The sequence below is a fragment of the Zalophus californianus genome, chromosome X (genome assembly GCF_009762305.2).
Source record: "Zalophus californianus isolate mZalCal1 chromosome X, mZalCal1.pri.v2, whole genome shotgun sequence".
Lineage (NCBI taxonomy): Eukaryota > Metazoa > Chordata > Mammalia > Carnivora > Otariidae > Zalophus > Zalophus californianus.
In genome coordinates this window covers 81,193,944-81,266,032 of record NC_045612.1, presented here as the reverse complement: position 1 = coordinate 81,266,032, position 72,089 = coordinate 81,193,944, and the positions used below count along the sequence as shown (strand labels likewise).

At 37.5% G+C, this 72,089-nt stretch overlaps 1 protein-coding gene across 5 annotated transcripts; it reads left to right on the top strand.

Moving 5' to 3' along the window:
* Positions 1 to 20,620: 20,620 nt before the first annotated feature.
* Positions 20,621 to 62,984, top strand: RRAGB (Ras related GTP binding B). Of its 5 annotated transcripts, none has more exons than XM_027609207.1 (11): positions 20,621 to 20,753; positions 22,137 to 22,170; positions 24,569 to 24,668; positions 29,001 to 29,084; positions 31,015 to 31,081; positions 33,289 to 33,511; positions 43,297 to 43,392; positions 45,572 to 45,694; positions 60,183 to 60,274; positions 61,342 to 61,457; positions 62,467 to 62,984. In XM_027609207.1, the coding sequence occupies exons 2-11, from the start codon at positions 22,159 to 22,161 to the stop codon at positions 62,562 to 62,564; spliced, it is 1,011 nt and encodes a 336-aa protein (XP_027465008.1). In that variant the 5' UTR covers positions 20,621 to 20,753; positions 22,137 to 22,158; the 3' UTR covers positions 62,565 to 62,984. The 5 variants fall into 5 exon arrangements, with proteins under 5 accessions (XP_027465008.1, XP_027465009.1, XP_027465006.1 ...); XM_027609205.2 differs by having other exon boundaries at positions 20,646 to 21,288; XM_027609208.1 differs by lacking the exon at positions 29,001 to 29,084.
* Positions 62,985 to 72,089: the final 9,105 nt, after the last annotated feature.

The window sequence follows — 72,089 nt, the reverse complement described above, 5'->3', positions numbered from 1 at the left end:
GCCACTGCAGCGACGTCCCTCAGCGGAGCCGACTTCTAAAAGGTCCGATTTTGTGCTCCGCGGCTCTAGCACTTGCCAGAAGCGGCCGGCGGAGGCCCCTCCCCCGCCGTCTATCCTCCCGAATATCGCCTCGGATTCACTTCTCCGCAAGCCCTACCTTCCAGTAAGTGGTCGCTTCTCTGTTCAGAGAGTTGTTGCTACTCTCCTGTTCGATCTCCTGTTGAGTTCGTAGGTGTTCAGAATGGTTTGATCCCTATTCAGCTGAATTCCTGAGACCAGACGAAATCTAGGTCTCCTACTCCTCCGCCATCTTGCTCCGCCTCCAATGTTTTATAGTTTTAAGAGTACAGGTTTTTCACCTCCTTTGTTAAGTTTATTCCTAATTACATTATTTTTGATGCAATTGTAAATGGGTTTATTTCTTAATTTCTCTTGCTGCTGTTTCATGATTAATGTATAGAAATGGAATGGATTTCTGTATATTGAATTTGTATCCTGCAACCTTATAAAATTCATGATCAGTTCTAGTAGGTTTTGGTGTATATATATATATATATATATATATATATACATATATATATATATACATATATATATACATAATATTATGTATATATATATATATATATACATAATCATGTCATCTGCAAACAGTGAAAGTTTTACTTCTTCCTTACCAATTCAAATGCTTTGCATTTCTTTTTTCTTTTTTCTTTTTTCTTTTTTCTTTCTTTCTTTCTTTCTTTTTTTTTTTTTTTTTGTCTGATTGCAGTGGCTAAGACTTCTATCACCATGGTGAATAAAACTGGTGAGAATGGACATCCTGGTCTTGTTCCAGATTTTAGGGGAAATGCTCTCAGTTTTTCAACATTGACTCTGAAGTTAGCTGTGAGTTTTTCATTTATGACCTTCATTCTGTTGAGGTATGTTCCCTCTACACCTACTTTGTTGAGAGTTTTTATTATCAGTGGATGTTATAGTTTGCCAAATGCTTTTTCTGCATCTATTGAGATGGACATATGGTTTTAACCTTCTCTTGTTGATGTGATGTATCATGTTGATTGATTTGTGAATACTGACCCATACTTGTATTCTAGAAATAAATCACCCTTGGTCGTGATGAATGATTTTTTTAACGTATGGTTGCATTAGGTTTGCTAATATTTTGTTAAGTAGTTTTACATCTAGGTTTATCAGCGATATTGGCCTGTAGTTTTTGTTGTTGTTGTTGTTGTTGTTGTTTTGTGGTGTCTTTTTCTGGTTTTAGTATCAGGGTAATTGTGGCCTCATAGAACAAATTAGGAAACTTTCTTTACTCTTATATTTATTTATTATTTATTTTTATTTTTTATTAGTATGTTCAATTACTCAACATATAGTACATCATTAGTTTTTGATGTTGTGTTCAACAATTCATTGGTTGCATATAACACCCAGTGCTCATCACAACATGTGCCCTCCTTAATACTCATTACCCAGTTACCCCATCCCCCTATGACCGCCTCCCTTCTGTAACACTTAGTTTGATTCCCCGAGTCGAGTCTTTCATAGTTTGTCTCCCTCGCTGATTTCTTCCCATTCAGTTTTCCCTCCCTTCCCCTATGGTCCTCTGCACTATTCCTTATGCTTCACATAAGAGTGAAACCATATGATAATTGTCTTTCTCTGTTTGACTTATTTCACTTAGCATAATCCCCTCCAGTTCCATCCATGTTGATGTAAATGGTAAGAGGCAACCCTCGGAATGGGAGAAGCTATTTCCAAATGACATTACAGATAAAAGGCTGGTATCCAAGACCTATAAAGAACTTCTCAAACTCAACACCCCAAAATCAAACGATCCAGGCCTCTTCTATTTTTTAGAGTAGTTTGAGAAGAATAGGTATTAACTCTTCTTTAAATGTTTGGTAGAATTCACCCGTGAAGCCATCTGTTCCTTGATTTTGGTTAGGAGTTTTTTTGATGACTGATTAAATTTCCTTGCAGATAATACATATATTCAAATTCTCTATTTCTTCCTGATTCAGTTTTTGTTGGTTATACATTTCTGTGATCTTCTAGGATGTCCAATTTGTGAGCATGTAATTTTTCATATATTTCTCTTACAAACCTTTGTATTTCTGTGGTGTTGGTTGTTATTTCTCCTCTTTGATTTCTGCCTTTATTTATTTGAGTCCTCTCTCTCTTTTTTCTATTTATGAGTTTGCCTAAAATATCAATTTTGTTGATCCTTTCAAAGAACCAGCTCCTAGTTTTATTGATCTGCTCTATTTTCTATTTCTGTTCTAATCTTTATTATTTCCTTTATTTAACTGGTTTTGGGTTTGTTTGACTTCTATTTTGGCTCAGTTAGATATAGAGCTTGGTTGTTTATTTGAGCTTTATCTTGCTTCTTGAGGTATGCCTGTATTGCTATAAACTGCCCTTTTAGAAGAGCTTTTGCTGCATCCTGAAGATTTTTGACCATTGTAAGTTCATTTTCATTTGTCCCCACGTATTTTTTTATTTCCTCTTTAGTTTTTGTATTTGACCCATTTGTTGTCTAATAGAATGATATTTAACCTTCATGTATTTGTGTACTTTCCAAAATTTTTCCTGTGATTGATTTCTAGTTTCATAGTGTTGTGGTCATAACAGAAGCATGGTATGAACTCAAACTTTTTGAATTTGTTGAGACTTTATTTGTGGCCTAATATGTGATCTGTCCTGGAGACTGTTTCATGTGCACTTGACAATAATGTGTATTCTGCTCTTTTAGGATGCAGTGCTCTGTATATAGCTGTTACATCTATTTGGCTCAATGTGTCATTTAAACCAGTGAATCTTTATTGATTTTTTGTTTGGATGATCTCTCCATTGATGTAGGTTGGCTATTAAATTCCCCTACTGTAATTGTTTTACTATAAATTACTATTTTTATGTTTGTTTTAGGTGTTTTACATATTTGGGTGCTCCCATGCTGGGTTTAAAAATCTTACAGTTAATATACCTTCTTGTTGTTTGTTGAGATTATGATTATATAGTGTCCCTCATAGTCTCTTGTTAAAGTTTTTGTTATTTGAGGTATGCTATTTTTTCATTTTTAAAATTACTTTAAAATTTCACTTAGTAAACATATAGTGTAATATTGTTTTCAGCAGTAGAATTTAGTGATTCATCACTTACATATAACACCCAGTGCTCATCACAAGTGCCCTCCTTAATAGCCATCACCCATTTATCCCATCCACCACCTACCACGTGTCCAACAACCCTCAGTTTATTCTCTATAGTTAAGAGTCTCTTATGGCTTACTTCCCTCTCTTTATCTTCCCTTCCCCTATGTTTACTTGTTTAGTTTCTTAAATTCCACATATGAGTGAAATCATATGGTATTTGTCTTTTTCTGACTTATTTTCCTTGACATAATACACTCTAGCACCATCCATGTCATTGGAAAAGGCAAAAGTTCATTCTTTTTGATGGCTGAGTAATATTCCACCTCTTCTTTATCCATTCATCAGTCAATGGACATTTGGGTTTTTTCCATAATTTAGCTATTGTTGATAATGCTGCTATAAACATCAGGGTGCATGTGTCCTTTCGAATCAGTATTTTTGTATCCTTTGTGTAAATACCTAGCAGTTCAGTTGCTGCATCATAGGGTAGTTCAATTTTTAACTTTCTGAGGAACCTTCAAAATGTTCTCCAGAGTGTTTGCACCAGTTTGCATTCCCACCAATAGTGTAAAAGTGTTCCTGTTTCTCTGCATCCTCATCAAAATCTGTTGTTACCTGTGTTGTTTATTTTGGCCATTCTGACAGGTGTGAGGTGGTATCTCATTGTTATGATTTGTATTTCCCTGATGGTGAGGGTTGAGCATCTTTTCATGTGTCTGTTAGCCATCTGGATGTCTTCTTTGGAAAAATGTCTATTCATGTTTTCTGCCCATTTCTTAACTGAATTATTTGTTTTATGGGTGTTCAGTTTGATAAGTTCTTTACAGATTTTGGATACTAACCCTTTATCAGATATGCCATTTGCAAATAAGTTCTCTTATTCTGAAGGTTGCCTTTTAGGTTTTTTTTAATTATTATTACTGTTTCCCTTATGTGCATAAGCTTCTAATCTTGATGAAGTCCAAAGACTTCATTTTCACTTTTGATTTCTGTGCCTCCAGTGACATGTCTTGTAAGAAGTTGCTCTAGCTGAGGTCAAAGAGGTTGCTGCCTGTGTTCTCCTATAGTATTTTGATGGTTTCTTGGCTATTTAGGTCTTTCATACATTTTGAATTTATTTTTGTGCATGGTGTGAGAAAAGTGGTCCAGTTTCATTCTTTTGCATGTTATTGTCCAGTTTTCCCAACACCATTTATTGAAGAGACTTTTTTTTTCCATTAGATATTATTTTTTCCTTTGTTGAATGTAAGTTGACCATTTACATATGGGTTTATTTCTGAGTTTCTATCCTGTTCCATTAATCTATGTTTCTGTTTTTTCTGTGCCAGTACCATACTGTCTTGATCATACAGCTTTGTTATATAGCTTGAAGTTGGGAATTGTGATGCCCCAGCTTTGCTGTTATTTTTCAGGATTGCTTTGACTATTCCAGATCCTTTGTGGTTCTGCACAACATTTAGAATTGTTTCTTCTAAATATGTAAAAAATGCTGGTGGTATTTTGAGAGGGGTTGCATTAAATGTGTAGATTGCTTTGGGTGGTATTGACATTTTAATAATATATGTTCTTCCAATCCATGAGCATGGGCTGTTTTTCCATTCCTTTGTGTCATCTTCAATTACTTTCATAAATGTTCTGTACTTTTCAGAGAACAGATCTTTTACTTCTTTGGTTAGATTTATTCCTACGTATCTTTCGGTTTTTGGTGCAATTGTAAATGGGACTGATTCTTTAATTTCTCTTTCTGCTGCTTCTTTACAGGTGTATAGAAATGCAACAGTTTACTGTATATTGATTTTCTATCCTGAAATTGCTGAATTCGTGTATCAGTTCTAGCAAATTTTTGGTAGAGTTCTTAAGGATTCCAATATACAGTATCATGTCCTCTGCCAATAGTGAAGGTTAGGCTTCTTCTTTGCCAATTTGGATGATTTGTATTTCTTTTTGTTTTCTGATTGCTGCGGCTAGGTACAGTCTTTGATTTAAAGTGTGGTTTGTCCAATGTAAGTATTACTACCCCCACTTTCTTCTCCTTCCTATTTAAATGACAAATGCTTTTCCATCTATCTACTTTCAATCTGCATGTCTTTAGGTCTGGAATGATTCTCTAGTACGCACCATACAGATGAGTCTTCCATTTTTATCCATTCTGTCACCTTATGACATTTTTTTTTCAATTTTTTTAGTTAATATACAGTACAATATTGGTTTCTGGAGTAGAATTCAGTAATTCATCACTCACATAAAACACCCAGTGCTCATCACAACAATTGTCCTTTTTAATACCCATCACCCATCTAGCCCACCCCCCACCAACCTCTCTCCTTAAACCCTCAGTTTGTTCTCTATCATTAAGAGTCACTTATGACTTGTTTCCTTTTCTGGTTTTTTTTTTCTTTTCACCTTTCCCACATATCCATCCCTTTTCTTTCTTGAATTCCACATATGAATGAGATCATACGATATTTGTCTTTCACTGACTGACTTACTTCAGTTAGTATAATACAGTCTGGCTCTATCCATGCACGTTGTTGCAAATGGCAAGATTTCATTCTTTTTGATGACTGAATAATAGTCCATTGTGTATATATACCACGTCTTCTTTATCCATTCATCAGTGAATGGACATTTGGGCTCTCTCCATGGTTTGGCTATTGTTGATAATGCTGCTATGAATATCAGGGTGCATGTACCCGTTTAACTCTGTATTTTTGTATCCTTTAATACCTAGTAGTGCAATTGGTGGACCATAGGGTAGTTCTATTTTTAACTTTTGGAGGACCCTCCCGAGTGTCTGCATCAGTTTGCATTCCAACCAACTCTGCAAGAGGGTTCCCCATTCTCCACATCCTCACCAACACCTGTTGTTTCTTCTGTTATTAATTTTATTCTGACAGGTGTGAGGTAGTATCTCATCATATTTTTGAATTTTATTTCCCTGATGATCAGTGATGTTGAGCATCTTTTCATGTGTCCATTAGCCATCTAGATGTCTTCTTTAGAAAAGTGTCTATTCATATCTTCTGCCCATTTCTTAACTGGATTATTTGGGTTTTGGGTGTTCACTTAGATAAGTTCTTTACACATTTTGAATACTAACCTTTTATCAGATATGTCATTTGCAAATATCTTCTCCCATTCCATGGACTGCCTTTTAGTTTTATTGTTTCCTTCATTGTGCAGAAACTTTTTATCTTGATGAAGTCAAATATTTCATTTTTGCTTTTGTTTCTTTGCCTACAACAACGTGTCTAATAAGAAGTTGCTAAGGCTGGGGTCAAAGATATTTCTGCCTGTGTTCTCTTCTCAGATTTTGATGGTTTTCTGTCTCACATTTAAGTCTTTCATATATTTTGGATTTATTTTTCTGTATGGTGTAAGAAAGTGGTCCAGTTTCCATCTTCTGCAAGCTGTTGTCCAATTTTCCCGACACCTTTTGTTGAAGACTGTCTTTTTTCCATTGGATATGCTTTCCTGCTTTGTCAAAGATTAGTTGACCACATAGCTGTGGGTCCATTTCTGGTTTCTCTATTTGGTTCTGTTGATCTATGCATCTGTCTTTGTGCTAATACCATATTGTCTTGATCACAACATCTTCCTAATATAGCTTGAAATCTGGAATTGTGATGTCTTCAGTTTTGTTTTTCTTTTTCAGATCTGCTTTGGTTATTCACAGTCTTTTGTAGATCCATACAAATTTTCGGATTGTTTGTTCTGTGAAAAATGTCTATGGAATTTTTTGAGGGATTGCACTAAAAGTGTAGAATGCTTTGGGCAGTATAGATATTTTGACAATGTTTGTTCTTCCAATCCATGAACATGGATTGCTTTTGCATTTCTTTGTATCCTCTTCAATTTCTTTTTTTTTAAAGATTTTATTTATTTATTTATTTGACAGAGAGAGAGACAGCGAGAGAGGGAACACAAGCAGGGGAGTGGGAGAGGGAGAAGCAGGCTTCCCACAGAGCAGGGAGCCCAATGTGGAGCTCGATCCCAGGACCCTGGGATCATGACCTGAGTCGAAGGCAGACGCGTAATGACTGAGCCACCCAGGCCCCCTCCTCTTCAATTTCTTTCATAAGTCTTCTGTAGTTTTCAAAGAACAGATGTTTTATCTCTTTAGTTAGATTTATTCCTAGGTACCTTATTGTTTTTGGTGCAATTACAAATGAGATTCCTTGATTTTCTGATGCATTGTTATTGGTGTATAGAAATGCAGAATATTTATGCACATTGACTTCATATCCTGCAACTTTGCTGAATTCATGTATTACTTCTAGGAAGTTGTTGGTGGTGTCTTTTGAGTTGTCTACATGGAGTGTCATGTCATCTGCAAATAGTGAAAATTTGACTTCTTCTTTGCCAATTTGGATACTTTTTCTTTCTTTTGGTTGTCTGATTGCTGAGCTAGGACTTCCAGTGCTATGTTAAATAGTAATTGTGTGAGTGGACATCCTTGTCTTCTTCCTGACCATAGGGGAAAGGCTCTCAGTTTTTCCCCATTAATGATGATATTAGCTGTGGGTCTTTCATATATGGCCTTTAGGATGTTAAAGTATCTTCTATCTATTCCTACTTTGTTGAGGGTTTTGTCAAGAAAGGATGCTATATTTTTTCCTGATTTGTCGAAGATTAGTTGACCATAGAGTTGATGGTCCATATCTGGGCTTTCTATTCTGTTCCATTGATCTATGTGTCTGTTTTTGTGCCAGTACCATACTGTCTTGGTGATCATAGCTTTGTAGTATAGCTTGAAATCAGGCAACATGATGCCCCAGCTTTGTTTTACTTTTTCACCATTTCTTTGGAGATTTGATGTCTTTTCTGGTTCCATACAAATTTTAGGATTGTTTGTTCCAGAATTTTGAAGAATGCCATTGCATAGCCAATGGAAAAAAGCCAGTCTCTTCAATAAATGGTGCTGGGAAAATTGGACAGCTATATACAGAAGGATGAAACTCAACAATTCTCTTACACCATACACAAAGATAAACTCTAAATGGATGAAAGACCTCAATGTGAGACAGGAATCCATCAAACTCTTAGAGGAGAACATAGTCAGTAACCTCTTCGATGTTAGACACAGCAACTTCTTGCAAGACACGTCTCCAAAGGCAAGGTAAACAAAAGCAAATTGAACTTTTGGGAATTGATCAAGAAAAAAAGCTGCACAGCAAAGGAAACAGTCAACAAAACAAAGAGGCAGCCCACAGAATGGGAGAAGATATTTGCAAATGACACTACAGATAAAGGTCTCTTATCCAAGATCTATAAAGATTTCTCAGGGAGCCTGGGTGGCTAGGTCATTAAGCATCTGCCTTCGGCTCAGGTCATGATGCCAGGGTCCTGCGATCGAGCCCCACATCAGGCTCCCTGCTCAGCGGGAAGCCTGCTTCTCCCTCTCCCACTCCCCCTGCTTGTGTTCCCTCTCTTGCTGTGTCTCTCTCTGTCAAATAAATAAAATCTTAAAAAAAAAAGAACTTCTCAAACTCAACACCCAAAAAAACAAATAATCAAGTCCAAAATGGGCAGAAGACATGAACAGACACTTCTCAAAAGAAGACATACAAATGGCTGACAGACACATGAAAAAATGTTCATCACCATTAGCCATCAGGGAAATTCAAATCAAAACCACATTGAGATACCACCTTACACCAGTTAGAATGGCAAAAATTGACAAGGCAAGAAACAACAAATGGTGGAGAGGTTGTGGAGAAGGGAACCCTCTTACACTGTTGGTGGGAATGCAAGTTGGTACAGTCACTTTGGAAAACAGTGTGGAGGTTCCTCAAAAAGTTAAAAATAGAGCTACCCTATGGCCCAGCAATTGCACTACTGAGTATTTACCCCAAAGATACAGATGTAGTGAAAAGAAGGAGCACATGCACCCCAATGTTCATAGCAGCAATGTCCATGATAGCCAAACTGTGGAAGGAGCTGAGATGCCCTTCAAGTGATGAATGGATAAAGAAGATGTGGTCCATATAGACAATGGAATGTTACTCAGCCATCAGAAAGATGAATACCCAACATTTCCTTCAACATGGATGAAATTGGAGGAGATTACGCTAAGTGAAATAAGTCAAGCAGAGAAAGACAATTATCATATGGTTTCACTTGTTTGTGGAATATAAGGAATAGCACAGAGGACATTAGGAGAAGGAAGGGAAAAATTAAGAGGGGGAAACCAGAGGGGGAGATGAACCATGAGAGACTATGGACTCTGGGAAACAATCTGAGGGTTTTAGAGAGGAGGGGGGTTGGGGGATGTACTAGTCCAATGATTGGTATTAAGGAGGGCACGTATTGCCTGGGGCACTGGGTGTTATATGCAAACAATGAATTATGGAACACTACATCAAAAACTAATGATGTACTGTATGGTGACTAAGATAACATTAAAAAATTTTTAAAAAGAATATTTTCACTCAAAAAAACAAAAACAAAAACAAAAAATAGAAAGGATGCTATATTTTGTCAAATGTTTTTTCTGTATGTACGGCAGGATCATATGGTTCTTATTCTTCCTTTTATTAATGTGGTGTATCACACTGATTAATTTGTGAATATTGAACCACCACTGCAGCCAAAGAATAAATCCCACTTTATTGTAGTGAATAATTCTTTTAATATACTGTAGAATTCAATTTGCTTGTATTTTACTGAGAATTTTTACATCCATGTTCAATAGGAATATTGGCCTGTAATTCTCCTTTTGAGTGGGGTCTTTGGCTTTGGAATCAAGGTAATGCTGGCTTCATAGAATGAGTTTGGAAGTTCTCCTTTCATTTCTATTTTTTGGAACAGTTAGAGGAGAATAGGTATTAGTTCTTCTTTAAATGTCTGGTAGAATTCCCCTGGTAATCCGTCTGGTCCTGGACTGTTGTTTGATGGGAAATTTTTGAATACTGATTAAATTTATTTGCTGGTTATAGGTCTGTCCAAATTTTCTATTTCTTCCTGTTTCAGTTTTGATAGTCTGTAGGTTTCTAGGAATGTCAATTTATTCTAGATTGCCCAATTTCTTGGCACATAATTTTTTCATAGTATTCCCTTAGAATTGTTTGTATTTCTGTGGTTTTGCTTGTGATCTCTCCCCTTTCATTCATGATTTTATCTATTTGGGTCCTTTCTCTTTTCTTTTGGATAAGTCTGGCTAGGAATTTATTGATTTTACTAATTCTTTCAAAGAACCAGCTCTTAGTTTCTTTAATCCATCCTACTGTTTTCTTTGTTGTTGTTGTTGTTTCTGTATCATTTATGTCTAGTCAAGTCTTTATTATTTCCCTTCCTTTGCTAGCTTTAGGCTTTATTTGCTGTTCCTTTTCTAGCTCCTTTAGGTGAAAAGTTAGGTTATGTATTTGAGACTTTTCTTGATTCTTGAGGTAGGCCTATATACTGTAATAGAATTCCCTCTTAGGATTGCTTTTGCTGCATCCCAAATGTTTTGGACTGTTGTGTTTTGTTTCCTTTGTTTCCACATATATTTTTATTTCTTCATTAATTTCTTAGTTAACCCATTTATTCTTTAACCCCCATGTATTTGAGCTCTTTCCAAATTTTTCGTGTGGTTGACATTATTTTTCATAGTGTTGTGGTCTGAAAGTATGCATGGTATGATTTCGATCTTTTTGTACTTGTTGAGGGCTGATTTGTGACCCATTACATGATCTATTCTGGAGAATGTTTCATGTGCACTTGAAAACAATGTGTATTCTGCTGCTTTAGGATGCAATGTTCTGAATATATCTGTTTACTTCATCTGGTCCAGTGTGTCATTGAATGTCATCGTTTCCTTGTTGATTTTCTGCTTAGATGATCTGTCCATTGCTGTAATTGGGATATTAAAGTCCCCTACTATCATTGTATTATTATCCATGAGTTTATGTTTATTATTAATTGATTTATATATTTTAGTGCTCCCAAATTAGGGACATAAATATTTAAAATTGTTAGATCTTCTTGATGGATAGTCCCCTTTATTATGATAGAATTCCCTTCTTCAACTCTTATTACAGTCTTTGCTTTAAAATCTAGTTTGTGTGATATAAGTATGACTACTCCCGCGTTCTTGTGCCATCCTTATCATGTACATGGTTCACCCTCTCTTCAATTTCAATCTGCAGGTTTCTTAAGTTCACAAAATGAGGCTTTGTACCCAGCATATAAATAGATCTTGTTGTTTTATTTTTTCCCCATTCTGATACCCTATATCTTCTGATTGGAGCATTTAGTCCATTTACATTCAGAGCGATTATTGAAAGATATGAATTTAGTGCCATTGTGTTACCTGTAGAGTTGGTGTTTTTGGTGATGTTCTCTGGTCCTTTCTAGTCTTTGTTGATTTTGGTCTTTTATTTTTCCCATTCAAGTAGTCCTCTTAAAATTTCCTGTAGGGCTGATTTAGTGGCCATAAACTCCTTTAGTTTTTGTTTATCTGGGAAACTCTTTATCTCTCCTGCTATTCTGAATGAAAGCCTTGCTGGATAAAGAATTCTTGGCTGCACCTTTTTCCCATTCAGCATATTGGATATTTCCTTCCACTCCTTTCTGGCCTGCCAGGGTTTGTGGAAAGATTTGCTGTGAACCTGATCTGTCTTCCCTTGTAGGTTAAGGACTTTTCTTCCCTTGCTGCTTTCAGGATTTTTTTCCTTGTCCGTGTATTTTGTGAATTTGACATTGATATGCCTTGGTGATGGTCAGCTTTTGTTTAATTTAATAGGAATTGTCTGTGCTTCTTAGATTTTGATGTCTGTATCTTTCCCCAGATTAGGAAGTTTTCGGTTATAATTTGCTTCAGTAAACCTGCCCTCTTTTCTTTCTGTTCATCTTCAGGACTCTTATGATATGAATGTTATTCCATTTTAATAAGTCACTGATTTCCCTAAGTTTACCTTTGTGGTCCATTACCTTTCTTTCCCTCTTCCTTCTGGTTTCATTATTTTCCATAATTTTATCTTCTATATCACTGATTCACCCCTCTGTTTCATCTATCCTCATTTTTATGTCCTCTACTTGGGACTGCATCTCAGTAATAGCTTTTTTAATTTTGTCCTGACTAGATTTTAGTTTTTTTTAATCTCTGTAGTAAGGGATTCCCTACTGTCATCAATGCTTTTTTCAAGCCCAGCTAGTATCCTTATAATCATTCTTTTAAATTCTAGTTCAGACATCTTACTTGTATCTCTATTCTGGCTCTATTGATTAAATATCTGGCTCCCATACTTTCTTTTCAGGTGAATTTCTCCTTCTTGTCATTTTGTCCAGAAGAGAAAAGAAGAAGGGAAAAGAAAAAATCAAAAACAACAAAACCCCAACAACAACAATAACAACAATAACAACAAATACTAGATCCTGGGTGTGGTTTTGTCTGATTACTTAAAGAATCTAGATTCCCCAAATAAGAAAGAAAGAAACATATAAAAATAAAATAAAAGTAAAGTAAATAAAAAATATGTATACATAAAGTATATATAAAAATAAAAATTAAAAAAATTAAAAAGAATTGAAAAAATAAGGAAATAAATGAAAAAATAATAAAAAAGTAAAGAATAAAAGTACAAAAGATGCTATTTTCCCCTCTAGCTGACCCACTGTAGCCCTCTATGATCAGCAAACTTTGTATAAGTGAGTTGTTTGTGCTGCGCTTCCAGGGGAGAGGCCTGTTGAGCTGATATTCAGGTGGACTTGCCCTGGTGGAAATGTGTCTCCAGGGTGCAGGGAGGCAGGGCTTGGTGTAAGCAGCTCCAGACTCCACTAGGTGGCTCTGTTTTGCTCCCTGAAGGCTTTCAGCACTGATGGGGGGTGGGATGAATATGGCAGTGCCCAGCTGTCTATCCCTGGAGCTGAAAATTCAAGCCTCCCCTCTTCAGATTTCCTCACAGAAGAGCAATCATTTTTATCTCCCTGGTTTCTGTCAGATCACTGTGTTTACCCTGCCTGTGTCCAAGCTTCTTTATCTCAGGCCTGCAAATGAGTTTCAAAATTCCAAATTTTAGGGACTCCCACTGTGTAGACCCATGCTGTTCCTCCCGGGGAGGGTCTTGCCACACTTCTGCTGTTTGCCCGACCCATCCCAGGAATGCGGTCACATGACCAAGCAGCGGTTCAGTTTTTATGGTAATACACAGCAGAAAGTCAGCACCTTGACTTGCTGTTCTCAGCCAGCTTCCAGGCTCCTATGCCTGGGAACAGTGTAGCCCTTAGGTGCCACCCACTCTTCTTGTGACCCAGGGGCATCCTCAGACCACAGTGCCACGCCTGAGGTTCTGCTTTGCTTTGCCACCTGGCTGTGACCTTTTCTTGTTCTTTCTTTTGGGATGAATTCCCCCATCTTGGTATTTTATCTAGGTCTCTGTCTTCTTCTCTGTGTTAGAAAAGCCTGCTATATTTCCTGCTACTGAGAGTAATGGCTTTTTGAAGAAGAGGTCTTACACTGTGAAGCACTGGCACTTCAGGAATTGTCTCTAGTGAATGCTGTGTGCACTCTGCTGCTGTGTTTTGGATGCTCTTTTCCTCAGGTCAGTCCTCTGCAGAGTTTCTCCTTGCCTGCAGTGGGGAGTGTTTGGACCTTGGCCAGAGTGTGGTGAATCTTGATTAAGTGTGCTCTGGCTGGCTTGTTAAAAGAGACCTGATGCTATGTCCACTAGAACTGAAGCTTTGCAGAACTCTATGGTCAGTAGACATGGTGTGTGCAGGGTGTTTATGCTGCTCTTCTGGGGGAGGAGCTTGCTGCTCCGATTCTCAGATACACTTGCCAGAGAAGTGACACCTGCAGAGCACTGAGGGGGTACCACCTGATATAAGTGGTTTAGGCCTCCACTGTTGGTGCTGTGCTGCTTACTGAAGTTAGTTTATGTTGAGGGGCAGGGAGGGAAATTGTGCCAGCCCTCTCTTCTTCCCTGAAGAGGGGAGTTCACACCCACTGCTGTCTGGAGACCCTCCCAGAAGAGTGAACTATCTCCCCTCCTGTGTCTCAGGCATCCCTCAGATCCCTGCCTTCACCCTGTGTCTGGGCTGTCTGCCTGCCCACCAGCACAGTGCACCTGTGTTTATCCTAGGCAGGCCAGCTGAGTTGTACAACTCCAAACTTTAGGGGGCTGGCATTGCATGGACCTGCACTGGTCCTCTAGGGTAGTGTCTGTTTGCACTGGGATTGATGCAGGTTTGACCCAGAAGGGCAGTCACACCAAAGGGCAGGGGCTTGGGGTTTGGAGAAAAGTGTAGCAAGAAGCTGCTGTCCAAGTTAGCTGCCCTCAGCAGGTGTCTCTGCATCTATGATAAGGGATGGGGGAGGGTAATGGTGCCCACTGGCTCTTTTGTCCCAAGAGAGACAATGCCACCTCTCCCAGATGTGCCCAAGAAGGGGGAACCATCTCTCCCAGTGCATCCCAAGGGAACCTCAGGTCAGCTGTCTGCTCTTAAGCTTCTGCCTTCCTTCTCACCAGGAGCACTGCAGTGCCCTCCGGGCTCCACATCAGTCATGCCGATGGACCTCTAAAACTCCAGTCTTTGAGCCCCACTGGTTGTAAAACTTCATAAAAATCAGCCCCTCTCATTTTCCCAGTGTGCACTCATTTCCCCACTTTGGGGAGGTGCTTTCCTTGTGTGATCTCCTGTGTGTTCCCCCTGCCCTCTCTCCTATCTCTATGACCAGGGGTCCCTCCCCTCTGCAGCATCCATGATCCATTTTTCCCCCAAATCATGTCTCTGCACCTCCTAACTTCCATGATATGGCCTCTTCTCTCCCTCTAGTTGTGCTGTTTATTTTTTTTTCAGTCCTTGGATTAATCTCTTGGGTATTCATAATGAGTTAATATTTATGTAGCTGTGGTCAAGTGACCAGGCAAGCCTAGGATCCTCCTACTACTCTGCTATCTTTGCTGCTATTATTATTTTGAATAAATTGTTATCTCTTAAATCAATTAAGAATAAGAAATATAAATCTTCACTTTTCCTTCTCAAATTTTCTTCCTTTATTTAGATCTGGATTCCTGACCTATATAATTTTCCTTCTTCCTGAAGATCTTTTTTTTAAACATTTCTTTCAAGGCAAGTCTGTTGGTCACAAATTTCCTCAGTTTTTGTTTGTCTCAAAAGTCTTTATTTCTTCTTCATTTTTGAAGAATAATTTTATAGAGTACAGAGTTCTAGGTTGTTGGGTTTTTTCTTTCAACACTTTAAATGTTTCATATCACTATGTTCTTGCTTCCATGGTTTCTGAGAAGATGTGAGATGTAATTCTTATCTTATGCTCCACTATGGAAATGGTGTGGGTTTTTTCTGGCTTATTTCAAGATTTTTTTCTTGATATTTGATTTTCTGTAATTTGAAAATGATGTACTTAGGTGCAGTTTTGGCATTTATCCTGTTTCATGTTCTCTGAGCTTCCTGAATCTGTGATTTGATGTCTGACATTAAGTTGGGGGAAATTCTCAGTCATCATTAATTCAAATATTGTTTCTGTTCATTTCTCTTTTTCTTCTCCTTCTGGTATTCCCATTATGCATATGCTACCTTTTTGTTGTTATCCTACAGTCCTTATATATATTTCTGGGTTTTTTTTCAGTCTTTTTAATATTTGCTTTTCAGTTTTGGAAGTTTCTTTTATATATCCTCAAGGTCAGAGATTTTTTTCCCCTTGCTGTGTCTAGTCTACTAATGAGTCCAACCAAAGCATTCATTTCTATTACACTGTTTATTTCATGCATTTCTTTTTTATTCTTTCTTAGAATTTCCACCTCTCTGCTTACATCACTTATCAGTTATTTCATGTTATCTGCATTTTTCCATTAGAGTCCTTAGCATATTAATCATTTTAAATTCACAGTTGGGTTTTCTAACATTTCTGCCATTATCTGGTTATGATCCTTTTTCTGTCTCTTCAATCTGTGTTTTTTGCCTTTTTGTATGACATAAGTTTTTGTTGATAGGTGGACATAATGTAGAGGTGAAAGGAACTTTGGCAAATAGGTTTTTGGTAGTGTGGTGGTATGAGTATATGTGTGCATTTGAGGGGCTATCTTTGCTGAACCTGTGTCTCTAAACTGTCATCTTCACCAGTGTGTCTCAAGTTTTTCTTCCTCTGGGTGGGACAGGATGTCTAAAGTGGGCTGGAGTTGGGTATTTCCCTTTCCTCAGGTAGCCTATGCACTTATAAAACCCTAGCAAGTTAGGCTATAGTAAAACAGTTTCTTCTGAGGGCCAGCCTTGTTAAGAAGAACAGAAAATTTTAGTTTATTTCAAAATGGTTACTTTTCACCTCTCACGTCCAGTAGTAGGAAGATAATTTTCTCTGATACTTACTGTGAAGACCTAGTAGAGTTCCTGGATTTTAAATTCACAAAAGTGTGGAGACCTCTCTGGGCTGCCCTGGAGTTTTTAACTCTCAGACATCCAGATTGAGCCTCCAACAAATTGTCAATTACAATTTAGGTTTTTCTACCCTGATAGTGGTTCCTACAGATGTTTCTGGAGGGGGAGGATTCTGCTCTAGAGGGTTACCATTCTCTGTATCCACGTGTTTTTCTCTCCAGTTTTAGGGACAGCAGTTTGTCCTGTGACTTCATTTCTCTGATACATCTAAGATTTGTTGATTTTTCAGCTTGTTCAGGCTTTTACTTGTTGTTAGTATAGAGTGGCAACTCCTAAGGTCCTTACATGTAGGGTATGAAACCAGAAGTCCCTCCATTAGAATTTCATTCATCAAATCCTTAAGTCTAGTTATCTGGAAGATTATTTCCTGATATTTCAAGCAAAGCCGTGGGAATGGAAAAGAAAGAGCTGCCATAAAGACGTAGGAATAACCTTATGGGGCTCTGGGAAATATCAGTGAGCTTTGGGAACAGAGGAAGAAGAGGGGGTGGAGAAAAAGAAGGGCAGGAAGTTATGAGGGACAGTTTGGGAATTGGAGACCCATGGATGTGGTCGAGGATAAAAAAGTGACTGGAATGAATTTAAGGAGTATAAGGAAACGTATCTTATTGGATCTTAGGGGTCTATTATTTTTTCTTGCTGAGATGGATGTTTGAAAAAAATGTGGTGTGGGATCTGGATAGACAGAATGCTAATGTGTTTGTATGTGTGTGTATATGAGTATGTGAGTATGGTGGAGCTGAGGTATCAGACAAAAGCATCTGACATGCAATAGGACCAGAAATAGAGAAATGTTTGCATATCTAGTATCTAATATAGTTTCTGGAACTGAATGGCTGCTCAATAAATATTTGCCAAATTGATGCATGAATAATTCTGCAGAGCTTAATCAACACTTTTTGAAAAGTATGTATAATTAAAAGTTAAAAATTAATTTGACAGAAAAAGGTTTGTCTTTTATCTCTGTAAGATTCTTCAGTGAAAATGTAAAAATGAGCAGCCCAGGTTGCCTGGGTGGAAATCAGAATCTCAACCTCTAGACCATATAGGAATGCACTGTATCAACAGTCTTACTCAACTTCTTTGGAATGAACTCTTAATTTGGCTTATTTCTTCAATCTTTTGTCAAATCCCTTTCTTCCACTCCCATCCTCCTACTCCCTTTTCTCCTCTTTCCTCTTCTCCTTTCTCCTCTCCTCACTTCTTCCCCAGCTTTAAGATTTTATTCATATTTATTTATTTATGTTATTCATATTTATTTATTTATGTGTGTATGTATGTATGTATTTGAGAGAGAGAGAGAGAGAAGTAGTGAGAGAGAGAGAGAAGTAGTGAGAGAGAGCAGAAGCCAGGAGGAGAGGGAGAAGCAGGCTCCCCGCTGAGCAGGGAGCCCTATGTGGGGCTAGATCCCAGGGTCCTGGGATCATGACCAGAGGCAAAGGCAGACACTTACCTGACTGAGCCACTCAGCTGCCCCCCGTTTTTCTTCATCTCTTCTCTTCCCTTTCTTCATCTGTTCTTCATGGACCTTGAGGGTAGATAAATGTGATGGTTTGGTGGGGTGGAGAGGGAGACTGGCAACAGGGAGGCAGTGAATTTCTATAATAGAACAGTGTAAGGGAATAATTTGTCTGGTGATGCCTTGTGGTAGCGGAGGTTGGAGGATATGTTTGAAAGCTGCCTTTACATAAAACATGCACGTATTACTTCTATTGAATGCTTTTGGGGGTGAGATAATTGATGAAGATTTTTCCACCCACTCCTAACAACTTTGGAGCTGATACCATAGGAAAATCACTTACAATTATCCAGACTAGATATTATAATAGCTGGAACAAAAATGGCAGAAGCAGATAGGGAGGAGCAGATAGGTTGTAGAAAATGGACTAATGAGAACAGCAGACCTCTCAGCACAGAACTCTGTCCAAACCCCTGCACCAAGAGACTTGCCATGCCCCCAGGATGGCCCCCAACTCTGTTGATCCCAATGCTCCATTAAAATGCCTGACTGAGAAAGCTCAACACAGCAAAGATAATTTACTGTTTGTTCTAGCCTGATGGTAGACCCCTGACCTACTTTTCTCAGATCATTTACTATAAAGGCCTACAATGGTGAATATGTATCTCTTACAACTCAGAAGTCTTTTTCAAGGACTTGAGAGCCATCCCATTGAAATGTAATCATCAGGAAGGATAGGGCTTTTGTTTTCAAGTCTCTGTGGCAAAATAGATTCCTAACTTTGATAACTGCCAGCTAACAACTTAATTACATTTATACTGACCAACCTTTTAAAATTTTTCACTTCTCTGACTCAAATGAGGCCTAGTTCTTCCCCTCCCTCATTGTCCCTTTAACAGGCCCAACTGGGGGCGCCTGGGTGGCTCAGATGGTTAAGCGTCTGCCTTCGGCTCAGGTCATGATCCCAGGGTCCTGGGATCGAGTCCCGCATCGGGCTCCCTGCTCCTTGGGAGCCTGCTTCTCTCTCTCTCTCTCTCTCTCTCTCTCTCTCCCTCTCTCTCTCTCTCCCTCTCTCTCTCTCCTCCTCTGTCTCTCATGAATAAATAAATAAAATCTTTAAAAAAAAAAAAAAAAGGCCCAACTGGGGCTCCTGAGTGGCTCAGTCAGTTAAGCATCCAACTCTTGATTTCAGCTCAGGTCCTAATCTTGGGATCATGAGATGGAGTCTGGTGTGGGGTTCCGTGCTCAGCACGGAATCTGCTTGTCCCTCTCCCTCTGTTTCTCCCCCTATGCGTGCGTGCACACACACACACATTCTTTCTCTCTCTGTAAGATAAATAAATAAATAAATAAATAAATAAATAAATAAATAAATAAAATCTTTACAAAAAATAAAAGGCCTAATTACCTCTGCACATATTGGAATGGAGCTCAGCTTTCCCCACTACTGTCAGTAGTTATTGAATAAAGTCTGCTTTCACTGCTTTAACTCAGAATTTGTTTATCACTATCTGGTATGGAAGGCAATGAATCTAAAGTGACTTCCTGGATTGGGGCTCATAATCTTTCACCACACAAGGAAAACTAGAACAAGGGCTTGTTTGGGGGGGGGGGGAGTTGGTGGGGAGGAGAGAATTGTAGGGAGAGATAGGGCTAAGGAAGCTGTGATCAGAGTAAAATAAATTTTTCTTGAGGCAAGGCAGTTGTGATGAGGGATCATATAGAACAGCAGTTGGGGAAATCTGGATAGCACCCTGGTTCTATCGTTTCCCTTTCCTTCCTACTTTTCTTCCTCCCTTCCTCCTGTCATTCTTTCCTTCCTTTCCTTTCTTATTAAGTAGGATATATCTATCTATCTACAGATAGATGATAGATAGATGATAGATAGATATAGTACAAAGGGGTTTAAGATGAAAAGCATCAGTCCTCTCACTTCCTATCCCCTGCCTCCTCTCCAGAAGCAACCCCTTTGAACTCTTTTGGCCATTTTATCTGGAGGTCTCTATATCTAAATATAGTCTATAAATACATGTCAATAGCTCTTCAGTTATCAATTCTAGACTCTGACTTCTTACTATGGTCTATGAGAATTTATTTCCCTTACTTCCAGTTTTAAACAAGCGGGGAGATGAGTATGTGGTCCTAAAATTCCCAATGAATCCCTGGTTCCAGCAATAATAACTCATTGTGTGCTCACCATGTGGAAGACATAGCTGTAATAGCTTTGGATGTATTAATTCATTTCATTACAAGCCCGGTTACAGGGGACTAGTAATAAAAAACAGGAAGACAAAAAACAATGCTTGGCCTTCCTCACCAAAAAAACGTTAAGGGTGAAATAGTTTAAAACAACAACAACAACAACAACACACACACACACAGGGGCTAGCATTGAAGCACTGAAATTGAAAACGTCTCCTTTAATTCTGTGTGCTGGACGGGTCGGGCCAGCGAAGCCCACAAGAGAAGCATCTACAAACTGGTAGCTCCCTACCGGGCTCAAGGAAGAGGGAGAGCCGGGGCACGTGACGGCGACGGGCGGCACTCTGTCTTTCTCGGCTCAGTCTCTATGGTATTCTTCCTCGTCCACCCGCCCCTCGGGTAGCAGCAGTCACGTGACGGGCTCCGGGTTTACGGCAGGTGCCCACGTGATCCTGGCCTGCAGTCTGTGCCTGCGGTGAGGTACCTGGGCTCCTGAAGGGCGGGCGGTTAGATCATAACTGCTGCTAACGGCGGACGCTCTCGTGCGACCAGGCTCGGTAACAATAAGCCGGCGGAAGCTTTTGCCACTTAGTGCCTACCGCACGGGTCTGCTCTTTCTGCCACCTCCGCCGTCCCCAGCTCTTTGCGGGTGAAGTCACCTTTGCGTTTCGAGACTTTGGGGCCTGAGGCCCAAACTCGACACGAACCCCAGCCACCCCTCTTCCCACTAATTCTCAGTCTCTTCCTTTGCACCACCACATCATTTAGCCTTTGAGCTGACCAACTCGGCTGTGCCTTGAGGCCAAGTTTGAGGTGGTTAAGGTAACCGTGGGGAAAACAGCCCCCCAGTGGACAAAGGCGGAGGCAAGAATAGAGCAGGCCTAGCGGCCACAGGCAACAAAAATAGGCGACTGAGGGTGTGAACAAGGAAAAAGAAAAAAAAAAAAAAAAGGAAAAGAGTACTGCGGTTTAGAAAGGACTGGAAAGGACTTGTTGCACGATGGAAGAATCTGACTCTGAGAGAAAGATGGAGAAAGAGAATCTGGGGCCAAGAATGGATCCTCCCATAGGGGAACCGGAAGGATCGCTTGGGTGGGTGAAGTTTATTATGTCAAACCTGGAAGGTGGTGGTGGGGTTCTAAGAAAATATTGTGAATTAGAACACCCCACCTATGATAAATTGCTTTGATTTACCAGTAAGATTGATTGGTATCAAGGTTTTGGTGACAGGATAAACTGTCAAGAGGACTGGTTGGTTGTTAACTGGGTAGAAACAGCCCTTGGGATGGGCCTGATACCAGTTCTGAGGTTTGGGGGGGGGTGTTCTAACTGAGAAGGTAGTTCTGAGTTGCTTTGAATTATCAGTAAAACAGATTTAACATCGTGTTGAGGATAAGAAGACTAGGGAGAAGGTTGATATTTCTGGGGCAGACATCAGTGGCTTAAAAAGTGCTTTCAGTGCCTTTTTGTACCTGAATTTGAGATTTGTATTGTGTATACTTTGTACCTGTAATGAGAGAAATCTGACTTGGAAGGACAGCTGGCTAAACATACTTACAGATTTTGAAAATAGCCTAACTTAAAAATAATAGAGGACATTCAAATAAGACAATATTGTTTGATTTACTAAAGCACTTGTATATGTTGCTTTGGTGCATTTTTTAAGATGATAAAAAATTGCATCTTGAATTTTATTGCTCATTTATATTACTAAGTCAGTCTTCTTAGGACCCATCTCCTGAGTACTGTAATTAGGGAGCTTGAACCCAGTTTTACAGTTTAAGAAAACAAAGGCTTCTTTCACTGAGTTCCTACACACAGCTGTACTCAGCTGTTGTGCTAAACATGTTCTTTTGCACCTCCACATTTATTTGTATTTTTTAAATTCCAATATCTAAGGCAATGGATCCTGGAAACTGTCTTTTGGTTTATATCTGCAGGTGGGTGCTACCAAATACAGCCATGAAGAAAAAGGTAAGATATATTAGGTACATCAAATACATGAAAGTAAAGGTAAGTTACAATTCAGGAAATATATTTGTGTATATATACCATCTTCCTGGACCATTGCAGGAATCTTCTGTGTGCTCTTTGACTCGTCCTCTTCTTTGCTATCAGATTTAATTTTTCTAATATTTAAATCTAATTGGGTCATTCACCTACTTAAGACCTTTTCATAACTTCCCAAAACCCATAGAATAAAATCCAAATGATTTCATTGTTTAGAATGCCATTTAAAAATCTATTCCTGACTAAACTGACCTGCCATACCTGTACCACCCTATTATAGCCGTACAGAATCTGTTTTTCTCCAAATTTACAAATTAATTTGCATTTTGTGCAAGCCATACACAAACACTACACAGGCTTCTTCCTGCACATTTATGTGGAACCCAGCTTAAATGTTACCTATATAAGGTCTTTATATGAGTTTTCCTGGTGGAATTGAGCATTCTTTCCCTTGTGCTCTTATGGTACTGTGCCCCGCCTTGGGGTTTAGGCTGAATCAATAAGGGCGAGTTCTGGAGTAAATTTCTGAACCTTTCGGGCTTTTAGTTTCTTCATTCGTAAAATGATGATAATATATTACCTATCTCATAGGGTCGTTATGAAGTTTAAATGAGTAAATGCATGTGGAACACTTAGGTTAGTACCTAACACAGTTATCCTTGGTTAGTCTTTCATAAGCAGTTGAAGATTTCTTAAGTAAAAAACAAAAAAAATACACCATATTTACCCTTAACTTCATCTAACAATTCAGTTATATAACTCAATTTCCTAAAGGAATGTTCTTGATGAGCCTGTCTAAAGTTGCTATCAACAAGGATGGCTGAAAATACCAGAAATTTCTACATGATTAAGAATAAAACAAAAAAAATCATAACTCTTTAGACTGACTTGTCAGTAACATTTTCTTAGTGAGATAAAGTTACGTAGCTAAATAGCTAGATTAAATTGAGCCTGAGTGCTGTATACTTTCATTAATATTCCCTGTATTTGTAATTAGACATTTTTTTTTAATTTCTTGGGTTTGAAGATACAACCTGTAACCCCTTCATTTGAAAAGCAAGGTAATTGGAACTATAGTCCATAAATATTAAAGTTTGAAAAAACTCTGAAAAGTCACCTTACCCAATTCCCTCCTAGTGCAAGAATCAACAGTATCTTTGATAGGTGTTTTTCTGTCTTTGTTAGGTGCTGACATTGACATGAAGGTCAATGTCATGACTTTGAAGGTGCTGACATTGACATGAAGGTGACCTTCATAAGGTCACCTTTTCCATTGGACAGTTCTCATCCTTATAAACTCACTTGTCTTATATCTTTGTTTAGATAGCTTGTTCATTCTTTTGATGAACATATTCTAAGCATCTGTTATGATAGGCACTGGAGATACAAAGGGGATTCTCCCTGCCGTTTAAGAACTCACAGTCTTGTGAGAAGCAGACAAAAACAAAAAAAACCAAAAACAAACAAAAAAATAGATAACTGCAGTGCATTGTGGTCTTTGCAGTGCTATAGGAGTGCCATGGGAGGAAAGAGGTGAGACACACCTAAGCCAACCTAGGGCATTGGGGTCAGGGAAGCTTCTCGGGGAGATGGTTACTGAACCAAGTCTAGAGGGATGAGCAGAGCTTAGATGACGAAAGAAAAAGGAATGGAAAGTTACTGGCAGAGAGTACAGCATGAAACAAAGACGTGGAACTGGGCTCCCTGGAATTCTGGGAGCAGTCAGAGGGACTGTAAAGAGGTTTAGTTCAGTTCATTATGGCTGGACTCTAAAAGTTCTATCCCAGGAGGTAAGGGCAGAGGAATAGATAAGCCAGATCAAGGAAGGTCTTAAATGTAGTTTAAGGACTTGAACCTGTAGGCTATGGGACACTTAAAAAAAAAAGATTCAGAGTAATTAATGAATAAAATCATAGAGTAGGTAGAAGGGATGAGATCAAGGGCAGAGGTGGAAAGGTTGACCTTGAGCAGGGGAAAGAACTTTCAGTTATAATGAAATCCCCTGCCAGGTAGTTCAGTGCATAAAGCATTAGATTATGAGAGATGAGGGTTCGATTTCCTCAAGTTGTTATTTCTCTAACATAGTTCTGAATGAATGATAGTGTATAATGGTAGCATAATAAATTCACGTGATTTTATTGCTAAGAGGATGTGTGACGCATGACAGGTAAGTACCTGGCTCCTGGAATTTTAGGTATCTCTGCATTTACCATTGGTCAGGGAACTAAGTTATAAGTATCTGCAATAGGTTATTGGTACTGTCACTTCAGTAAAACATCAAGTATAGGAGAGAAATAGATCCTTTTCGACTTGATTTGCTCTAGATTTCTAACTTTGTTGTTTTTTCTGACTTTGTCCTTAGGTGCTGTTGATGGGTAAAAGTGGGTCTGGTAAGACCAGCATGAGGTCTATTATCTTTGCAAATTATATTGCCAGAGACACACGTCGCCTTGGTGCAACAAGTAAGATGTTTTATCTTATTGTGAAATCAGGTGATATTAACTATTAATAATCTGCATAACACACTTGTTGTAGTAACTTAGGGATGCAGAGGTTGAGAGATTTGTTTTGGAGCATGTTTTCCTTGTTTTTTCATTCCTTCTCAAAGGGATGTGACCTAATTCTGGTTATTACTGCTTGCTGTCTTGGAGAGGTTCTTTCTAGGTTGCTTACCAAATGGGATACCCTTGTCCAACTTGTTTTTTTATCCTGCTCTTTATTAAATAAACATAGGGACCCTTTTGTTTGCTTATTTGTTTTTTTTGTGGGAGGTTGTTTTTAATTTATTATATAAAGGGAAATTAATTGATAGGTATTAACAAGCATAACAATAAAATCTCGTAAGATTTTTTTTTAAAGCTATAATTAGTCCTAGTCTTCATTAAAAGGTAAATTCTGAGTGGGGGGGGGTTGTGGGGGAAGGTTAACCTGATGTGTACTCTGCTGCTTCTCTTCCTGTATATAACATAGATGTTCTCATTGGAGTTCCAGCTCTGACTTGAGAAATGTTTCATTGCCCTTTATAATTTGAATGTTAAATCTGGCTTCTTAATAAGGGCTAGCTGAACTGCCTTGGCTGCCAGTTCAGTGGATCTTATGCTTCTGGGAGACCTCTTCTGTCTCTAGAGTGTAATGCCATTTTGTTTTGCAGCATCCAGGCATTTCTGGATTCTGCCATGGTCCTTGGCCTCTCAGTGATGAAGGCATTGCCCAACCTGGCTTTCACAGATTCCTGATCTGAGTTTTTAGCATCTTGAACACTTACGGACAAGTCACCCACTAGTTCGTAAGGTATCTCACTCTGATTCCAAGAAAAAACAAACAGTTTTAAAACAACTTATGTTCCAGACCCTAGGATATAAAGAAGGAAACCTCATTTTTCTTCATAAAGTGCTTGGAGTATATATACTCTCATAATTGGGGCAGTTTTAATGGTTAGAAAGCTATGTCTTAGAACCCTGAGTCTGTTTCTCTTTATTTCTGTTAGCTGGTCCCCTTTTCTGTTCCTTTGAGTCTCTACAAATATTTGAGTATGATTAATGTCTCAATCTATCCTAGCCACCCTTGCTTCCCAAAACTTATCTTCCTTAAGTTAAACATGTCAAGTTCCTCCATCTATTCCTCATGTGACATCATTTTGAAACATTTTTAAGGACTTTTTTGCATGTGTCTATGTTTTTCTTAAAGTGCTAAGACTTGAACATAGATGTGATCTGATCAGGGCAGAGTAGGACTATTATATCTCTTATTTTGGGCCTCACACTGCTGTTAGCACAGTCTAGTCCCCTACTCTTATTTTGTGGAGTGGCTTTCATTATACTGAGTCATACTAAAAAAAAACAGTTCCTTCTCACATACATTGTTATTAAAACATATCATCCTTCTGCTTCTTGTACAGCTAATATTTTGAATCTAAATTCTTACTCGATTAAAATATTCAGTTTTGTTTGTTTTAGCACCTATGTTCTTGTATCCACTGTTTGTTAACTGTGAAGTCCAGGACAACTCATCATTTCTCAGGGCTGTAGTTTCCTTATCTGTAGAAAAATGATTAGATCTGTTTTCATTTTAGGTGCTTATTATCTCATCTAATATGTTAGGTATTCTTCCTAGCTTTGTGCATTTTGTACATTTGATAAGCATCTCATCTAGTTTTCGTCTAAGTCATTCATCAAAAATTTTGGTCAGGACAGGGTCCTATGGCCTGTCATGCCTTGAAAGACTTCCTTCTAGAAAGGACCTGTCCAGACTTTTTTGTGTCTTGATTTGGTAGATTTTAATTTTTTTCTATTCTCCCAAGTTAAAGATCTGGACCTAATAATCATATAGTTTCAGTAGATTAGAGGAAGCTTCTGTTTATTATATGCTTTTTTATTTACTTTAGTTTTTATATTAACTTCATTTTGATAGATGACCTAGAAGTTGAGCTTACTCAACTAGCAAACATTAGAGCTGGAATGTCATCTATGCTCCTGCTCTATCCATTGTGCCACACCCACCATTTCTGGAGGATTTCTTTCTTTGTGTGTTTTAAGTTCTGTACATTTTATTGAAGCAGTGGTCAATTTTCTAGTCAATTAATATTTTTGTTTTTAGCTGATCAGCAGAGTTGATTTACTCCCCTAAGTCTAGTGAATAGTCATACAACCCAAATTTTAGAACTATTCAAGCTACTTGAAATAGTTTTGAAGTGATCTAGCAGCATCATTAAAAATTACGAACAGAATGTTGCAAATTACATGTACACTATACATTTAAGCAGTCCCATTTATTCAGTAAGTGCTTTTCTGGACCGTCCTGTGTGCCAGGCACTGTGATTGGGATAGGGCTTTTGTCTCAAACGGGACCTTTATTGATATACTTTGTTAGCAATTACTGTATTTCCTTAAAGGTAGTAGAAGTATACTTTAAAATATTATGTTGGATTTAATGCTTTAATGTATCATTACCTAATTTGTCATTGCTAAAGAAAGGTCTGGGTTCTACTGCTAAACTTATAGACTACTTGAAAATACATATAGTGCATTGATTTTTACTTACTGTTCCTTTTTATAAAGTTGCTGATTTTATTTAACAGTAGCAAAAGTACTTCTAAAATACTATATCACCTTTAATGTTTTAGTGTTTTTCTAGTGTATCATTGCTGAAAAAAAATCCAATTTTATTTTGTTAAACTTAGAGCCTACTGTGTTTTAAAATTTGTGGTAAGGTTACAGAATGGTGATATAATTAATTTATTTGTGGGCTGTTAAAATGTGTTTGTTGGAATAGTAAACTTGTCAATAAAAAAAAGATTATAAAGTATTTTAGTCAAAAACACTGTTGACAGCTCCAAGATTTCCTACCTTTTCAAAATTCTCTGTTCCCTTGGCTTTTATTTAATGCTTTATTACCCTGGTTTTCTTCCCTTATCTTTAACCATCCCTACACCTTTAAAAAATATTTTCTTCTTTCTGCCCCATAAATGTATGTGATTTCCTAAAGCTCTGTTCTAGTTCTTTTCAGTTGCTCTTATGACAGCAGAATAGGAAGACTAGGAGAGCCAGAGGGCCATATAAGAGACATGAGACTAAAATGGAAGGCAGAATGTGGGGGTTGGTTCATAAAGTGCCTTATAAACCAAGTCAGGTAGTTTGAACTGAGGGTAGAGGGCAGCCCATAGAGAGTTTTAAACTAAAGAGTAACATCAGATTTTATTATTTTTAATTTTCAATTTTAATTACAAAAGTAATACTTGTGAAAAATTCAGATATTGCAGAAGTATAGAAAGTCTACTCCTTCCCTCATTCTCACGCCTGCTTCCTGGGGACAACCACCATTAGTAGTTTGAGATTGTCCTTTAGACCTTTTTTTTTTCTGGGTATATATAATCATATATACACAGAGACTTTTTTTTTTCTTTTAAAAGAATAATGGAGTAAAATCTGCATTTTGAAGAGACCATTATATCTAATATGGAGGATAGATTGGAGGGAGGCAAGGGTAGAAACAGGTTGACAGATTAGGAAACTTTTTTAGTAGACCAGGTAAGAGATAACCCTTAACTTGGGTTAGGGTAGTGGTAGTGGATATAATGAGAAGCAAATGCATTTGATCCCAAATTTAAGAGATAGAGTCAATAGGACTTGTTGATAGGTTTGGTTGGAATAGTGGAAGAGAGTGGACTCAAGGATGAAATTAAGGTTTTGGCTTAGGCAACTGGTTAAATTCACTGAGATGGAGAAGACTGAAAGAACAGATTTTGTAGGAAAAAATGGGGAGATGAGTTATATTTGGATATACTGAGTTTGGGATACTTATGCATTATTCAAGTGAAGATGTCCAGTATATGTTTCAGAAAGGGAGAGAGACATGTGTGTTAGAGATACACACTTAGAAGTTATCAGTATCCAAATGGTACATAAAATAACTTGAATAGATTAGCTTGCCTGGGGGAAAGTAGGTAGTCAAAGGTGAAATCCTGAAGAGCTCCAACATTTAAGAGACAGAAAGAAGAATAGGAAGATATACCAGAGAAGTTATAGGTATGATAATCAGAGGCCAAGAGAAGAGAATTTTTTGAGAAGAGAGTAGTCAACAGTGTCATGCTACAGGAAGTATGACAAGGACTAAAAAGTCCACTGGATTTGGTAATGGGGCCATCGGTCACTTGATGAGAACAATTTCTATGATATGGGAGTAGAAACCAGATTTCTATCCCATGTGCTTCATATCTAAACAGTCACTGAATCCTGTCACTTCTTTTATTATTGTCTTTCCCTTTCTCAGTAGCACTTCTTTCCATTTTTTTTTAGTACTAGACCGTTTACATAGTCTTCAAATTAATAGCAGTTTGAGCACCTACTCTCTCGTAGACTCTGTTGGAAATACAAAGACATGTAAGATACGATTCCTTTTCCAAGGAGGGGGAAGTAAGGGGGAGAAGGGAAGTAGTTTGAGCACCTACTACGTGCCAGGCACTTTATGTATGATAACTCCTTTAATCCTCACAACAATCCTGTGAGGTAATAGCATGCCTCCTACCTTTTGTATTACAAAAGGAAACTAATACTCAGAGGTTAAGTGACTTGCGCAAGGTCACACAGAGAGGTACAGTTGGTATTTGAACTAAGAACTGTTTGACTCCAATGCCCATGTTTTTTTTAATGCCCATGTTTTAATGCTTTGCCGCTTTTAATCTAGGTTATAAGGAGATAAAATTGTACAAAAGTTAGATAGCAGTCAATATAAGCAATAGATTCAAGATAGTCATAGAAGAAACACCACTGTGTGATTGATTGTCACATAAATTGTAAAAATTATAATTGGTAGACTTTAAGAAATTTTCAGGATAAGAACTTTCATTATTCCTCCTTGTGATTTTTGGTGCCTGGCAGAGAGTAGATGCTTAATAAATGTTTGAATGAATTCAGAGGGAGTGATGATAGTAAGTGGGGGTGGCCAGGTAGGGCTTTTAAAGAATGTGAATTTAAGCTGGGTCGTAATAGATGAATATAACTGAAAGAAATGTGGGGAGGACTTTCTAGGCAGATGAACAGAGTAGGCAAAGTATAGAGTGGGGAGGGAAGTGTAAGGCAGAGGTCGCAAACAGGCAGTCTTTAAGCTGGATAAGGCCTATAGATATGTTTTGTTTGGCCTGTACAATGTTTTAGAAAAATTGGAACTAGTTATTAATATGTAAAAGTTTCCATAAAAATCTGGTTTCCCACTAATACTGAAAAATGTAAGGATATGATCATCTTGATCCCATATTCCTGCCTGACAAATGAGCTGGAGCTGAGTAATTGCCACCCACTCTATCATCCTCTTGGGTGCATGTTTACTCTCCATTACATGATCATCTTTGCTTTTGTACATTTACTGGCCTGGCCCATATTAGCAAGTTTGCGACCCCTGATGTAAGGTATGTTGGGGTTTGGGGAGGTAGTGGGGTTGGGGAGGACTATGAATAAACCAAATTGGACTGGAACAAAAGTCTTTATTAGTGTGACGCACTGGGAAATATAAAGGTAGATTGGAAGCCAAATTTGAAGGACCTTGAATGCCCCCCTGTAGGCATGGAGGAACTATTGAAAGTTTTTTGAATGGGGAGTGACATGTTCAAAGTAGTGTTAAGAAGATGAATCTGACAGTAGCCTGTAGGATGAAGTAAAGTGGGTAAGGCTTCCTGGTGGGAGGTAATTATGGAGCTATTGTAGTTGTGTAGGCTTGAGAAGGTAAGGGCCTTCCTTATTGTTAGTGGCAGGTTGTAAAACAAGGAGTGGAATCGAGAAATTACAAAGAAATAGCAATGAATGTGGACAGAGGAGTCAACAATGACCACCTCCCCTGAAATGGGACAATGATAGGGTCACTAACTGAAATAGGGAAACCAATAGAGGGAACAAGTTGGGTTATGTTTTATGCTTGTTTTGTATTTGGTGTTTGTTGTCATTTTTTAAATTTTTTTTTTTTGTGGAGGGTGTTCGTGGGTCAGTGAAGAGCTATTAAATGGTATATGTCTCTGTCTTATATGTTGAAATTTTAACATTAATATTATAATTGGAGATTGTTTCTGCTCTAAGCACTAAACTACTAAAAAGTAAAATTACTTACATTGAGAGCCAGTTTTGTAGCTCAGAGTAGTTTAGGTGCCCACCTTGCCACTAAACCAACCACATTACTAAGCTGAAAATCACCTTCTTGTTGTAGCTTTGAGCATTTCACTCCACTTTGGTCCTTCTAAATTACATGGGTTAGTTCTTTGCTTATTTTTAATTTCACCTCATTCATGCTACAGTTACTAGAGTTGTTGTATTTGTCTTCCAGTTGATGTAGAACATTCTCATGTTCGATTTCTGGGAAACCTGGTATTGAACCTGTGGGACTGTGGTGGGTGAGTACCATCTGCCTCTTTGTGGGGCCAGCAGCAGTAATCATGGCACCTAGTGTAATCAGCATGGAAAATACATTACAGTAACTATCATTTGTAATAGATACATTTGATAGAAATTGCTTCAGAATTGGCAGTTGATTAAATAAAGATTTCTGACTTTTATGTAACTGTGAAAATGCCCTCTCTCTGTGACGTATTTAATCAGCACTAACACAAGCTGTGTCTAGGGATCTAGAGTATGGGATAGATTATCCCCCTCTTTTGCAGGTTGAAGAAATTAGGTTTTTATCTCAGGTGGCATAATACCAATGCTGAGCTCTTACCCATCATACCATACCACCTCATTCTTTATTATTTCAATCTCCAGGCAGTCTAAGCACTGTAGATCAGCCCTAAGCACATATTCTCCAGCTGAGCTACCAACTGTTGGAGGAGTAGGAAACAGTTTTTCCTCTTATGGCTGAGGTACTTCCAGAATATTCCATCACAAATGCTTGTTCACTGTGCTTATATGTAGGTATTGCTCCTTACCCTATGGCCATTTGCATCTCCATGCTGCAGCAGCAGTGTGTAGTACACAGTGGTTAGGAGCCTAGGCTCTGGAGTTAGATTGGGGTTTGTAGCACAGCTCTGTTACCTATGTTATTTTGGGTAGATCATTTGAACTCTCTAAGCCAGTTTCTTCATCTGTACAATAGGGACAATGATGGTACTAAATCATAGGGTTGTTTTGATGATTAAAGTTCCTCACAAAATAAATAGACATTATTGTTAGCTCAGTGTTTATCAGCTCAAGCATAGAACCAACCATGGAACAGGTGCTCAATGAGTTATTTGTTGAAAGAATAATGAAATAGCCAAATATTCTATAAGAAAATGACTCCCATAGTTGCTAGCAGATGGATCACTTAATGCTGTAGAGCTCTTTCCATACAAATCCTTTCTCCTTATCATTCTTCTAATTCTGTAATCTCTTTCAAGAGATTAGTCCAGATTCCTTGCTTTTAGGCCCTAAGATGTTATCATTAATTTTGCAGATAAGGCAGCTGAAATACAGTGATATTAAGAATCCCCCAAGGTCACACAGCTAAATAATAGCAAAGTACAAGACTGAAAGCTAGGTTCATGTCTTTTTTTTTTCCCATAACCAAACTCTGCTGGGTTTTTTTTATTTATTTTATTTTAATTCCAGTATAGTTAATATACAATGTTACGTTAATTTCGGGTGTGCAGTATAGTGACTCAACAATTCCATACAATACCTGGTGCTCATCATGACAAGTGCACTCCTTAGTCCCCATCACCTATATCACCCAATCCCTCCATCTGCCTCCCCTCCCCCATCAGTTTGTTTCCAGTAGTTAAGAGTCTATTTCTTGGTTTGTCTCTCTGTATCTCTCTCTTTCTCTTTTTTTCCTTTGTTCATTTGTTTTGTTTCTTAAATTCCAACAAAACTACTGTTTTTTTGCTGGATGCTTGGTATTTGAGAACTGGGAAGCAGCACACAGCCTAAGGATCAAAGAACAAAACTGCTAAAAAGCTATCTTGTCAAATACTCAAATACAAATTATATTTTCATATAATTTAGAGTATTTGACTAGTTAGTTATTCATTCAATAAATATTCACTGAGCACCTACTCTATGGAAGGCTCTTTGCTTAAAGCTGGGAAATAATAGTAGGCAATAACAGACATGGTCCTTGCCTTCATGGAACTTAGACTCTAGGGAAGTGAATTCCATTAATTAAAAACACACACAAACACATGCAGTATCACACTGTGGTTAAGTGTTAAAAATAAAAACAATGTAATTGTATTAGGGCCGATGGTGATGGATTTGCTCAAGACAGGGAGGTCAGGAATGGTTTCTGTGAGGAAATAGGATTGGACTAAAATCTAAAGGGACAAGTAGGAGTTAATTAGATGTACAGATAGGGGAATATCATGTGAAACAGAGTAAATAGCATGTGTAAAGGCCATTGGAACTGAGGGAAGGTCAAAGTGTATTTGGAACACAAGGAAAGGGGCAAAGGATGGTGCAAGGTGTGGCTCAACTAAAGGTAAAGCCTTACCAGTTTACTATTATTTGCCTATTAATTTGAAGCCTTATTATATTTCACATTAATTAAACCAACAAAAATAAATTGTAAGTAGGAGTGACTAAACTGAGGACTTGCTTATTACCTAGATGTTTTTTTTCCTACTAGACAGGATACCTTCATGGAAAATTATTTCACTAGCCAACGAGATAACATCTTCCGAAATGTGGAGGTTCTGATATATGTGTTTGATGTGGAAAGCCGTGAACTGGAAAAAGACATGCACTATTACCAATCATGCCTAGAGGCCATTCTGCAGAATTCTCCAGATGCCAAAATCTTTTGCTTGGTACACAAAATGGATCTGGTACAGGAGGATCAACGGGACCTGGTAAGAAGCCCAAAGGATGCTGCATGAAATGGTTGACATGCTTTCTAAACTTCTTTTATAGAGAAATAGATAAGTAGTATGATTATTTTCAGGAAGAATAAATTTCAACTTAAGCGCTCAAAGTTCTGTCAGGTTTTTAAAAACATTCATAAACAAACTTTCCATGGTAAGGGAACTGTAATATCCATTTGGCAAATAATTTTCAGATTTAGGTAAGGAACTTGTCAGTGTGATATCATTAAGCAGCCTTTATGTATTTTTTATTCAAGTAAAATTAACATATAGTGTTATATTTCAGATGTACAATATAATGATTCACCAATTCTATACATTTCTCACTGCTCATCAAGATAAGTGTGCTCTTAATCCCTTTTATCGATTTCATCTATTTCCCTACCCTTCCCCTCTGTCAACCAGGAGTTTATTATCTGTATTTAAGAGTCTGTTTTCTTGTTTGTCTCTTTTTTTCTCTGTTCGTTGCTTTGTTTCTTCAATTCCACAAATGAGTGAAGTCATATGGTATATATCTTTCTCTGACTAACTTATTTCACTTTAGCATTATACTCTCTAGGTTGATCAATATTCTTGAAAATGGCAAGATTTCATTCATTTTATGGCTGTATAATACTGCATATGTGCACATACATGTGTGTATGTGTATATATATACACACATATATGTACATAATATGTATATATATATAATGTATGTATATAATACATAACATTTATCCATTCATCTATGGAAGCACACTTGGGTTGGTATCTTGGCCATTGTAAATAATGCTGCAACATAGGGACCCATGTATCATTTTGCTTTCGTATTTTCCTTTTCTTTGGGTAAATACCCAGTAGTGGAATTACTGGATCCTATGGTAATTCTATTTTTAATTTTTGAGGAACCTCCATACTGTTTTCCACAGTGCCTTCACCAATTTGCATTCTACCAACAGTGCATGAGAGTCCCTTTTTCTCCACATCCTCGTCAACACTTGTTATGTCTTGTTTTTAGCTTACCCATTCTGAGAGGTGTAAAGTGATACTGTGTTCTGGTTTTAATTTGCACTTTCCTTATGATTCGTGATGTTGAACATCTTTTCATGTGTGTTGACCATCTGTATGTCTTCTTTGGAAAAATGTTTATTCAGATCCTCCACCCATTCCTTAAATTGGATTATTTGTTTTTTGAAGGGCTTGAATTGTTTAAGTTCTTTATATATTTTGGATATTAACCCCTTATTAGATATATTATTTGCAAATATTTTCTCCCATTTGGTAGGTTGCCTTTTTGTTTTGTTGATGGTTTCCTGTACTATGCAAAAGCTTTTTATCTTGTGTAGTCCCAATAGTTTGATTTTGCTTTTGTTTCTCTTGCCAGAACAGACATATCTAGAAAAATGTTTCTATGGCCAATGTCAAAGAAATCACTGTCCATGTTTTCTTCTCAGAATTTTATGGTTTCAGGTCTCACATTTAGGTCTTTAACCCATTTTGAGTTCATTTTTGCGTATTGTGGAAGAAAGTGGTCCAGTTTTCTTCTTTTGCATGTTGTTGCCCAGTTTTCTCAACAACGTATGTTGAAGAGACTTTCCTATTGTATATTCTTGCCTCTGTTATGGTAGATTAATTGATCATATAAGCATGGGTGTATTTGTGCTCTATTCTGTTCCATGGATCTGTGTGTCTGTTTTTGTGCTAGTACCATACTGTTTTGGTTACTACAGCTTTGTAGTATATCTTGAAATCTGGGATTCTGATACCTCCAGTTTCGTTCTTCTTTTACAAGATTGCTTTGGCTTTTTGAGGTTTTCTGTGGTTCCATGCAAATTTTAGAATTATTTTTTCTAGTTTTGTTAAAAATCGTGTTGGTATTTTGATAGGATTGCATTAAATCTGTAGATTGTTTTGGTAGTATGGACATTTCAACAATATTTGTTCTTCCAATCCATGAGCGTGGGATATCTTTTCCGTTTGTTAGTGTCATCTTCAGTTTTCAGAGTACAGGTCTTTCACCTCCTTGGTTAAGTTTATTCCTATGTATTTTTTTTTTTGGTGCAAATATAAATGGGATTATTTTCTTAATTTCTCGTTCTTGTACTTCATTATTAGTGTATAGAAGTGCAATAGATTTCTGTATATTAATTTTGTATCCTGCAACTTCACTGAATTCACTTATCAATTCTAGTAGTTTTTTTGTGGATTCTTTTAGGTTTTCACTATATAGTATCATGTCATCAGCAGTGAAAGTTTTACTTCTTTACCAATAGGGATGCCTTTTATTTATTTTTCTTGTTTGATTGCTTTGGCTAGGACTTCCAATACTATGTTGAATAACAGTGGTGAGAGTGCACATCCTTGTCATGTTCCTGATCGTAGAGGAAAGCTCTCAGTTTTGCATCATTGAGAATGATGTTAGCTGTGGGTATTTCATGTATGGCCTTTATTATGTTGAGGTATGTTCCCTCTAAATCTACTTTGTTGAGAGTTTTTATCATGAATTGATACTGTATTTTGTCAGATGCCCTCACTTGCATCTGTTGAAATGATCATATGGTTTTTATCGTTTCTCTTGCTAATGTGATGTATCATGTTGATTGATTTGCATATATTAAACCACCCTTGCATCCCGGAAATAAATGCTACTTGATCATGGTGAATGATTTTTTTAAGATTTTATTTATTTGTCGGGGAGAAGAGAGAAAGCATAAGTAGGGGGAGCAGGCAGAGGGAGAAGCAGGCTCTCTGCTGAGCAAGGAGCCTGGTGCAGGACTCGATCCCAGGACCCTGGGATCATAACTCGAGCCAAAGGCAGATGCTTAACCGAATGAGCCACCCAGGCATCCCGGTGAATGTTTTTTTTTAATATATTCTTAAATTCAGTTTGTTAATATTTTGTTGAGGATTTTTCCATCTGTGTTCGTCAGTGATTTTGCCTGTAGTTTTCTTTTCTGTAGTGTTTTTACTATCAGGGTAATGCTGGCCTTATAGAATGAATTTGGAAGCTTTCCTTCCTCATCTGTTTTTTTGGAATAGTTTGAGAAGAATAGATATTAACTCTTCTTTAAATGTTTGGTAGAATTCACCTGTGAAGCATCTCATCCTGCACTTTTTTGGGGGGGATTTTAATTGATTATGGATTCAGTTGCGTTGCTACTAATTGGTCTATTCATATTTTCTACTTCTTCCTGATTGAGTTTTGTGAGGTTATATATTTCTTGGAATTTATCCATTTCTTCTGGGTTGTCCAGTCTGTCCGCATATAAATTCTCATAATAGTGTCTTATAATCCTTTGTATTTCTGTGGTGCTGGTTGTTATTTCTCCTCTTTCGTTGGTGATTTTATTTGAGTCCTTTTTTTTTTTTCTGGATAAGTCTGGCTAAAATTTTATTAATTTTGTTGAGCTTTTCAAAGAACTCGCTCCTGGTTTCATTGACCTGTACTTTATTTTTTTGTGTCTCTATTTCATTTATTTCTGCTCTAATCTTTATTATTTTCTTCTAATTGCCTTTGAGCATTTTTTTTCTAGTTCCTTTGTCAATCTTTTTAGATTTTATTTATTTATTTTAGAGAGCGTACAAGCAGGGGGAGGAGAAGAGGGAGAGGGAGGAGGGGAAAGAATCTCAAGCAGACTCTGCACTGAGTGCGGAGTCTGTTGTGGGACTCGATCCCTTATCCCTGAGATCACAACCTGAGCTGAAGCCAAGAGTTGGATGCTCAACCAACTGAGCCACCCTGCACCTCTCTAGTTCCTGTAGGTATAAGGTTTGGTTGTTTATTAAGCTTTTTCCTGTTTCTTGAGATAGGCCTTTGTTGCTTTTATCTTCCCTCTTATAATAGCTTTTCCTGCATTCCAAATATTTTGGATCATTGTGTTTTCATTTATCTCCATGTAGTTTTTTTGATTTCCTCTTTTATTTCTTGGTTGACCCATTCATTGTTAGGTACCATGTCATTTAGTCTCCATGTATTTGGGTTCTTTCCAGATTTCTTGTGATTGATTTCTAGTTTTGTACCGTTGTGGTCAGAAAACATGCATGGTATGCTTTCACTCTTCTTTAATTTATTGAGACTTGTTTTGTGGCATATCATCTATTCTGGAAAATATTCCATGTGTACTTTAAAAGAGTGTATTCTGCTGTTTGGGGATGGAATGTTCTGAATATATCTTAGTTATATCTGGTCCAATGTCCACTGTTTTTTGGTGATTTTATATCTGGATTATCTATCCATTGATGTAAGTGGGGATGTTAAAGTCCCCTACTATTATTTTATTACTCTCATTGCTTGTCTTTATGTTTGGGTTTATGTGTTTATATTTCTTTTGTTTCTTTTTTTTTTTAAAGAGAGAGCAAGAGCGTGAGTGGGTTGGGTGGGTGCAGAGGGAGAGGGAGAGAGAGAGAATCCCAAGTAGACTCTATGTGGAGCCTGAGCACAGGGCTCAATCTCACAACCCTGAGATCATGACCTGAGCTGAAACAAAGAGTTGGACACTCACCCCACTGAGCTACCCAGGCACCCCTGTGTTTATGTTTCTCTATGTATTTAGGTACTCCCATGTTGAGTGCATATTTATAATTGTTCTGTCCTCTTGTTGGATCATTCCCTTTATCATCATGTAGTGTGCTTCCTTGTCTCTTGTTACAGTGTTTGTTTTAAAGTCTATTTTGTCTTCTATAAGCATTGCTGTCCCATCTTTGTTTTCACTTCCATTTGCATGGTAAATGTTTTTCCATCCCTTCATGTTCAACCTGCATGTGTCTTGAGGTGTGAAGTGAGTCTCTTGTAGGCAGCATATGGATGGGTCTAGCTTTTTATACGTTCAGTCACCCTGTGTCTTTTGATTGGAGCATTTAGTCCATTTAAATTCAGTGTAATTATGGATATGTACTTAATGTCATTTTGTTATTTGTTTTACAGTTTTTGTACTTTTCCTGTGTTTTCTTCTTCTTTTCTTGTTCTCTTCCTTTATGGTTTGATGGCTTTCCTTAATGATATGATTGGATTCCTTTCTCCTTTTTTTCTTGGTTATCTATTACAGATTTTTGATTTGTGGTTACCATTAAGCTCATATATAACATCTGATGCATATAGCAGTCTATATTATTTGAACCCATTCTAAAAGTACTAAATTTTTACTCTCCTCCAACAATGTTTTATATGTCTAATGTCATAATTTGTATCTTTTTATTTTGTGAATCCGTAGACTGATTTTTGTAGATATAATTGATTTTACTCCTTTTGTGTTTAACCTCCATACTGGTTTTGTAAGTGATTAGTCTAGTACTACTTCCATTATGTTTTTATTTACCTATGAAATGTTTTCCTTTCATAATTTTCTTTCTCCTGATTATGGCCTTTTCTTTCCCCTCAAAGAATTCCCTTTAACTTTTATTGTAAGGCTGGTTTAGTGGTGGTGAACTCCTTTAACTTTTGTTTGTCTAAGAAACTCTTTGTCTTCTTCTATTCTAAATGATAGCCTTCCTGGATAAAGTATTCTTGGTTGTAGATTTTTTTCCTTTTAGTACTTTGAATATGTCCTGCCACTGCCTTCTGGTCTGCCAAGTTTCTGCTGAAAAAGCAGTGGATATCCTTATGGGATTTCCTTTGTGTCTAACTTTCTTATCCTGCTTTTAAAATTCTCTCTTTATCACTACTTTTTGCCATTCTAATTTTTATGTGTCTTGGTGTGGACTTCATCAGGTTGATTTTTTTGGGTGCTCTCTGTGCCTCCTGGATCTGGATATCTGTTTCTTTCTCCAGATTAGGGAATTTTTCAGCTATTATTTCTTCAAATAAATTTTCTGCCTCCTCCTCTCTTCTGGAATCCCTATAATATAAGTGTTATTACACTTGATTATGTTACTGAGTTTCCTCAACCTATTCTTATTTTTGTATTCTTCTTTTTTTTGTTTGGTTGCTTTCTATTAACTACTCTGTCTTCCAGCTATCTGATCCATTCTTCTGCCTCCTCTAATCTATTGATTCCCTCTTGTGTATTTTTAATTTCAATTACTGAGTTCTTCATTTCTTATTTGCTTTTCTTTCTCTTTGTTGAGGGTCTCACTGAGATCCTCCACTCTTTTCTGAAATCCAGTGAGTATCTTTATGACCATCACTTTGAGTTCTTTATCACACATGTTGCTTATCATCATTTCATTTAGCTGTTTCGCTGTTGTTTTGTCCTGTTTTGTTTTGTTTTGTTTTTTCTCATTTGGGACATATTCCTCTGTCTCCTCATTTTATCTAATTTTCTGTGTTTGTTTCTATGTATTGGGAACATTGGTTATGTCTCCTGATATTAAAAGTAATGGCCTAATGAAGAAAAGATTCTGTTGTGGCTTGTAGCACAATGTCACCTGTTTAACAGAACCTGTGGATTGTGTGCACCCTACTCTTCTGTTTGAGCTGTGTTTGCCTTCAGATCAGTATGCTACAATGGCCTGCTTTGCCTGTTGTGCACACCCTGGGTAGGATTTGGTCCCAGTGCTGTTGGGGGTCAGTCTGAGGCTGCTGTGGACTTATCATTGGATGGTTTCAACAGTCAGACCAGATGCCTGCCCTCAGCACGTTTGCAGGAGCTACAGTAGCACCAAACTGCAGGGTGCTCTCCCTGCCTTGTTCCCTGAGAGGTTTTTGTTGGTGTGTAGGGCCAGGAGTAAGGCCAGATTCCTGCAGGGGCTGCAGATGTACTGTTTGACAGGGCACCCTCTTTGTACTACCAGTTATAAGGTTTGGCTGCTGGGGCTGTGTTTATTGTTATCTTCCCTTCTCCCTGAGACAGGAATAACTTTGAAGGGTGCTGGCCCCTGCCAGGGCTCCTTGCAGGATGAGACATGCAGGACCTGCTTTGGAGGGACTCCTGCTGTGTGGAGCAGGTTCGATAAGATGGATCTGCAGGAGATGGTGGTGGTGAGGTACATATGTTAGCAAGGAAAGTGGAGAGTGTTTGTGGTGTTTTCTGCAAGTGTCCAGCTATCTCGGCTGGGGGTGCAGAGAGAAATGGTGCCCACCAGTTCTTTTGTTCTTGGAGAAGTCTCCTAAAGATCCCTTGCCCTCTTTCATGTGTTCTGAGATTAGTAAATAAATCTCTTTCATGTGTACTCTAGGCACTTTTCACACTGCTGTTTCTATGCTGTATCTCAGTGGAGATATTTGGTATGCTGGTTCTTTGAGGTTAAAGACTTAGTTCCCTATTGCCTTCTAGCTCTCCCAGAGCTGAGCCAGCTGACTTTAAAGTACATGAAGTTAAGCTCCCTGGTTATAAAAGCTCAAAAAGTTAAGCCCTGCTTGTTTTCAAAGCCAAATGTTTTGGGGACTCATCTTCCTAGTGCATCTAGTGCACCCAGGTCTGGGGTGCCTAGTGTGGGGTCTGCTCCTCTTCCTTCTTCATTCTTGTAGTATCCTTCCCATTTGTGGTTAGTCTGGCTGAGAGTTTGGTTCTCCACATCTCTGCCCCTCCTACCCTTTTCAGTGTATTCTCCTTTCTGTGATTAGCTGTGGAAAGTCTGTTTTGCCAGTCTTTGGGTCATTTTCTGGGTTGGTAGTACTGACGTGGCTGTTTTATATGCATGTCTGTGGGACAAGATGAACTTAGTATCCTCCTACTCCACTATCTTCCCCATTTACATTCTCCTTTATATATCTTTATGTTTCCTGCCCCTGTTTTATTGCCCTTCACAATAAGTAGTTATTGTCCAGGCTAGAAGACCCACCAATGGTGAGATGAAGAAAGATTATAGCTATCACTGGGTTGATTTAGGAAACATGTATGCACCAGTGGAAGTGCAATCACACTGTGTTAAGCTAAATGCCAAGTCCCTTTTAATTGCAATGTATGGTATCTTTGCCTTCTTTTCTAGCATGGGGATTAGTACACATAAATTTAAACCAAAGAAGACACAGTAGAAAGAGCAGACTCCTAGCTAGCTATGAGACCCCAAGACTGGCAAGTAACAAGTAAGTCCAGCTTTAGTTTATACCGTATAAAATAAGAGGATTTGATTTTAAAGTCTAAGCTGAAAGAGATCCTCTAAGGATAATGGTAAGAAAAGCAGTTTTAGAATATTTTGGTGATGTAGAAGAATTCAGTTCCTTTTTGGGTTGGAGTCTAGGAGTCTAAGGATACCCTTTATTTAAAGGATTTTTTTGGTAACAACTGTGGTCAGAAATACTTTTTTTCTATAACTAGTTACAAGATTGCCTCCAGTGTTTTCAGTGTGGGCATGTTTTGGTGTTTCTAAGTAAGCTTACAGGCTTTCACAAATGACTTGACAGGATTCTGTATTTGATTCTGAAAACTACTTTTGAGTATCTAGTCTTTTTTCCTTCTCCCTTTTTTTTTTTCACTAAGTATTAATTCCATTTAATTCAGCAGAAAACCCTGTATGTAGGTTGAGTCTTGAGATTGTGAGGGCTGTGTTATTGTTATTCTTGCTGTTGTTTTCTTTTCTGTTCTGTTTCCTTTAAAAATCATTTCATTCCCTGGCCCAATTTGCAATAAAAAAACAGCATTCCAACAAACGAGGTCCTTATGGATTTTTTAAATTACTTTTCATTATTTGTTAATCAACTTATTTGTTTCATTATTATATATATTATATATCCTCAAAATATATTAATGTTCTTTGTGGGATTCTAAGCTTAATTAATAAAAGTATACTCCATTTCATTAAAGATTAAAACTTTCAAGTCTTGAAGTCAAAGTGCAAAGTGCTTCCCTAAATATCAATTTCAAGATAGATATTTCCCTCTGTATGTGTGGGTTCTCCAGATAAACAGAACCAGTAAGTGTGTGGGTGGAAAGAGAGGGATTGACTGACTGATTGATTGATTGATTGATTTTTAAAGAGTTGACTTATTACAGTTATTGAGACTGGCAAGTCCAAATCTGCAGAGCAGGCTGGTAGGCTGGAGACCCAGGAAAGAGTAATTGTTGTATCATAAGTTATAGAAGTCAGGCTGGAGGCAGAATTTCCCCTTCCTGTGGGATGGCAGTCTTTTTCTTTTAAGGCCTTCAACTAACTGCATAAAGCCAACCCACATTATGGAGGGGAATGTGCTTTAGTCTACTGACATAAATATTAATCTCATTTAAAAACACTTCACAGTAAGATCTAAACTGGTGTCTGGGTACTGTGGCCTAGCCATGTTGATACATACAGTTAACTATCACAGTGTGTACACACGCTCACTACAAATCCACCCAGTCATGGAAAATATCTGTAGATATATATTTGTATATATTAGATAGATATTCTTTAATGTGTATGTAGGTATATGTACATAGATAGATATGTGCAAGATATTTGTGTTTGTGTGTGTGTGGGGGGGGGGGGTGATATCTATATAGCCAAATAAATACAGTCCATTCAGAAATAATATATATGAGTGTGTGCATATATTTGTGTGAAAGATATCTACAAAAGTTAAAGTATTTTAATTTACAATATCACTATCTAAAAATGACAGAGTAGGTGATTTGGAATGTTAGATATATTTTATTAACATTCCTCTGTATGGTAAATTTTTTTTTCCCAACACAGTGCTCTCAGTGAGTACTCGGCACAAGAAGCAGAGGCCTGAAGAATTCTAGTAGCTGTTGTACTTTTAGACCTGACCTGAAATAATTTTTGCCATCCTAGTTCATGAAGTAATATACACACTGAAAAATTCCTCTGAGGAAAGAGGAAATGCTCCTGTTTAAAATACACTGAAATAATTACATCTCAGATTTTGCAGTGAAAGACTGTTATATTGCTGATCTATATGTGGACTTTTTAATTCAGATTTTTAAAGAGCGAGAAGAAGATCTGAGGCGTTTGTCTCGCCCATTGGAATGTTCTTGTTTCCGAACATCTATCTGGGATGAAACTCTTTATAAGGTGTGTATGTTTCCCTGAGCTCCCTTATTTTAAGAACATGAGAAAAAGCTAAAAGGGTATTGTCAAAAGTAAAAGATTTTAAACTGTCATACCTATTTAGATGTGTTGAATTAAAAAAAGAAATAATCTACAATAAATTGTTTGAAAAATATCAAACTTAAAGAGATTTTGGTTTTGATCTTAAATTGTGTTGAGATACCTACCAGGTCACACTGAATTAGCCAGTTTTCTGATGATTAATTTGATACTGATGTTTGTGACAGCAGAGGTTTCATTGACCATCATCCATTGTGACCTGTTGTGGTCTCAATGCTGATTGGAGCTATATCTAATATTCAGGTATCTCTTCAGGATATAAACTAGTTTGCCCCGGTTTGGATGACATTAGAATAACAACATTTAGGGAAGAGATTGGAGAAGGGAGTCTTATAATGAGACACTTTATGCCTAGAATATGGTAGCTTCAACTTTCATGCCAAATTGGGGACTAGCATTCTTTCAACCAGGATTGTTTCCATTGCTGGAATGAATACCATACTGCTTGCAGTAGTTGTAGAGGTTACAACAGTAGCTGTGTTATGAACTAAGCTGAAATTACCTTATTAGCACATAGGCTCCTTGTCCTGCTTCCTCTCTTTCTCCTACGAGATCTAGTAATTTGAAAGACTGGCTTCTTTGGGGTCCTTTCGTGGTCAGACCTTTCCTTCAGACTGCTGCTAGTATACATTGACAAGTCTGACTCTGGGTGGGAAAGCATCCTTCTCTGTCACTGGTAGCAACAGCCTCAGTATCAACTGCATCTGACAAGTATCTACAACCAGAGAAGCACAGAAACCCAATTTGCCAAGGAGAAAAACCAATGGACATTAAAAATAGCCATTGATTTATTTTTTGAACTAATTCATTTTTTCCCAATATTATGTTGACCCAGCCTCACTCTAATAACAGATCATTTTGAGATACCTGTCTAGGAAATACTGCGCTAGATTAATTTGGGCCGAATTTCTCTCAAAGCCTTATTCCCATAGAACAGGTAACCGTGAATAAGGATGGACATGACGCACTGATAAGAACCAACTGCGGTGTGAAGGATGGCAATACATAACACGACCAAAGACAATTGGCTAATCACAACACTGCTGTGAGTGACAATGTCTCTGCTGTGGTTAGCTTTGGTGCCTTCTCCAAGGTAAATTCAGCAGTGACATTAACACCGACCTGGGAACTTGGAACCTGAACCCCCATGCTTAAGTAATAAAACTAATTGGAACAGAGACATAGCACTACTATCTCTTACATCAATGTTTCATAGAGCTGACTTAAATTTTTATATTGTTTTATTCTACAAGCACTCATTGCATATCTGCTTGATGTTTTTGGACACACAAATGACTAAGACCAGGTTCCTGCCCTCTAGTAGGGGAGAGAAGAACATTGTACAGCTTACTAGACAAATTGGAAGGAATTATTACAATGGAAATGCAAATAAAAGAGCCTTAAGAGACTAGAGGGAGGGTATGGTTAATTCCAACTCCTTACATTAGTCATACTTCTCTGGATGAAGTCTATTTTAGGGAAACACACCAATGGACCATTTTTAATTCAATTGGATCAATAATTTATATAGCTGACACTAAGCCTTTTGGAATGATAATGCCACTAATTTCTCTTGTAATTTCTTTTGTATGTTATCCCGTTGAGGGGAGGGGCCATTTTTCCATGTTATTCTGATATTTTTACAAAATTGATTCTTAGATTTATGTTAAATATAGCATTATTAAGTTCTGATCTTTAAAGCAGTCTGCATTATTGGACTTAAATATTTGTTGAATGGCTGGATTAGAAACTTTTTATTTGGCCCAGTAAATCAGAGTTTTCAATTATTCCTAAGGCAGATGTGAAATTAAATTATTATTATTTTTTTAATTATCAATGGAAAGAAGTTTCTCCAGCATTTTATAAGTGTTTGAAACTTAAAAGAAATTCCAACTGAAGGATAAAAATCAAATATTAGCTTCATTTTCTCATTTTATTTGTGTTATATTTGTTACCAGTATTTGTTTGGGACTCAACTATTACCATATTTTGCTGTCGATATGTTGTAGCATACTTACTCATTTGCAAAGGTCCAGACCTGGCTACCTGTTAGTAATATTACACTGTACTTCTGTTCTGTTAGGCTTGGTCCAGCATTGTTTATCAGTTGATTCCCAATGTTCAGCAGCTGGAAATGAACCTAAGGAATTTTGCTGAAATTATCGAGGCTGATGAAGTGCTTTTGTTTGAAAGAGCTACTTTTCTGGTGAGAGATTTCTGCTCTGCAGATGTACTTTACACTTAACCTTCTTCTGTCTAGCAACAGAGAACATGTTGCTACTTTCAGGAAGAACCTTTTTCCCTCTTGTTAGTACATCAGCATGTATAACCTTATTTACAAAGTAGTATTGTTAGCAAGTGACATGAAAGAAGTTCTTGTTGTGTAACTCTTTAGTAGTTAGTAAAACTTAGATTTTTACAAGTATGCCTTACTATAGAGTTTAGATTATTTTTGCTAATAATTCATTTGTGTTAAAGGATTCCTAATTTCCTATTGATTTTTATTGTGAAATGAGGGGTATTTTCCTTTTGAGAAAATTCTCATCCCACTCCTTTCTCCAAAAGACTGATTTGCAGACTTTTAAACATGGGAGACGTGTAATGGTCATCTCAGTGACATAACTAAGAATTCAGATGGAGAGGGGGAAGGGGCAAGAGGCACCTTGGTATTTTTATTTTTCTTACATAAATTCAGCTTAACTTTAGAGCCTACTATGTATATGGCCCTGAGAGGGATATAATATTATATTTATAAGTAAAATCTTAAAGAATAATAAACTAATTTGAGATGTCACAAAGCACTGCATAAGTAATTCCTGATCAGTTTAATAAATATAACTCTAAGAGCAACTCACAGTAAATAATTTATTTCTGAGCTTTACCAATGTCTGGTGATTTGATTGATTGATTGCCTCGTCATTTTAAAACACATTTCTAAATCTCTCTGAGCTTGGTTCCCCTTCTATAAAATGGAGATAATATATCTATATCATAAGTTTATTGTGTGGGTTAAAATGAGACAATGTAATGTTAAGCCCTAATGCAAAGCTTAACATATAGTTGGCAAACTATTAAATGTTGGTTCCTTTTGCTGTTAAAACAGAGGGCAGAGAATGCAGACTGTTATTTTTACTCCTTCCTTTGTGGAAACATTTGTAACTGTAGCCATGTTTGTGAGTCTACTTCCTTCTAAGTGGTACAGCTGTGGCAAGGAGTCCTAACTAAAGTGTCTTTCTGCCTCAGCCCACTGGAGGGGTCACTTCCTTACAATTATACTACCCTGCGTCCTCTTTTGCTGATAATATAAAAAGCAACAAACAAGTGAGCTATTCTGATCATCTTGGTGTACACAACATGGCAGAATCCTGTTTTCAGCCGTATTATCCTGCCTTATCCACCACAGATGATCATAGAGGTTAACCTAATATAAGCTCCTTATTCCTCACTAACAGTAACAGGTGGCTCTGGTTTCCCTTGAAGACCAAGATTAGTTATGATGGACCATTTTCACTGAGGGGGTTGAAGTCAAGCAAGGGGAACCTCTTCCACCATTGGTCTAGGAATTACCTTTTGAAAGTTTCACATGGTTTCATTAAATTGTTCTGTGAATTTTCTTCTGGTGAGCAACTAACTCACTTTTGCTTCCTACTAGAAACTTTATATCTGAATATTCAGCCTGTAGGAAATACATGGTTTTCTTAAAATCTGAAAGTATTAGAGGAAATATTTTTAGCTAATATGGGTGTCCATTATGAGTAAGTTCATTTATAAATAGTAAATCCTCAGAGGTGGGAATCCTTTAGTTAAGATTTTTGTTGTTTTTTATGCTTATTTTATTTATAATTTTTAAATGTTTATTTTAATTCCAGTTAACATACATGTTACATTAGTTTCAGGTATACAATATAGTGATTCAACAATTCCGTACATCACACTGTGCTCATCACCACAACTGCACTCCTTAATTACCATCATCTGTTGAATCCATCCCCCCACCCATCTGCCCTCTAGTAACCATCAATTTGTTCTCTATAATTAAAAGCATGTTTCTTGATTTGTCACTCTTATTTTTTCCCTTTGCTTGTGTGTTTTGTTTCTTAAATTCCACATATGAGTAAAATGATACGGTATTTGTCTTTCTGTGACTGACTTATTTCGCTCAGTATAGTACTCTCCAGCTCCATCCATGTGATTACAAATGGCAAGATTTCATTCTTTTTTATGACTGAGTAATATTCCAGTGTGTGTGTATGTGCGTGTGTGTGTGTGTGTAACATCTTATTATCCATTCATCAGTTAATGAACACTTGGGCTGCTTCTATATCTTAGCTATTGTAAATAATGCTGCTATAAATTTAGGGGTGGGTGTGTTCTTGTATTATTTGGATAAATACCCAGTAGTACAATTCCTGGATCATAAAGTAGTTCTATTTTTAACTTTTTGAGGAACCTCAATACTGTTTTCCTGAGTGGCTGCACCAGTTTGCATTCCCACCAACAGTGCAAGAAAGTTCTTTTTCTCCACATCCTCACCAACACCTGTTGTTTCTTGTGTTGTTCATTTTAGGCATTCTAACAGGTGTGAGGTGATATCTCATTGTAGTTTTGATTTGTATTTTCCTGATAATGAATGATGTTGAGCATCTTTTCATGTGTCTGTTACCCATCTGTATGTCTGGAGAAATGTTTGTTCATGTCTTCTGCCCATTTTTTAACTGGATTATTCATTTTTGGGGTGTTGAGTTATATAAGTCTCTATATTTTGGGGATATTAATCCTTTATCAGCTATGTCATTTGTGAATATCTTCTCCCATTCCATAGGTTGCCTGTTAAAAGTTTTTTTGATTGTTTCCTTTGCTGTGTAGCTTTTAATTTTGATGTACTCCCAGTAGTTTATTTTTGCTTTTGTTTCCCTTGCTTCAGGAGACATATCTAGCAACAGGATTGTGTGACCAATGTCAAGGAAGTTACTGCTTGTGTTCTGTTCTAGGATTTTTATGGTTACAGGTTTCACATTTAGGTCTTTCATCATTTTGTGTATGGTGTACAAAAGTGGTTCAGTTTCATTCTTTTGGTTGTTGCTGTCCAGTTTTCCCAACACCATTTGTTGAAGAGACTGTTTTTTTCCCATTATGTTTTTTATTCCTTTGTCAAAGATTAACTGACCATATAATTGTAGATTTATTCCTGGATTTTCTATTCTGTTCTTTTGCTCTGTCGGTTTTTGTGCCATTACCATACTATATTGATCACTATAGCGTTATAATATAACTTGAAGTCCAGAACTGTGATGCCTCCAGCATTGCTTTTCTTTTTCAAGATTACTTTGTCTACTCAGGGTCTTTTATGGTTTCATGCAAATATTAAAATTGTTTCTTCTAGTTCTGTGAAAAATTCTATTGGTTTGTTGATAGGGATTTCATTAAATGTATAGATTGCTTTGGGTAGTATGAACATTTTAACAATATTTGCTTTTCCAGTCCATGAGCGTGCAGTGTTTTTCCATTTCTTTGTGTCCTCTTCAGTTTCTTTTATCAGTGTTTCATTGTTTTCGGGGTACAGGTCTTTCACCTCTTTGGTAGGTTTATTCCTAGGTATTTTCATATTTTTTTTATTTCTTTTAAGATTTTATTTATTCATTTGAGACACAGAGATAGAGCATGAGCAGGGAGAGAGGCAGAGGGAGAGGGAGAAGCAGGCTCCCCACTGAGCCAGGAATAGTTTGATACCTATCTAGCTGCGGGGCTTGATCCCAGGACCCTGGGATCATGACCTGAGCTGAAGGCAGACGCTTAACCATCTGAGCCACCCAGGCGCCCTCTTCATATTTTTGTTGCAATTATAAATGGTGGGGCTTTTGTAATTTCTCTTTTTGCTGCTTCATTATTGGTATATAGATGTGGAAGAGATTGCTGTACACTGATTTTGAATCCTGTGACTTTAATGAATTTATCAGTTATAGCAGTTTTTTTGTGCAGTCTTTCGGGTTATCTGTATATAGTATCATGTCCTCTGCCAATCATCAGTGTTTTACGTCGTCTTTACCAATATGGATGCCTTTTTTTTTTTTCTTTTTGCTGTCTGATTGCTGTGGCTAGGACTTCCAGCGCTATGTTGAATAAAAGTGTGAGTGGACATCCTTGTCTTATTCCTGACTTCGCGGGAAAGCTCTGTTTTTCCACATTAAGGATGATATGGCCTTTATTATGTTGAGGTATGTTTTCTGTAAACCTACTTTGTTGAGGGGAAGGAGCAAGATGGCGGAGGAGTAGGAAACCTAAATTTCATCTGGTCCCAGGAATTCAGCTAGATAGGTATCAAACTGTTCTGAATACCTACAAACTCAACAGAAGATTGAAGAAAAGAATGGCAGCAACTCTATGAACAGAAAAGCGACCACTTTATGGAAGGTAGGATATGTGGAGAAGTGAATCCAAGGTGATATTTGGGAAGATAGACCGTGGGGGGAGGGAGCCTCCCTCAGTGGGCTGCCAGCAAGTGATAGAGCAGCAGAGCACAAAATCGGAACTTTTAGAAGTCTGCTCCACTGAGGGACGTCGCTCCAGTGGCTAAGCGGGGGGAAGAACCCTCGCTGGGACAGTATGGTCTCAGGACCCTTGGGGTTACAAAAGACCGGGGATGCCTGAGGGCGGCAGAGCTCCCAGGTATTAGAGCGGGGAAGCTGGCTGCAAAGACGGAGCCGAAGAGTGGGCTCTCAGCTCGGGGTTGCCATAAACCATGATTCACGGCACAATCTGGCCACTACTCTTCGAGCAGGGACCCAACAAGCGGCAGATCTGAGGAGACTTCCCTTCCTCCCCTGGGAGGAGTGGCATGGAAATGCAACACAGGAATCTGCTGGGTTTGGAGACTCCAAACAGGGTCGTGTGCCAGAGATAGAAATACTCGGTCACAGGCCGGGTGAGCATGGAGTGTGTCTGGAGACTGGGGAGACAGGACTGTTTGACTGCTTTTTTCTGGGGACTCACTGAGGAGTGGGACCCCGAGTTCTTGGCTCCTCTGGAGCAGAGATTGGGAGGCCACCATTTTCATTCTTGTCCCCCACAGCTGTACAGAAAGCTTGCAGGGAGCAAAAGCTACAGAGAACACACCCGAGCAGAATACCTAGCCTGGCCCCTGACAAAGGTGGTGCAATTCCGCCTCTGGCAAAGACATTTGAGAATCACTCCAACAGGCCCCTCCCCCAGAAGATCAGCAAGAACAGCCAGCCAAGACCATGTTTACCAATCAATGAGAACTGCAGAACTCCAGCACTAGTGGAATACAGCACATAGAATTCATGGCTTTTTTTCCCCATGATTCTTTAGTCTTTCGAAGTTCATTTTTTAAATTTTCTTTAATTTTTTCTTTTTCTATTTTTTTCCCTTTTTCAAACATCTTATTACCCTCTTTTAAAATATTTTTTAATTTTCATTTTAGAGTCATTCTCTCCCTTCATTGTAGTTAACATTTTTTGTATATATATATATGTTCTTCTCTCTTTAAAATTTTGGGATACAGTTTCTTCTAACAGACCAAAATATACCCTAATTCTCTTGTGTATTGCTTGTTCTAGTCTCCTGCCTGATCACATTCTCTCCTCTCTTTTTTTTTGTTTTTTTTCTTTAATTTTTCTTCTTTCTTCAACCAACTTATCAATTCCTTTTATAAAATCTTTTATAATTTTCATCTTTACAGTCATATTCCATCCCTTCATTGTATTTACACTTATTTTTGTACATATGTAAGTTTTTCTTTCTTTAAAATTTTGGGAGGCACTTTCCTCTAACCAAAATAAGCCCAAAATCTAGTGTGTGGCTCTGATCTATTCACAATATGATCATATTCTTTTTTTTTTGCTTTCATATCCTTTCTTTTCCCCCAGTTTTGGGTCTCTTCTGATTTGTTTAGTGTGTATTTTTCTGGGGTCATTGTTACCCTTTTAGCATTTTGTTCTCTCATTCGTATACTCTCCTCTGGACAAAATGACAAGATGGAAAAACTCACCTCAAAAAAAAATGAACAAGTGGCAGCACCGACTGCCAGGGACCTAATCAATATGGATATTAGTAAGATACCAGAACTAGAGTTCAGAGTGATGATTATAAAAATACTAGCTGGGCTTGAAAAAAGAATGGAAGATACTAGAGAATTCCTTTCTAGAGAAATAAAAGAACTAAAATCTAACCAAGTTGAAATCAAAAAGGCTATTAATGAGGTGCAATAAAAAATGGAGGCTCTAACTGCTAGGATAAATAAGGCAGAAGAGAGAATTAGTGATATAAAAGACCAAATAATGGACGATAAAGAAGCAGAGAAAAAGATAAACAACTACTGGATCACGAGGGAAGAATTCGAGAGATAACTGATACCATAAGACAAAATAGTACTAGAATAAGTAGGATGCCAGAAGAAGAAGAAAGAGAGGGGGGCAGAAGGTATATTGGAGCAAATAATAGCAGAGAACTTACCTATTTTAGGGAAGGAAATACACATCAAAATCCAGCAGGCACAGAGACCCCCCTCAAAATTAATAAAAATAGGTCAACACCCCAATATCTAATAGTAAAACTTACAAGTCTCAGAGACAGAAAATCCTGAAAGCAGCTTGGGACAAGAGGTCTGTAATATAATATGGTAGAAACATTAGATTGGCAGCAGACTTATCCACAGAGACCTGGCAGGCCAGAAGGGACTAGCATGATATATTCAGAGCACTAAATGAGAAAAATATGCAGCCAAGAATACTATATCCAGCTAGGCTGTCACTGAAAATAGAAGGAGAGATTAAAAAGCTTCCAGGACAAACAAAAACTAAAAGAATTTGCAAACACAAACCCAGCTCTACAAGAAATATTAAAAGGATCCTTTAAGCAAAGACAGAGCCTAAAAGTAACATTGACCAGAAAGGAATAGAGACAAAATACAGTAATAGTCACCTTACAGTCAATACAGTGGCACTAAATTCATATCTTGCAACAGTTACCCTGAGTGTAAGTGGGCCAAATGCCCCAATCAAAAGACACAGAGTATCAGATTGGATAAAAAAAAAACAAGACCCATTGATATGCTGCCTGCAAAAGACTCATTTTAGACCCAAAGACACCTCCAGATTTAAAGTGAGGGGGTAGAAAACCATTTACCATGCTAAGGGATATCAAAAGAAAGCTAGGGTGGCGATCCTTATATCAGACAAATTAGACTGTGAAACAAAGAGTATAATAGATGAGGGAGGATACTATATCCTGCTTAAAAGGTCTGTCCAAAAAGAAGATCTAACAATTGTAAATATCTATGTCCCTAACATAAGAGTAGCCAATTATATAAGCCAATTAATAACAAAATCAAAGAAACACGTCGACAACAATATAATAATAGTAGGGGACTTTAATACCCCCCTCACTGAAATGGACAGATCATCTAAGCAAAGGAGCAACAAGGAAATAAAGGCTTTAAATGACACCTTGGACCAAATGGACTTCACAGGTATATTGAGAACATTCCATCCGAAAGCAACAGAATACATATTCTTCTCTAGTGCCCATGGAACATTCTCCAGAACAGATCACATCCTAGCTCACAAATCAGGTCTCAACTGGTACCAAAAGATTGGGATCATTTCCTGCATATTTTCAGACCACAATGCTTTGAAACTAGAACTCAGTTACAAGAGGAAAGTCGGAAAGAACTCAAATACATGGAGGCTAAAGAGCATCCTAAAGAATGAATGGGTCAACCAGGAAATTAAAGAAGAATTAAAAAAATTCATGGAAAGGAAAATGAAAACACAACTGTTCAAAATCTTTGGGATGCAGCAAAGGCAGTCCTAAGAGGAAAGTAAATAGCAATACAAGCCTTTCTCAAGAAACATGAAAGGTCTGAATATACAACCTAACCCTACACCTAAAGGAGCTGGAGAAATAAGAGCAAACAAAGCCTAAACCCAACAGAAGAAGAGAAATAATAAAGATCAGAACAGAAATCAAGGAAATAGAAACCAAAAGAACAGTAGAACAGATCAACAAAACTAGGCGCTTATTCTTTGAAAGAATTAGTAAGATTGATAAGCCCCTGGCCAAACTTAACAAAAAGAAAATAAACAGGACCCAAATAAATAAAATCAAGAATGAAAGAGGAGAGATCACAAACAATTATAAGAACGTATGATGAGCAATTATATGCCAGCAAATTAGACAATCTGGAAGAAATGGGTGTATTCCTAGAGAAGTATAAACTACCAAAACTGAACCAGGAAGAAATAGAAAACCTGAACAGACCCATAACCAGTAAGGAAATTGAAGCAGTAATCAAAAATCTCCCAAAAAACAAGAGCGCCAGGCCAGATGGCTTCCCAGGGGAATTCTACTGAGCATTTAAAGAAGAATTAATACCTACTCTTCTGAAACTGTTCCAAAAAAATAGAAATGGAAGGAAAACTTCCAAACTCGTTTTATGAGGCCAGCATCACCTTGATCCCCAAACCAAAGACCCCATGAAAAAGGGGAATTACAAACCAATATACCCAATGAACATGGATGCAAAAGTTCTCACCAAAATACTAGCCAATAGGATCCAACGCTACATTAAAAGGATTATTTACCACAAACAAGTGGGAATTATTCCTGATCTGCAGGGTTGGTTCAACATCCGAAATCAATCAATGTGATACAATACATTAGTAAAAGAACAAAACCGTATGATCCTCTCAATACTTAAAAAAAGAATTTGACAAAGTACAGCATCCTTCCTTGATTAAACTCTTCAGAGTATAGGGATAGAGAGTACATACCTCAATATCATAAAAGCCATCTATGATAAACCCACAGCAAATATTCTCAATGGGGAAAACAGAGCTTTTCACCTAAGGTCAGGGATATGGCAGGGATGTCCACTATCACCACTGCTATTCAACATAGTATTAGAAGTCCTAGCCACAGGAATCAGACAACAAAAAGAAAAGACATCCGAATTGGCAAAGAAGAAGTCAACCTCTCACTCTTCGCAGATGATATACTTGATGTGGGAAACCCTAACGACTCCACCCCAAAACTGCTAGAACTCATACAGGAATTCAGTAAAGTGGCAGGATATAAAATCCTTAGAAATCAGTGGCATTTTATACACCAACAACAAGATCGAAGAAAGAGAAATTCAGGATTCAATGCCATTTACAATTGCACCCCAAACCATAAGATACCTAGGAATAAATCTTACCAAAGAGGCAAAGGATCTGTACTCAGAAAATTATAGAATACTCATGAAAGAAATTGAGGAAGACACAAAGAAATGGAAAAACGTTCCATGCTCATGGATTGGAAGAACAAATATTGTGAAAATGTCTATGCTACCTAGAGCAATCTACACATTTAATGCAATCCCTATCAAAATACCATCCACTTTTTCAAAGAAATGGAACAAATAATAAATTTGTATGGAACCAGAAAAGACCCCGAATAGCCAGAGGAATGTTGAAAAAGAAAAGCAAAGCTAGTGGCATCACAATTCCGGATTTCCAGCTCTATTTCAAAGCTGTAATCATCAAGACAGTATGGTACTGGCACAAAAACAGACACATAGATCAGTGGAATAGAATAGAGAGCCCAGGAATGGACCCTTAACTCTATGGTCAACTAATCTTCGACAAAGCAGGAAAGAATGTCCAATGGAAAAAAAAACAGTCTCTTCAACAAATGGTGTTGGGAAAATTGGACAGCCACATGCAGAAGAATGAAACTGGACCATTTCCTCACACCACACACAAAAATAGATGCAAAATTGTTGAAAGACCTAAACGTGAGACAGGAGTCCATCAAAATCCTAAAGGAGAACACAGGCAGCAACTTCTTCGACCTCAGCCGCAACAACTTCTTCCTAGAAACATCGCCAAAGGCAAGGGAAGCAAGAGCAAAAATGAACTATTGGGACTTCATCGAGTTAAAAAGCTTTTGCACAACGCAGGAAACTTTCAATAAAACCAAAAGACAGCTGACAGAATGGGGGAAGATATTTGCAAATGACATTATCAGATAAAGAGCTAGTATCCAAAATCTGTAAAGAACTTACCAAACTCAACACCTAAAGAACAAATAATCCAATCAAGAAATGGGCAAAAGACGTGAACAGACATTTCTGCAAAGAAGACATCCAAATGGCCAACAGACACATGAAAAAGTGCTCAACGTCACTCAGCATCAGGGAAATCCAAATCAAAACCTCAATGAGATACCACCTCACAGCAGTCAGAATGGCTCAAATTAACAAGTCAGGAAATGGCAGATGTTGGTGAGGATGTGGAGAAAGGGAGAACCCTTCTACAGTGTTGGTGGGAATGGAAGCTGGTACAGCCACTCTGGAAAAGAGTATGGAGTTTCCTCAAGATGTTATGAATAGAGTTATGCTATGACCCAGCAATTGCACTACTGGGTATTTACCCCAAAGATACAAATGTAGTGATCAATGGGGTACATGCACCCTAATGTTTATAGCAGCAGTGTCCACAAATCCAAACTATGGAAAGAGCCAAAAGTCCATCAACAGATGAATGGATAAAGATGTGAGATTGTGTGTGTGTGTGTGTGTGTGTGTGTGTGTGTGTGTGTGTGTGTAATGGAATATTCTGCAGCCGTCAAAAAACCCCGAAATCTTGCCATTTGCAATGACATGAATGGAACTAGGGGGTATTATGCTAAGTGAAATAAGTCAGAGAAAGATATCATATGATCTCACTGATATGAGGAATTTGAGAAACAAGACAGAGGACCATGGGGAAGGGAGGAAAAAATGAATCAAGATGAAACCAGAGAGGGAGACAAACCATAGGAGACTCTTAATCTCAGGAAACAAACTGAGGGTTGCTGAAGTGGTGGGGGGTGAGAGGGATGGGGTGGCTGGGTGATGGACATTGGGTAGTGTATTGCTATGGTGAGTGCTGTGAATTGTGTAAGACTAATGATTCACAGACCTGTACCTCTGAAACAAGTAATATATGTTAAAAAAAAAAAAGAAGATAGTAGGAAGTAAAAAATGAAGAGGGGGAAATCGGAGGGGGGCATGAACCATGAGAGACTATGGTCTCTGAGAAACAAAATGAGGGTTTTCGAGGGGATTGGGGTTGGGGAATGGGTCAGCCCGGTGATGGGTATTAAGGAGGGCACATGGAGCACTGGGTGTTATACGCAAGCAATGAATCATGGAACACTACATCAAAAACTAATGTTGTAATGTATGGTGACTAACATAACATAATAAATTTTTTTAAAAAACACTTTTGTTGAGGATTTTGATAATGAATGGATGTTGTACTTTGTCAGATGCTTTGTGTGCATCTATTGAAATGATCATATAGTTCTTACCCCTTCTCTTACTGATGTGATGTATCATGTTGATTGATTTGCAAATATTGAACTGTTCTTGTAACCCAGGAATAAATCCCATTTGATCACGGTGAATGTTTTTTTTTAATGCATTGTTGAATTCTGTTTGCTGGTAATTTGTTGGTAATTTTTATATTTGTGTTCATCAGGGATATTGACCTGTAGTTCTCTTTTTTATTGGTGTCTTTATATGGTTTCACTATCAGGTAATACTGGCCTCCTAGAATGAATATGGAAGTTTTCCTTCCTTTTCTAATTTTGGAATATTGTGAGAATAGGCATTAACTCTTCTTTAAGTGTTTAGTGGAATTCACCTGTGAAGCCATCTGGCCCTGGACTTTTGTTATTGGGAGATTTTTGATTTCTGATTCAATTTCTTTGCTGGTTATCAGTGTGTTCAAGGTTTCTATTTCTTCCTGTTTCAGTGTTGATAGTTTATATGTTTCTAGGGATTTATCCATTTCTTCTAGATTGTCCAATTTGTTGGCATATAGTTTTTCATAATACTCTCTTATGATTGCTTGTATGGTTGGTTGTTATTTCTCCTCTCTCATTTATGATTTTATTTATTTTGGTCCTTTCTCTCTTTTTTTTTTTTTTTTAATACATCCAGCTTAGAGGTTTGTCAATGTTATTAACTTTTCAAAGAACTAGCTCCTGGTTTCATTGATCTGTTCTTTTGTTTTTAAATTTCTTTATCATTTCTTTCTGCTCTAATTTTTATTATTTCCTTCCTTCTGCTGGCTTAGGTTTTGTCCATTGTTCTTTTTCTACCTCCTTTAGGTGTAGGGTTAGCTTGTTTATTTTAGATTTTTCTTGCTTCTTGAGATAGTCTTGTAATGCCGTAAACTTCCCTCTTAGAACTGGTTTTGCTGCATCCCAGAGGTTTTGGACCATTGTTTTCATTTTCATTTGTTTCCATGTACTTTTTATTCTTTGATTTCTTGGTTGACCCATTCATTGTTTAGTAGTGTGTTATTTATCCTCCATATATTTGTGGTCTTTCCCATTTTTTTCTTTTGGTTGATTTCTAATTTCATAGCATTGTGGTGAGAAAATATGCATGGTGTGATTTTGATATTCTTGAATTTATTGAGGTTTGTTTTGTGGGCTAATATGTGATCTCTTCTGGAGATTGTTTTGTTTGTACTTGAGAAGAATGTGTATTCTGTTGTTTTGGGATGGAATGTTCTGAATACATCTATTAAATCCATCTGTTCCATTATGTCTTTGAAAGTCATTGTTTCCTTGTCGATTTTCTGTTTAGATCATCTGTCCATTGATGTAAGTGTGATATAAAATCCCCTACTATTATTGTATTATTATTGCTTAGTTCTTTTATGTTTGTTATTAACTGCTTTATGTATTTGGGTGCTCCTAGCTTGGGAGTCATGTAACTAGTGAGCATGCCAGAGTCTTGTTCATTATAGGAATTAACCAGGCAAATTACTTCACCGAATAAGAACAGCCATGCACCGCCATGCACAGAATCGGGAAAGAACTTTCCATGTCAATGCTGTCCATGTCCAGGCTGGGTAAGGTTTCCAGTGTTGAGTCAGATTAAGCCACAGGCTCTAGGAAGGGTGGTACCCTTCCATCAATTCCTTTAAATTGCAGCTTTGTAACCTCTGAACCCAAAGGTTCCCTTTGGAACCCAAAGACTTTGGTTTCCTGGAAGCTACCTCACAGATCATGGTTATAATGCTGCTGCATCATCAGTCATCATCATTTGTGGTAGAACTACAGTGGTATCTAATTATCTTTGAACCTCCGACATTCATTCATTCATATATTTTATATATATATATATATATATATATATATATATATATATATATATATTCAGTTAACCACTGTATAATATGTCATTAGTTTTTGATGTAGTGTTCAATGACTCATTAGTTGCATATAACACCCAATGCTCATCACAACACATGCCTTCCTTAATACCCATCACCCTGTTACCCCATCCTCCACCCCCTCCCCTCTGAAACCCTCAGTTTGTTTCCCAGGGTCCATAGTCTCTCATGGTTCATCTCCCTCTCTGATTTCTCACCCTTCAGATTTCCCTCCCTTCCCCTATGGTCCTCCACATACGAGTGAACCTCTGACATTCATTCTTAATTAATGAAAACATTCTTGGCAAATGTTTTCACTCTTGTCTGTCTTGTGTCAGTCCAAGAATTAGACCTGTAGCAGTGCAATACGAATGCCCCTGCCCATTCCTCTTAATCAGTCATTTTGTTGGTTCTGAAAACCAACAAAATAGAACCATGGTCTTATTCCATTATTACTAGCTGCCTATGCAGGCGGCTGTGGAAAAAATCCTGCTTTATGCTTTATGGTCCTGCTTTGAACACTATGTTTCAAAGTAAATGCTTCAGACCCCATGGGACACTCAGCTAGGAGCATAGAGAGGGCGCTGATAAGAAAGAGGTGGGGACAGGGAGGGGCATGCTTCACTGCATACTTAAGATTTTTAAATGTAGGGGCACCTGGGTGGCTCAGTTGGTTAAGCGACTGCCTTCGGCTCAGGTCATGATCCTGGAGTCCTGAGATCGAGTCCCACATCGGGCTCCCTGCTCAGTGGGGGGTCTACTCCTCCTTCTGACCCTCTTCCCTCTCGTGCTCTCTGTCTCTCATTCTCTCTCAAATAAAATCTTAAAAGATTTTTAAATGTAATACCAAAAGCCACTTAGTTATAGCCTTCATTAAAATCAATACATTAGGTGCGCCTGGGTGGCTCAGTCAGTTAAGCAGCTGCCTTCGGCTGAGGTCATGATCCTGGTGTTCTGGGATCAAGCCCCACATCCGGCTCCCTGCTCAGCGGAGAGCCTGCTTCTCCCTCTCCCTCTGCCTGCCACTCTGCCTACTTGTGCTCTCTCTCTGTCAAATAAATAAATAAAATCTTTTAAAAAAAATCAATACATTAGGTACTTGTGAAGAACAGTTAAAAATTTTATATTTTTTTCTTTTTAATTTGTACTTATTTAATCAAAAAACATACTGTGAAATATTGAAATAAGATGAACATTTAATGATTAAATTAAGTGAGGAAGAACAGCACTGAACCAAAATAGATAATACTTTAATGCTCTAATAAAATTATAACCAAACACTACTATATGGGTTATCCATAGGGATGTTGAAATTATGCGGAACATTGGCATGATATGGGAAAAAAGAAACAATAAACCAGGTGCCAAGTCTACCCTGAAAATAGGGTGACCAAGAGACTGACAGAGGTCTGCCTTGAGGAGTAAGTAGCAGAGGGTGATATGACTACCTTGCATATTTAAAGGCATTGCTCTTTTTCATAGGTGATTTCTCACTATCAGTGTAAAAAGCAGCGTGATGCCCACAGATTTGAGAAAATCAGCAACATTATTAAGCAGTTTAAGCTGAGCTGCAGGTAAGAGATCTGTGTGATTTATTTATGTCTAGAAAGAAATTATTGTCATTTTTGAGGGGTTCAAATAACTATAGTAGACTGCACTTCTGTATTCATAAAAGTTCGTTTAATCAAAAAGAAAGCTAACCTCTAAGGGAACCTAGAGTTGACTAAGGTGAAAGTCATTGTCCTTTAATGCAAATTCAACTGATAGAGAAGAAGCATGTGCAAAATAAGCAAAAAAGCCTTTCGAGATACTTGATACTATTTAGGAAGAAATAAACAGAAAATGTCCAAGAGAGTTTTGAAAAAGAAGAAAGGAGAATTTACCCTAACAAATAAAAGATTTACTATAAAACTATAGTAATTAAAATAACAATGTAATGATTCAGGAATAGTACAGAATAGATTCTAGAAATGCCTAATCATGTTGTCTCACCTTTGATAAAATACAGTTTGAATCATAACATTGTGAATGTAGGAAGAAAGAATGGTAGAACATTATAATTTAGTAAAGATCTAATCAGCAAAATTCTTATCCTAGTAAAATTTTGATGCCCAGACAATAGAATAGGTATAAGTACAGGTATAAGTTTACTCTTTTTATGCCTTTGTACTCTCTGAGACTTACTGGCATGTTTATGCCTACATTTTTAGGAAGAAATAGCAAATGATGTACAAATGTAATTACCTTGTTTGTTTTTGAAGAAATGGGATCATTTCTTGAATTTCAATATAACTGACATTCAAAAAATACACTTATTAATCACAATGAAAGGAAAATTTCAACTTAAGCTTCTTAAATATTAGAGAAATCTTTTGTAACATGATATTTTAACATGGATCTTGGTCTAAGCCCATTTCACAGTCAATATCAAGTCCTACTGCACTTTCTAAGTCACTTTACAAAATATACTAAATTCAGCATTAGAGTTTCCTTGGAAAACAAAGGGAGGTTAGTGATTAACTGTCTTAATGAAGTGATGAATCAAGGTATAATGGTATAAAAGGTTTAGCATAAAAGGTAAGAATGTTTTATATTGATATTATTTTATATTCTTTACTTCTTTTTCTCATTTCTCCTATAGCAAACTAGCTGCTTCTTTTCAGAGCATGGAAGTCAGGAATTCTAACTTTGCTGCTTTCATTGACATCTTTACATCCAACACTTATGTGATGGTGGTGATGTCTGATCCATCCATTCGTAAGTTTAAACTTAGCTGACATAGGTTTAAAGGCACATTCTTTAAACTAATTGCCCTAGAGGTAGTACTTTATTAGGTAATAAAAAAAATTTTGTAGTGGGGATGGCTGCATAGCAGTATGAATATACTTAATGCCACTGACTTATATATTTTGAAGTGGTTAAAATGGTAATTTTTTGTTATGTATTATTGACCACAATGAAAAGGCTATTTTCATACTAGTGGTAAATAGTTTTTTTGTTTCATAGACTTACATTTTGAAGCTTAAAAATAATTTAGAGTAGGGTATTTTGTTTTTTCTTCATGGTATTTCAAAAATCAAGTTACTAAATCTAGGGATTTTGAAGAAAAGAGAATCCAAATGTATGATTTAATGCTTCATATAGTAAACAATTTTAAAAAGACTGATCAATCTAAATTCTGAACTACTAAATGTTAAACCATTTTAATGTATATTCCTAAGTACCATATTCCCATATTTGTGTTATGGGCATAAAGGGAAGTAGGTGTTTGGTATTTCCATGCCATAATAGCCATATCCATCATAACCACTGTAATAAAGGTTCTAGCAGTATTTCTTTTCTTTTTTGTAATAGCTAAGGTATAGTATACCTTGGCTAATTAGTTTTTGATATAACGTTCATTGATTCATTAGTTGAGTATTTTTAGGATGTTCGCAGAAGTTTAAGTTATCTCTGATCCACTCGCTTTTCCTACCTTCGGTTAATATTAAAATACAACATAAGATAATGGGTTTTATTCTAAAAGTAAACCAAACCAAAAGATTTTGAAATTTTATTTTGGAAATGTAGTATTTAGAATATAAACAAATCTACTTATTCAGAAAAATTAAGTCCCGGTTAACTTGGGACTTCCTATTCCTGTATGTTCTCTGTGACATATGTTGAGAGATTTGACTCTCTTTTGTTTATTTGTTTTTATTAGTCATACATTCCTTTGGCTGCCTGTACTTATTCTGTTGGCTATTTCCTCCACCCCTACCCTCAGCTTCTGCAGCTACTCTGATCAACATCCGCAATGCCAGAAAACACTTTGAAAAGCTGGAAAGGGTGGATGGACCAAAGCAGTGTCTTCTCATGCGCTAAACATTGCCAAGTGTTGTTTCAAAAAATTTTGAAATACTGTCTTAATTAACCTTAAGGTATTCATATATGTAGGCTCTGAAATGTGATGCTTACCACTTCTATATTTCCTTCCTACTCTCTAGTCTTAATGTTTAACCTTGAATGCTGTTTACTAAAATAGCCAGTAAGAAGTTAGAAGATGAGCTGTTCATGGACTTGATGTGCATAAAATTATGTGATATGTAAGTGTTCTGATAAGATTCTAATAGTGTGTGTTCTGATAATCTGGTTCTAATAGTTGTGTATGCCAAAGCCTTTCCCAACATCATCTTGTATTCCCTATCAGATAGTAACCTGTAAGTTTGGAATATTACTGTTTTCTCAGCATGCATTAAAAATATTACTTTACTTCAACTATAAATAAACGTTTGCTGTTAGGGATTTCAGTGTCTGTTTTTCTTTTCCTTGTTTCTTCAGCTTTTCCCTAAGAGCAAATGAATTTCACAGTTATCCTAGGGGGAGAGGATCTGCTGGTTGGGAAATATTACAGATTAAAGTTGGATAGGAAAGATGGAGCCAGATTATAGCCTTAATGTTAGGTAGAAGAGTTTAGATATAATGTGGTAAGAAATAGGAAAGCATTATAAGCTTTTGAAAAGGGGAATTATGTGAAAGGGATTTTGAAAGAAAGTTAACCTAAACTGTCTGGGCTGACTGGTGGCAGTTGGGGAAGCTGTGGCACTAATGTAGGCCTGAGATGTGTTGAAAAGTCTCTTCCAGGATGCAATTGGGGAAGGAATGAATAAAAAGTTGAGGGAAAAGAGATAGGATTTATGAGATGTAAGTCGTCTTTCTCTGTAGTCCAGAAATAGTTAATTTATATATTCCATTACACCTAATGGGACATGCCTTCATTATGCTAGTCAAGTAGTATTAAAATATTTTTCAAGACGTGTTTTAGGAAGAGCATGGAAGATAGAGGAGTAAGGAATCCTATTTCAACCAGTCTCCAATTTAGCTGGATATCTACCAACCCATTCTGAACACCCACAAAATCAGCCTGAGATGTAAGAATATATATATCTGGATCTCTACAAGCAGAAAATCTCTGGCGGTCATGAGGTAGGAAGGGCAAAGCCATGATTCTGTGGGCAGATATTGGAAGATAAACAGAAGGGGGAGGGAGCCACCATAAGCTGGTATCAGGAAGGTGATATAATACCAGAGCACAAAAGCGTCCTGCGCTGGGGACCAGGCACAGACCACAAAGCGATAGCGGCAGGGAAAAGACTTTAGTGCAGCCCCAGACAGGATCCAGGAGCTGTGGGTGCATGTGTTTGAACCAGGGGCAGCTCGCAGTTTTGGAAGCACAAAGGGCAGAGATACACCCAGCCCTGGGATCGACCTCTGGGAGAATTGCTGTGAGGCACAACACTGGGGAGGCTGCGGTTTTTAGCAACAGAGACTGTGTGTCCTGAAGAGCTCAGTGAAGAGCAGACTATGATTTCTCTGCTCTGGGTCAGAGGTTTGGGTGCAGTGGGAAGAGACACAGAAAGCCCCCAGAGAACAAAACTCAAAAAAACTGGTTTCCACTGAACCCACCACCCACCCTGCCCCCAACAAGGGCAGGGCAATTCTGCTCAGCAGGATTGCATAAGTAAGAGTGTGGCAGGCCCCTCCCCCAGAAGACAGGCTGGAAGAACAAGAGGACAACAACCCTAGGTTCTCTATAAAACGAGTGCATCTTACTTGGGTCGTGGTTAATACTTTGGACTCTGTACATTCCTTCAACCACCCCCTAACAGAATGACTAAGAGGAGGAACTCCCAACAAAGAAAAGAATCAGAGACTGTGGCCTCTGCCACAGACCTAATGGATATGGATATAAGCAAGATGTCAGACTTCAGAGTAGCAATTATGAAGTTGGTATCTAGGCTTGAGAAAAATATTAGCGCCAATATAGAATCTCTAAGGGCAGAAATGAGATATAATCAGGCAGAACTTAAAAGTGCTATGAATGAAGCAGTCTAAACTGGATACCCTAACAGCCAGGGTAAACAAGGCAGAAAAATGAATTAGTGAGCTAGAAGATAAGATGATAGAAACGAAGGAAACCAAGGAGGCCTGGGGGAGAAAGGCTTAAAGCCCAAGATACTAGACTGAGAGAAATTAATGACGCCATGAAACGTTCCAATGTCAGAATTATTGGGATCCCTGAGGGGGTGGAGAGAGAGGTCTAGAAGATATATTTGAGCAAATCATAGCTGAGAACTTCCCTAAACGGGAAAGGAAAAAAGCATTCTTGTCTAATGGGCAGAGATCAATGAGAATAGATCCCAAGATCAATGAGAATAGATCCCAAGATCAATGAGAACAGACCAGCACCCTGACATATAATAGTAAACCTGCAAATCTTAGAACCAAGTAAGCAATCCTGAAAGCAGCTAGGGGGAAGAGATTTCTTACCTACAGAGGGAAAAACATCAGAATAATGTCAGACCCATCCACAGAGACCTGGCAAGCCAGAAAGGGCTGGCAAGACATTCAGGGTATGGAATGAGAATAACAGGCAGCCAAGGATACTTTATACAGAAAGACTGTCATTCAGAATGGATGGAGAGAGAAGGAGCCTCCAGGACCGGCAGAACCTGAAAGAATATGTGACCACCAAGCCGACCCTGCAAGAAATATTAAGGGGAGTTTCTATAAAAGAAGAAAGACCCCAAGAGTAATGTAGACCAGAAATGTGCAGAGACAATCTATAGAAACAGGGACTTCACAGGCAACATATGGCACTAAAATCATATCTTTTAATAGTAACTCTCAACGTGAATGGCCTAAATGCTCCCATGAAACGGCACAGAGTTGCAGATTGGATAAAAAGGACCCATCTTGGCTGTCACCAAGAGACTAATCTTGAACCTAAAGTTACATCCAGACTGAAAGTGAGGGGATGGAGAACCATTTTTCATGCCAACAGACCTCAGAAGAAAGCTGGGGTATCAATTCTAGTATCAGACAAATTAGATTTTAAGCTAAGACTGTAGTAAGAGATACAGAGGGACACTATATCATTCTTAAGGGTCTATCCAACAAGAAGAGCTAACGGTTGTAAATATCTATGCCCCCAACATGAGAGCAGCCAACTACATAAGCCCACTGTTAACCAAAATAAAGAATCATATTGATAATAATACTTTAATAGGAGACCTCAACACTCCACACTCAGCAATAGATCATCTAAGCAAATCAACAAAGAAATGAGCTTTGAATGACACACTGGACCAGATGGACTTCATAGATATACAGAACATTCCACCCTAAAACAATGGAATACTCATTCTTCTCGAATGCACATGGAACTTTCTCCAGAATAGACCACATACTGGGTCACAAATCAGGTCTCAACCAATACTCAAAGATTGAGATTATTCCCTGCATATTTTCAGACCACAATGCTTTGAAACTGGAACTCAATCACAAGAAGAAAATTTGGAAGGAATTCAAACACTTGGAAGCTAAAGACCATTGCACTAAGGAATGTTTGGGTCAACCAGGAAATTAAAAAGGAACTTAAACAATTCATGGAAATGAATGAGAACAAAAACACGTTGGTCCAAAACCTATGGGATATGGCAAAGGCAGTCCTAAAGGGGAAATACATAGTCATCCAAGTCTCTCTCAAAAAAGTGGAAAAATCCCGAATGGACAACCTAACCTTACACCTAAAAGAACTGGAGAAAGTACAGCAAATAAAACCTAAACCAAGCAGGAGAAGAGAAATAATAAAGATTAGAGCAGAGATCAATGAAATGGAAACAAAAACAGTAGAGCAGATCAATGAAACTAGAAGCTGGTTCTTGAAAGGATTAATGAGATCAATAAACCTCTGGCCAGATTTATCCAAAAGAAAAGAGAAAGGACCCAAATTAATAAAATTATGAATGAAATGGGAGATATCACGACTAACACCAAGGTAATAGAAACAATTATAGAAATTATTATCAGCAACTATATGCCAATAAATTAAGCAACCTGGAAGAAATGGGATGCCTTCTGGGAAACTTATAAACTACCAAGACTGAAACAGGAAGAAATAGACAATCTGAATAGACCAATAACCAGTAACAAAATTGAAGTGTCAATCAAAAACCTCCCAAAAAACAAGAGTCCAAGGTCAGATGGCTTCCCAGGGGAATTCTATCAAACATTTAAAAAAGAAATAATACCTATTCTCCTAAAGCTGTTTCAAAAAATATAAATAGAAGGAAAACTTCCAAACTCATTCTATGAGCCCAGCTCTACCTTGATCCCAAAACCACGCAAAGATCCCATCAAAAAGGAGAATTACAGACCAATTTCCCTGATGAATAGGGATGCCAAAATTCTCAACAAGATCCTAGCCAATAGGATCCAACAGCACATTAAAAGCATCCATCTTGGCTGGCTGGGATTTATTCCTGGTATGCAAGGATGGTTTAACATTCACAAATCAATCAATGTGATAGAACATATTAATTAGAGACAAGAACCAGATGATCCTCTCAATTGATGCAGAAAAAGCATTTGACAAAATACAGCATCCTTTACTGTTTAAAATTTTTCAGAGTGTAGGGATAGAGTCAACATTCATCAATTTTATAAAAACCATCTATGAAAAGCCTACAGCGAATATCATTTTCAATGGGGAAAAGCAGAGAGCCTTTCCCTTAAGATCAGGAACACGACAAGGATGCCCACTCTCACCACTGTTGTTCAACATATTACTAGAAGTCCTAGCATCAGAAATCAGACAACAAAAAAGAAAAGAAGGCATTCAAATTGGCAAAGAAGTCAAACTCTCTTCATAGATGTCATAGATGACACATACTTTATGTGGAAAACCCAGAAGACTCCACCCTCAAATTACTAGAACTCCTACAGAAATTCAGTAATGTGGCAGGGTACAAAATCAATGCACAAAAATCAGTTGCTTTTATATGCACTAACAATGTAACTGTAGAAAGAGAAATTAGAGAATCGATTCCATTTGCAATAACATCAAAAAACATGAGATACATAGGAATAAACCTAACCAAAGAGGTAAAGGAGTGATTCCTGAGGGGCCTGCCTCGTGGTTTATGTTGACCCTAGTTGAGAGTCCACTCCTGGGCTTGCTGACCATAACCTGCTTCTGCACTCCACTGTTTAGACACTCTAGTGGTTCAGGCACCCCCATTCACTCAGTGACTCTTCGGATCCCAAGACCACAATGCCCCACCTAGAAATCTGCCTTTTCATTTCCAGAGCCCCTTTCAGAGAGGGATGTCTCTCACTACAGCAGATTTCTAAGGGTTCTGATTTTGCACTCCAGTGTTATATCACTTTCCACGAGCCAGCTATTAGGAGGCTTCTTCCCCCTTCTGTTTATGTTCTGATATCTCCCCACAGATTCACAACTCTGCACGTCCTACCTTGCAAAAGATAGTTGCTTTTCTGCTTGTAGATATACAGATATATATTCTTACATCCTCAGGCTGATTTCATGGGTGTTCAAAATGGTTTGATAGATATCCAGCTAAATTCAGGGCAACAGTTGAAAGGGGGTCCCCTACTACTCGACCATCTTGCCTCCCTCCTGTGACAATTTTTTAAATGTATTGTTGAATTCAGCATGCTAGTATTTTACTAAGAATTTTTGAATCCATGTTCATCAAGGATATTTGCCTGTAGTTCTCTTTTTTAGTGGAGTCTTTATCTGCTTTTTGTATCAGGGTAATGCTGGCCTCATGGAATTAATGGAAATTTGAAAAATGGAAATTTTCCTTCCTAGTCTATTTTTTGGAATAGTTTGGAAAGAATTGGTATTAACTTTTCTTTAAGTGTTTGGTAGAATTCACCTGTGAAGCCATCTGGCCCTGGACTTTGTTGGAACATTTTTTTTTGATTACTGCTTCAATTTATTTGCTGGTTATCAGTCTGTTCAAGTTTTCTATTGATCCTCTTTCAGTTTTGGTAGTTTATACATTTCTAGGAATTTATCCATCTCTTCTAGGTGGTCCAATTACGTGTCATAGGGTTATACATAATATTCTCTTATAATTTTTTGTATTTCTATGGTGTTGGATGTTATTTCTCTTCTCTCATTTGTGATCTTATTTATTTGTGCCCTGTCACTTTTCTGTTTGATAAGTCTACCTTGAGGTTTATCAGTTTTATTATTTTTTGTTCAAAGAATCAGCTCCTGGCTTCATTGATCTATCGTTTTTGTTTTTGTTTTGTTTTTAGTTTCTATATCATTTATTTCTGCTCATTTATTATTTCCTTTCCTACGCTGGGTTTAGGCTTCATTTGGTGTTCTTTTCGAGCTCCTTTAGGTGTAATGTTTGGTTGTTTATTTGAGATTGTTCTTACTTCTTGGCTCAGGCTTATATTGCTATATACTTCCCTCATAGGGTCATTTTTGCTGGATCCCAAAGGTTCTAGAGTGTAATGTTTTCATTTTCATTCGTTTCCATGTATTTTTTTTATTTCTTCTTTGATTTCCATTCGTTGTTGAATAGCATGTTGTTTAAATTCCTTGCATTTGTGGCCTTTCCTGATTTTTCTTGTGGTTGACTTCTGCTTTCTAGCATTATGGTCAGAAAAGATGCATAGCATGACTTCAATGTTTTTGTATTTCATGAGGCCTGTTTTATGACCTAATGTGTGATCTATTCTGCACAATGTCCCATGTGAACTTGAAAAGAACATGTATGCAGCTGTTTTAGGAAGGAATATTCTGAATATATCTGTTAAGCCCATCTGGTCCAGTGTGTCATTCAAAGCCATTGTTTGTTGATTTTGTTTAAATGATTTGTCCATTGATGTAAGTGGGGTGTTAAAGTCCCCTATTATTATCATTTATGTTCCTTTATGTTCTTTATTAATTGTATTAATTGTTTTATATAGTTGGGTGCTCCCATGTTGGGTGGAAAGATATTTATAATTTTTAGGTCTTCTTATTGCATTGCCCCCTTTATTATTATTATATAGTGTCCTCTTTTTCTTCTTACAGTTTTTGTTTTAAAGTTTAGTTTGATCAGTATAAGTATTGCTACTCTACCTTTCTTTGACATTCATTTGCATGATAAATGTTTATCCCCCACACACACACTCACATTCAAAATGCAGGTATCATTAGGTCTAAAATGTGTCTCTCCTAGGTGGCATATCAATGGTTCTTGTTTTTTATCCATTCTGATACCCTATGTCTCTTAAATTGGAGCATTTAATCCACTTATGTTCAAAGTAATTATTAGTCAATATATATTTATTGTCATTTTATTATTTGTTGTTCCTGGAGATTTTCTCTAATCCTTTCTTGTCTTTCTCAGCTTTGGTCTCTCCTTTGCACTCAAAAAGTCCCCTTTAATATTTCTTGTAGGGCTGGCTTAGTGGTCATGAACCACCTTAGATTTTGTTTGTATGGGAAATTCTTTATTTCTCCTTCTATTCTGAATGATAGCCTTGCTGTATAAAGTATTCTTGGCTGCATATATTCCCATTTAGCAGTTTGAATATATCATGCCACTCCCATCTGGCTTACCAGTTTCTGTTGAAAGATCTCCAGTTGGCCTTATGGGTTTTCCCTTGTATGTGAAAGACATCTTTTGTCTTGCAACTTTTAAGATTTTTTTACTCTGTATCACTGTATTTTGCAAATTTAATTAAAATATGACTGGTGTTGACTTGCTTTTGATTTTAATGGGCATTCTCTGTACCTCCTAGATCAGGATATCTGTTTCCTTCCCCAGATTTGGGAAGTTTTTAGCTTTTACTTCTGCAAATAAGTTTTCTGCCCCCATATCTCTTCTTCTTCTGGGACTCCTATAATATGGATGTTATTACATTTGATGACGCCCTGAGGGAACTCAGTCTATTCTCCTCTTGCATGGTTCTTCTTTCTCTATTTTGTTCAGCTTCATTTCTTTCTATTATTTGTCTTCCAGGTCATTAATTAATTACTTTCCTTCTTCCAGCCTGCTCTTCATTGCATCAAGCCTGTTTCCAATCTAGTTTTTTGCACTTTTAATCTTATATTGATTTCTTTAATTTAAATTCAATTTAATTAACACATAGTATATGATTACTTTCAGGGGTAGAATTAATGATTCATCACTTGCATATAACACCCAATGCTTATTACATCAAGTGACCTCCTTAATGCCCATTGCCCATTTATTCCATCTTCCCACCCACCTCCCCTCCAACAGCCCTCAGTTTGTTCCCTATAGTTAAGAGTCTCATATGGTTTACCTTCCTCTCTGTTTTTAACTTATTTCATTTTATTCTTTCCTTCCCCTCCATTCATCTCTTTTGTTTCTTAAATTCCACATATGCATAAAATCATATGGTATTTGTGTTTCTCTGATTGGCTTATTTCACATAGCATAGTTCCATCCACATTGTTGCAAATAACAAGATTTCATTCTTTTTGATGATGAGTAATATTTCATTGCATATATATATACCACATTATATCCATTCATCTGTTGATGGATAACTGAGTTCTTTCCATGTTTTGACTAGTGTAGACATTGCTGCTATAAACATTGTGATTTGTGTGCCCCTTCAAATCATTATATACCCTTTGGATAAGTACCTAGTACCGCAAATGCTGTGTCATAGGGTAGTTCTATTTTTAATTTTTAAGGAACCTCCATACTGTCTTCCAGAGTGGCTCAACCAGTTTGCATTCCTACTAACAGTGTAAGAGGGTTCCCCATCCTCTGCGTCCTCGCCAACATCTGTTCTTTCTGGAGGTGTCAACTCTAGCAACTCTAGCGGACAGATGTGAAGTAGTATCTCATTATAGATTTGATCTGTATTTTCCTGATGCCAAGTGATGGTGAGCATATTTTCATGCATCTCTTAGCCATTTGCATGTCTTCTCTTGAGAAATGTCTGCTCATGTCTTAGTCCCATTTCATGACTGAATTTATTATTTTGGGGGTGTTCAGTTTCATAAGTTCTTTATAGATTTCGGATAATAGCCCTTTATCTGATATGTCACTTGTGAATATTTTCTCCCTTCTGTAGGTTGCCTTTTAGTTTTCTTGATTGTTTCCTTTGTTGAGCAAAAGCATTTCATCCTGATGAAGTTGCCATATTTCGTTTTGCTTTTCTTTCCTGTGCCTCTGGAGACATGTCTAGCAAGAAGTTGCTGTGGCCGAGGTCAAAGAGGTTTCTGCCTGTGTTCTCTAGGATTGTGATGGATTCCTATCTCACATTTAGGTCTTTTATCCATTTTGAGTCTATTTTTGTGTATGGTGTAAAAGAATTGTCCAGTTTCATTCTTCTGCATGTGGCTGTCCAATTTCCCAGCATGATTTATTGAAGACACTATCTTTATTCCATTGGATATTCGTTTCTGCTGTGTCAAAGATTTGTTGACCATAGAGCTAAAGATCCATTTCTGGGTTCTCTATTCTGTCCCACTGATATGTGTGTCTGTTTTTGTGCCAGTATCATACTGTCTTGATGATTACAGCTTTGTAATACAGCTTGAAGTCCGGAATTGTGATG

Coding starts and splice junctions, on each gene's coding strand:
- RRAGB (XM_027609205.2), top strand. CDS start 21,197: ATGGAAGAATCTGACTCTGAGAGAAAGATGGAGAAAGAGAATCTGGGG. Junction 31,082..33,288: donor AACCTGTGGGACTGTGGTGG/GTGAGTACCATC, acceptor TTTTCCTACTAG/ACAGGATACCTTCATGGAAA. Junction 60,275..61,341: donor CAGTTTAAGCTGAGCTGCAG/GTAAGAGATCTG, acceptor TTTCTCCTATAG/CAAACTAGCTGCTTCTTTTC.